Here is a 72089-nt window from a genome sequence, read left to right on the forward strand (position 1 = left end):
AACCCTTTACTGTCCGCACCGATTGTGCTAGAGTAAAGAATTTCAAAAATTTTAAACTTGATAAAGCTGCTGACAGAGGAAGATTAGCTAACTGGCAATTATTTCTTAACCAATATGATTATGTTGTTGAATTAATTGCAGCAAACAAGAATTATCTTCCAGGCGCCTTAACAAGGGAATTAGCCATGTTCAGTCAAAGAGATGACGACGAAGGTCGCAATCCTAGAAGCAGAAGATCTGGGAAAGAACCTGAACCAGCTGAGGAATCTAAAGAAAAAATCCTCAAAAGATTCCTGCTAAGTTCAAAAGACTTAGCTACAACTGACCAATCCCAGGGTAAAGGATTGGCTAGCCCGTCTCAAACGGCAGACGGTAAAGGCTCATCAAGACCGTTGACGGCTGTTGCTTTGCCGAAAAGCAAACCTACTCCAACCAGAGTAATAAATGTTTTTAATTACGAACTTCGAACCTTCGATACTCTTGTGTTCAGAACTGGCAGGAGACTAGCTTACCACCAGAAGGCAATTCTGGATAACCTTTTATTTGCCTTTCAGGAAAGAAGCAGTGGTCTGATGTTTCCAGCTCTCTTTGCATTAGCTGAAGAACTTTATGAAAATGCAAGGCCATAGTTCGAAGAACTACAGCAGAGTGCTGTCAAGAAAGAAAAAATTCACTTCCTAGAAGATCTAGAAAGTGCTAGGGTCCCTATCATAGCACTCAAAGAGTCAGATTGGCATGAATTCCATTGTCTGATAGGAAGTCATAATTCTGAAGATCGTATTCCTCCAACCCTCTTCATCATTGCAGGACCCTATGTTGGAAGATACCTGGTAAATGTTCAGAGTGAACATCCTCAAGAACACAAGCTTTGGCTTGTTGAAAACGGTTTTGTCCATAATCTATGGACTAAAACAAATGATGATCTCAAAGGCTTGCCCCCTATCATTGTCAACACAGTCAAAAATATTAGAAAAAATGACTGTACGCTTCGTCTGAAGTTCAGATCCACTCCCCCAAAATGGATCCAGAGGGCAAATGGTAAGGTTGAGTACATTTCTCCATATCACTGTGTGAGAATTATTCAAAGACAATATCTGCAACCTGCCTGTGTTGGATATAATGGCCAACCAAATTCAAGCATCCCGTGGATGAAAGCCATGGCCCTGGAATACATCAAGAAGATCATCTCTGAAGACATCAGCAATACCTTCCTGGCAGCAGGAGAAAAAACGATTATTACTGCTTACGATCATCCTGACGTAGTCAGCAGTGACCTATTTTTATCTCTCACCAAAAAAGAGATAGATTCGACAATGGCATGCATGCAGTGGGTGGAAAAGCTTGAAAATGACAACCACTACAAGATGTATGTTGATACAGATGTCGAAGACAATGCAACAACAGTTAGAATGGCCTAGACAGACAACAACTCCTTTGTCTTTGGCCACCATTCAGAAACATATGAGAATATGTGAAATAGTCACGGGTGAAGAAGAATAGCACCAAATTAGCAACTGTTGTCTTTAAGACTTCTGCTTAAAGCAACCTTTTGCTTTTTCAAAAAGAAAAGTAAAAAACATTTCACCTCTCACCTACCTTGACTTTTGGCTTTTCCCTGTACGACCTCCACCAGCAGGAGCACTCAGAAAAACAGAAGTTCACGGAGTTGTCCTGTACATTTTTAAGTTTTGAATTCTAGTTTGAGTTCCGCTCCCTATATAAGGAGCCTTAGTTTCAGTTGTAAGGCATTCGAAAATTTCCATATCAGTTCTAGATTCAAAAATTGAGCAGAAGAGTCTTCTCTCAAATAGTATAGCAGTGTGCTTCCTTTCCAGTTTAGAAGTGTGAAGTAAGTGCCTTTGGTACAAGTAAGTATCTGTTTTCATTCTTATGGATAGCTAGACAGTCTTTAGCTGTTTACCTGAGAATGAGGCTCTGAATGTTTAACAATGTATGTATATTTGAATAAATAAATTCATATGGTTGCTCACCCACTTCGTCAAAAAATTTTTTTTCCTTAAATATGTTGGTCATTTGATCATTCCGATCTGTATTATTATGTTTTCACTAAGATGCATGCATCTTGTAGAAATCCAAGGTTCTAATTGTATTATCACTTGAGAAAATTAGTTTTAAAACCAAAAATTAGGACAAGCAGCAGTGATTCCGCCTGTTAAAGTAACCGTTAGGTGAAAAACTTAGGCATGTTGAAGGCTAGTCTTGTTTTTGTTTTTGTCGTTTAAAACAAAGTTTTTTCAAAATACTACTGTTACAACCACGGGTCAACAGAGGATACAAAAGGCATTTCTAAAAGGACTTATCCTTATTAGTCATTCCCTAAAAGTAATAGTGTAATACAAGAGTGTTGGGCAGTTGGGCAAAATACAGTGGCTTTTCAGGTATACGGGAAAAGACCCTTACATAAAATCAAAACATTTAATGCGAGAATTTACTTCGTTACTTTCTTCTTATGTTTGGAGAGAATGTAAAAGAGTCGCGCGTAAAGTTGCAAAACAAGAGACACCGTTTTATTGTATCAGGGAATGTGAACTTGACTATGTGGTTAATCTAATGTAAATAGGGCAATACGTGTGCCTAATTTGGCCGTGCAAGAGGATGCTTTCTCACCCTATTGTACGTGCCGGTCCAATTCAATAAATTGCTGTGAAATGAAAATTGGACAAAAATCAAAATGTTGGAATAGATGACAAATTCGACTCTTTTCCGACTAGACTAGCACGAGTAAAAAACAGAAAGCAAAGAGCAAACCGCCAACTCCAACAGCCAAACATGTTTATGAACAAACAACGATCCTAACAAGTATCCCACACCCACTTCTCTATCTCTCCACCCTTTCCCTTCAACTATGACCCTCTTCTTTCCATTCTCTTCATCTTCAATTCCTCCCACAACCTTAGTCTCCCATCCCATCCACACTTGAGCATCCAATTCTGATATTCCAAAAAAGAAAAAAAGAACAAAAATTCATTCATTTGATTCTTTGGCTTTGATTAGTTCTTGGGAGCTGAACTCTGCGTTCTGGGTCGTTCAACTTCTGGTTTTGGGTGCTATCAATTCTAAGCCCTCCCAGATTCATTTCTGGTTCGAAATCATTGAGTTTCTTGTATTACCATAAGCAGAAGAATTTCCCCAACAAGGTTTTGGTGCAAAATAATCGGTACCCATTTCGATTGGTGTCGAATTGCATTGGCAATAGCGATTTTCGGAGGTTCTTAGGTCCAAGATGCGAGGGAGTTGACTTGTTTGCTAATAGAGCTCGTTTGAGAGCGGTAGGTAAAGATAGTGAGAGTTCTAGTGGTACAAATGCTGTTTCGGGTTTGGGTTTTGATTTTGTTAGGGTAATGGTGAAGTGTGGAGTTGTTTTGGCAGCTATGGTTTGTGGGGTTTTGGTGTATGGGTCTAGGAGAGCTTTTGCTGTGGAGGGTGTGGTCAATGCAAGCTATGGGATTGTTGACAAATGCATATTGATGTTTAGAAACGCTTGGCCGAAGACGCTGCTGGTTCTTCAGGTTTTTAAAGAGCAGGGTTTGATTTTGGCGGCTCTTTTGGGTCTCTCGGCTTTTTTCTCTATGGCAGAGACTTCGATTACCACGCTATGGCCTTGGAAGTTGGAAGGTATGAACTTCATGTGTTTTGGCCTTCTGGGTGCCTATATCTAGACATAGTTCTGTGTTTGAAGTGTATCCTATTAATTAGTGATTGATAGACTGCACTAGAATCTTGGAAGAACGTGAATGATCTAAACCATTAAAATTTTGAAAGAATGTGAGTGACTAACCTATTAGAATCTTCAGTTGGCACATTATACCTCGGAATGTATGAGCTTTATAGGTTTTGGCCTTCTGGGTGCCTATATCTAAATATTGTGTTGTCTTTGAAATGTATCATTATCCAGTGAATTTACACACATTAGTGTGGAGATAACGGAAAATTTACTCTAGTGTGGAGATGCATTATAACGAATAGCGTAGCTCTCCTATTATGTTGCCGCACATGAATATACATGACGGCATTTCATTTCATCCTGCCAATAGGAGGTTGTGTCCACTATGAAGAACGAAACCCATACTCTTCGATAGCTTCTTTAACTACTAAGAAAAATTACTATCAAGATAACAATAACTAATACTCATATGCTATATATATTCTGTTATTAGAAAACCAGTGCAAATTTATTTTTTTCTTACAAAAGAAGGTTTTTGTTTTTATTTAATAGAGGATTAGGTGATATTATTCTCTTGTTAGTGGTTATGGCGCAAGGCGTCAACTTTCTGTAATAGAAAGAGGACCACTACCCAGAATCTCACTACCCGTCCCTCCATTCTTTTATTTGTTGAAACTTAAAAGTAGAAAGATAAAATACAAGTCGGGAGAGGGGGACATCGACCAAAACCCCTCCCTAAAAAGTGAAACAAAATGCAACTCTAAAATAAGAAAAAACTAATAAAAGAAACAAACATAGCAGCAGGGGCTAGAATATGATATGTGGGCGAACTTATTGAACTGCAAGCATTAGAACGCCTTTGTAGTAAGTAGTAACCAAGGAAAAGACCATCACCACTTTCGAGTTCCAACACGGGCCAAGAAGGCCCTTTTCACCATTCTGCTTCTTATTTCTCTTCCCATGACCCTTACCCGCCGATCAACTTTCCCAATGGAAAGAACAATATATCCCACAGAGAATCCAATTACCATTCCACATCCATAACCCATCCATACTATTTTCCAATCAAATCCATTCAAATCATCATCTTGCTGATCAAACGGTGGTGGTTGAGGTGCTTCGTCGTTGATACATGTTTTAGACAGTGGATATCCACACAACCCCGAATTTCCACTGTATGAATCATTTTCAAATGTATCAAACTGATTGCCATGAGGTATTGGTCCAACCAACTGGTTTCCTGATAGGTTTAACTTAGCAAGCGACGTCAAATCGGCTAGCTGCCTTGGAATCTCACCGGAAAGCATGTTTGAGGAGATGTCCAGCCATTCAAGATTGGTCAAGGTACCGAAGGCGGATGGAATTGGACCTCTAAGCTTGTTACTAGAGAAGTTAAGCCCCTTCAATGATTTGAGCTCGCTGATCACCCCCGGAATCTCTCCTCTGAAAACATTGTTTGAAAAATCAATGGTTGTGAACATCGTTTGTATTTTGACCAGCTCAAGATACAAGCCTTTCATTGCCAGTGTGACTCTGTCTTGGTAATCGTATTCTCCCATGTACTTCAGTTCATCATCTTGCACGTTTTTCATTGCCACCAATTTCTGAAAGTACTTTGCTGGCAGAGGGCCACCAAACTGATTCAGGGAGAGGTCAATGATTCTCAATTTTCGGAAGGGAAATCTTGTTTCTGGACTGCCAATTGGACCATAGAGCATGTTGGATCTCAAGATGAGAACCTGTAACTCCGGAAGAGACTCCAACCAATTCGGGAAAGTACCGTTTAGCTTGTTGCGTCCCAAGTCTAGAACTTCCATCTTTCTGCAATTGATTAGAGAATGCGGCAGAGTCCCTTCCAACTGATTTCCATGAAGGTCAAGATTCCTCAAGATGTTTCCCTTGGGGAATGTTGAAGGGATCCTGCCACGAAATTGATTCATGTGCAAATCCAAAACTGAGAGATCTTGACTGAAATTCCCTATACATTGAGGAATCCTGCCACTCAAGCTATTGTTAGATAAATCAATTACTGAGACAGAAGTCAGGTTGCAAATGGTGGATGGCAATGCTCCAGTCAATTGATTGTTCGACATCAAAAAGATGTGTGTTGAAGGTGATGGAATAGGAACTTTTCCTTTCAACAAATTGGAGCTAAGGTCAACAACTTCTATGTTCTTCCACAGAAATTGTTCTATAGTACCCGTCAAGAAATTGTGAGAAAGATTAAAGTGTGACAATGAATTTCTCCCCACGTCCAACACCCATGTTGGAACATTGCCTTGAATCTGGTTGTCGGAAAGATCTAGGTATTCTAATTGGGTTGAGGTTCTCAGGAAGTACGGAAACTGAATTATTTTGCAACCAGACATGTACAGCATTGAAAGTTTAGGCCATGTATAATTACTGAAGTTCTGAAAACTCACCATTAGATGATTATAGGAAAGAACAAGATCGGTGAGACTTTGGAGATTTTGAAACTTTTCAAACTTCACAACGCCAGTGAATTCGTTGTTGCCGAGCCACAAAGATTCCAAAGACGGCAAAGAATATACCCAAGATGGTATTGTTCCGCTGAGCGAGTTGTTATACAAAAGGAGTACGGACAAACCCATAGGAATAGAACCACCAACAAGTTGTTTCTTTGAAGAATCATGCAAAGTCGAAGATGCTTTTGTGGAATTACCATGAATTTCTGGAAGTTCACCCACAAACATGTTGCTTGAAAGATCCAAGTGCATGAGTTGCTCAAGGTTTAAAAGCGACCATGGTATCTGGCCACCAAAACTATTATCAGAGAGATCCAAATACATGAGTTGTGTGAGGTTACCAGACAATTCAAGATGCGAGCGCGATCCTGCGAAATTGCAATCCCAAAGAGACAAAGCCCTCAAAGATTTCAAACTGCTTGTCAAGAAATGCAGAGCTATTGAGATTTTAGTGGAAGAGAGATTCAAGGAGTTCAGTGGACTACTCCAATTAGATTTGGGGGTATATCCTGTGAGATCGGTGTTTCCAATTAAATCAAGTTCTTCAAGGTTGGGTAGGTGGAATACAGTCTCTGGGAACTTACCACGCAAGTGGCAAAATTGGAGCGAAAGTGAAGTCAAAGAAGAAGACAAATTCAGGAAGGAATCAGGTACAACTGAAGACATGTCGACAGAATTGAGAGAAAGCACTCTAAGTCTGGTGAAGTTCTGAGCAATTCCTTTCATGGTAAGCGTGTCTATTAATGTTGTTTCTTCAGATGAGGGCTCATCAGGCACTAATCCAGAAGAGAGCTTAAGTGAAACTAGTTTGGAAAGCTGGGAGATTTCGGGAGGGATTTTACCAGTGAAGTTGGAATAATCGAGGTGGAGGTGTGTCATACTTAGAAATCCACCAAACTTGGAAGAAATGGAAGAACCCATGAAATCATTGAAAGATAGGTCTAGCATCTTGAGATGGCCAAGAGAGAATAAGCTGCTGTTGGAGTGGAGTATTCCTTGAATCCCACCAAAACTGAGGTTGAGGCCGCTCACGTAACCGGTGACGCTTTCACATGTGACACCACTCCATCTGCAACAGTCTTCATCTTTTGCCCATGAGTACTCTGTCTTACTATTTGAGACACCATCCAAAAGATCATACTTAGAGTGATCAACATAAAATGAGTTCTTGAACTGAAGTAAAGCAGAACTCTCATCAGAATTACACACATGCCTTGAAGAAGAAGGAGAGGAAGAGTTAGAAGATGATAATGAACAGTTCAATTGAGAAGTAAAGAGGAAGAAGAGGAGACAGAGCCATGAGAACCACCAAACCATCTTTTCTTTAGAGATTGAATGCACGTCTAATAACACCCAGACTTCTGTGTGCGCAAGTTAACTTACGCACGCACTGACTGACTAAAACGTCTGTGGGAGGTTTGAAGGAAATCAGACCCAAAGCATTGAGCACTACTGATAATTAATATATAATGAAAACAAGGATGCAAATCATGCAATTATTTCACACAATTATTCAAAAGTACTAAATGTCAAAAGAAGGGGGAGGTATTTTCAAAAAGAAAAAGAAGTAATTAATTGCACTAAGGCCTTGTTTGTTTCCCGGAAAATGGGCATTGGGAAAGGAAAGTGTGGGACAGCCATTGGAAGGGAAACACTTTCCCAAATGAAGGGAAAAAGTGGAGGAATCCATTCCCTCCCCCCCCCCCTCCGGATTCACTTTCCCATGGGAAAGGAAATTGATTCCTTTCCTTTCCCACCAACCAAACATAGCCTAAGGGTATTTTCAAAACCCAGTCTCACACGGATTAATAATTTATTATTAAAAAGAATCCTATTGATGCGATGGAAGGCAAAAGTTACAGAAGTGAGTGGGATCTACCAATTTTTCTCACACATACGAGTTTTATGGCGTGCTAATAGCATTAGCAACGCTCGTATTGGACACAAACAAAAATATTCGTCTGTGTACCATTGTGTACTATGTGAATTAGTGATTTCACACGAACCTAAGTCAGTGAATGTTTCAGTTGCAGTGAGTGTGGATGGAATTTATTATTTACCTCAAATGTTCACTTCATCAAGTATTTATAGGCTAGTTTGAGTGCATATCTCGACTAGTGTGCGTAGTGGTGCGTAAAGCCAGCAAGTCATGCATTAGACGCCACTCTTAGAACAACTTGGGGGAGTGCTTCCCGCTTGCTACAATTCAGCTGAGCTGACTAATTCCACTAACTGGTTATGTCTAATCCAAATCCACCTAAAGAGGATTTCACCTCGAAGGGATATGACCTTCTCAAAGCTCCTTAAATAGATTGGACTGTCCCTCTTTTGAGTTGAGAAGTAAATAGGAAGAAGAGGAGACAAAGCCATGAGAACCACCGAACCATCTTTTCTTTAGAGATTGAATGCATGTCTAATAACACCCAGACTTCCGTGTGCTTAAGTTTTACGCACGCACTGACTGACTAACGTCTGTGGGAGGTTTGAAGGAAATCAGACCCAGAGCATTGAGCACTACTACAATGCTCTGGGTCTGATAATTAATATATAATGAAAACGAGGATGCAATTATTCCACACAATTATTTCACACAATTATTCAAAAGTACTAAATGTCAAAAGAAGGGGGAGGTATTTTCAAAAAGAAAAAGAAGTAATCAATTGCAGACAGGGTATTTTCACTACCCAGTCTCACACGGATTAATAATTTATTATTAAAAAGAATCCTATTGATGCGATGGAAGGCAGGAGTTAGAGAAGTGAGTGGGATCTACCAATTTTTCTCACACACACGAGTTTTATGGAGTGCTAATAGCATTAGCAACGCTCGTATTGCTCGTATTGCACACAAACAAAAATATTCGTCTGTGTACCATTGTGTGCTATGTGAATTAGTGATTTCACACGAACCTAAGTCAGTGAATGTTTCAGTTGCAATGAGTGTGGATGGAATTTATTGTTTACCTCAAATGTTCACTTTATCAAGTATTTATAGGCAAGTTTGAGTGGATATCTCGACTAGTGTGCGTAGTGGTGCGTAAAGCCAGCAAGTCATGCATTAGACGCCACTCTTAGAACAACTTGGCGGAGTGCTTCCCGCTTGCTACAAATTCAGCTGAGCTGACTGATTACACTAACTGGTTCTGTCTAATCCAAATCCACGTAAAGAGGATTTCACCTCGAAGGGATATGACCTTCTCAAAGCTCCTTAAATAGATTGAACTGTCCCTCTTTTGAGTTTTGACCCGTCTTTTGACTACAACATGATTTCATCTCACCTATATCCGCTTTAAGAGATTTCACCTTACTTAAATTCGCCTTGACGGGATTTCAACTCAACTCACTTGGATCCACCTTGAGGGGATTTCACCTCACTTAGTTTTACCTTGAGGGAATTTTACCTTGAGGAATTTTTCTCAAACAGATTGAGTTGTCTTTCTATCAAGCCATTTCGTGACTAAAACCGTTCTTAAATATTTTTTTTTTCATCCCCACAACTAGTGACCTCAATAGTGTTAAGGTGTAAAATAGTTTGTCAAAATTTCTCTAGTTACAATGGATGTGCTAATTATAATTTGATATACGTATGTGATCCACCATAAACATAACTGAAATATTTTAATTTTTTGGTCTCATATTTCTAAAGTCCATAAGACCCAAACATTAAAAATAAAAATAAAAATTGGCATGAAATTTTCATCTGCCAAATTTGGTAGAATCGACTCGATCTATCAAAAACAAGTAGACATGAATTACGTGGGGTAAAACTATTTTTATTTACTTTTTATGTCATCTAGACTCCACTTCACATCTGTCATAAGGGTTGGAATTGCTTTAAGGATTGAACTTGTTTTTGGTGACTCAGCCAGCCTTTGGTTCCATTGGCTTCATTGAACAAATAAGAACAATTTAACTTTTTGTGAGATTTTCAATCTTATAAGGTTTTACATCATATTGACTACACAGTGAGTCAGTGACTATCCCTTATGAATGAAAAAGAAGAAACTTTGGCTTCAAATGGGCAACTAACATGATCATAACAAGGGACACTAGTTGCCATTTTCTTTCATATCATGCTCATATATGCCTTGTAGTTGTAGTGTTCATGCCATTAAGTGGACTGCGAGTGTAAGCTGGTATGATAAACTTCTTAGTTGATTGTTTAACCATATGCCTTTCAATGTAATTAGGGCCAGCCTAGGCCTAGGGCCTCAAAAAAAATAAAATTATGTTGCCCAGCTACCAAAAAAACAAAAAAACAGAAGACTCAAAGACAAACTGTTATCTTTCTCGATCAATTCAACTACTTTTTCTCAATTCACCACCAAAAGACTAGAAAAAGATTTTGAATCAAGAGAAGTCGGTGATATTTCGTCTGCAATTGACCTTCACATAATCACATGTATAATTTCATATGTAATTCCAGTTAGTATAGTTAAAACTTTTATAGCTCTGGTCTGGACTTTGACTCATGTTGTGAAATTTGGAGATTACATTAATGATATGTTTACTTATCTGGAATGAGAATGGAAATAAAGGGAATGATTACGGTGTATGAGTTTTCCTGCATTTTTTTTTTTTTTTTGAGTAATGCCACGGGGGCGAAGTAATATAATCATCACAAGCCAGAATAGGCCGTTACATACCCTTCCGCTGTCATTTAAGGACATAGACAGACAAGAAGCTAGTGGTAGTCCCACAAGTGGTACGTACATATAGTCCTACTCATTATACATTGGGCTAAATACTGGTTACTACCTCATATTTTAGGTTCAAAATCAATTCAGTCCCTGTACTTCTAATTTCATCAAAAACACCCCTGAACTATTATTTATCATCAAATAGATCATTCCGTCCGAAGTCTGTGAATTGGTGGGGTTAACTCGCTGACGTGGCATGCAAACTCAGCTACAATGGGGCCCACATGCAAGGAAAATCCCCAATTTAGCCATGACTCACTCTCTCTCTCTTCTCTCTCTCTCTCTCTCCCCCCCCCCCCCCGTGATTTCAGCCAAAACACCATTACGGTGGTTTCCCCATAAACGCAATCCCAGATAAAAAAAAATTGGGAAAGCTAAATCTCTGAGTCTCTTCATTCGAGATCGTTGCCAGGTATGGCTGGGTTTGGTTTTGTGGGTTGTTCAGTATTACTTACATGTAATGAAGGCAAGTGTTTTCGGCCTAAACACAGTTCCACCCTATTTCGCAAACCCACAATCACACCAAAACAACCGCTTGATAATGATTACAATTCAATCAATTGCAAATTTGCAATACTTACATTATTATTAGACTTGGACGAAGACAAGCCGCCTTGCTGCTGGTCGAAGAAACAGAGGAAAAATCGCACCCTCCACTCATTCCAAGCGGCAAATTATATTAAAAATAAAAACCCAACTTCCTGGTCATCACTCATCCCTGTCCGTCGTCATATATTACTTCTACTCAGTTCTATCACAGCTACTCCGATCAGCAATCTGAAAAAAAAAAAAAAATTAAACCCCTTTCAGATTTTTCTTTATTTTAATCAATACCCTTTGATCATCCTCAAAAAAAAAAATCAATACCCTTTGATCTTTACTGTTTATTATCTTTTTCAATAGTGGTATGCTCCATAAAATTGCAGATGATTAAGATCAATTTCACGTATACTAATTTAATCAAATGTGATCTCAAAAAATAGTGCAAAATAATTGATCCCAGCTTTATGGTTGTCATCCATTTAATTGTCGAACAGAATAATTGAGGGAGGACTTGGTTGATCTGTACTATATATTCAGGATTTTAAGTTCTTTTCAGGTCAAAGCCAATTTATACTCTCTCTCTTTCTCATCCATTTATATTGTTCCATCTTTCCTTTTGCACCATGATCTGCTCTGTGAAACAACCCCGGCCATCACAAATGGCTGTGATATTTTTTTCCGGTCAAAAACTCGGCCGTCGGTGCATGTATCTTTGCATTTGCCCTCTCTGTCTCTGCCTTTAAAGAACTTTCAAAAGTCAGTGCTTTCGGTACAAAAGTCTCTGCATGTCTCTAGCATTGAGAGCTTTGGATCACTCAAGGCGCGAACAAGTTTGATCAAAGTCCAAATCAGCTTCATAATTCAAACCCAGCAACGACCTCGAAGAGAGTTAAATTTTTTTGGGACTCCCCCTAAACAGAAACCACCGTAATGGGTTTTGGGATTTTGGGTGAAATAGGTTGAAGAGAGAGTCAAGGCTAATTTGGGGATTTTATTTGTATGTGGGTCCCACAGGAGCTGAGTTGGCATGCCACATCAGCGAGTTAACTCCTCCAATTCACGGACCACTGACGGAATGATCTATTTGATGATAAATAATAGTTCAGGGGTGTTTTTGATGAAATCAGAAGTACAGGGACTGAATTGATTTTGAACATAAAGTATGAGGTAGTAACCAGTATTTAGCCCTTATACATTCAATACGTAAAACTAGCGAATATCCTCCTTCGGTACTACTCCAGAGACGCTAGAGAGACATTGGTGCACATAAATGCTTAGCTTCCTAATACAAGGAAATTATTGTAAATAGATAAACTAAAAACATAGGGATGGGCCTAGGGCAAAAACCCTAGCCCAAATAGAAAGCTAGAAAGCCCAATAGGGATATTCAGCCACGGCCCAACAGTGAAGCCCAGCCCATCATCACTCCACAGCGCAGAGCCTTCGAGCTCCACGACTCCATCGCCGCGCCGCCGCGAAAAAACAGCCTAACTTCCTCGCCCTCGACGCCCTCGCCGCCCGACGCGAAACGCCACCTGACTTCCTCGCCCCCGACGCCATCGCTGCCAGACGCCATCACCTCCGTTCACACGTCCAGCCCAGAAACGAGGACGATCTGCACCATCATTCGAATCCACCGGAACCCGGCACAGACCGCACAATCGCCGTTGTCTGGAGCAAAAAACCAAGCCGTTGCCGTTAGGAGAGAAACCCAGCCGCCTCCTCGTCATGAGCCTCCAGCCCCAAGCTGCCTCGATCCGAAGAGGTATAGCTACCACCATCAAAACCACACGCAAAGATCCCATAGAGCTTAGACCATGTGTCGCCCGTCCGGCAGCATCCCCACGACGTCAGAGAGACGCCGGAGAGCCACCGGACGAGGGTTGGAGATGCCTTTGCCGCCGCAAGCCTTAGGGTTTCTCGAGAGAGAGAAAAGTTGAAAAACTTTGGTGCTGAGTTTTCCTGCATCTACTAACATATATAGGTATTGAAATGGGTGTGAGTCTCACCTCATTATCAGGAATCGATTATTGAATAACCCAGAATTTAATAACTAAGGGGGTATGGGTTTAGTAATGATAGCTTTAAGAATGCATTTTTTTACCCAAAGTATCCTTACATATTTTCAATAGCCTCAAATTACCCATAACCCTATAAATATATATATACTCTCTCATAAACATTTATTTTTGTAGGGTATTTTAATAATCGAATTAGTTTTAATTCCGATTCGTGATCAGTAGTAAACAACATCAATTGTAATAAGTTGTATTCCTATTTTAATTCCATATGGTAAGTATACTACTTAATGGAAATGAAATGTTCTCATACCGATTTCTTCTTTCTCCCATTCCAATTGTCTCTGATTCATGATTTTTGCCATTCCATATAAGTAAACGTGTCATAAGCTTTTGGTGGTTGTTCCTTCATAGTAACCATCCTTGATTCCTTGCATTTCTTTTAATTGAAGAAAAGTTTGTGCCTTTAAACTTCAAAAGAAAGCATGTAATGATGTAAATTGCCGTTCATATTGGTTAGCTTGATTAGAAATTTTTGTTCTTTCAAATGATTGATAAGAGGGGTCATGGTTAAGTTGGTTAGTTCAATTGATTGTTTGATAGTTCTCCTATTTTAGGACAATAGGGCATAGAACATCTTGTTTGATATTTTAGACAGTAAAATGGCCGTAGTGTATGGTTGAAGAGAGAAGACCAGAACACGATTTTGAATCAAGAGGCTTGCTGAATCAGGAGCCTGGTAATTTTATTCGCCTTGGGCCTCTAAATTTATAGGGCTGACCCTGAATGAAATAGGGATTTAATTCATAAGGTGTTCAAGTAAATCCAGAATATGTGTCTGGCCCAAACTCTAGGTTACTTGACCTAGTTGTAATAGGGTTTTGAATTAGAGATATTCTTGGACATATTCATAGATATCCGATTAATTGTACGATTATCTTTCCTTGTACATCTCTGATTCTATGTCTTGTAATCCTCTATATAAAGAGGCCCCTACTATCAATGAAAGCACGGCTCTATTCTCTCCCAATTTCAGTTTTCCTTAAACACGTTATCAGCACGACGTTCTAACCCTAAAACCTAATAGCCAAAACCCTAAATCCGAATACAAAACCTTGAAAACCTTTCGGCCCCCGCCGCACACCTTGAAGACCTCCACCCAGGAGTCCAGAACTGGCGGCAGAACAACCAGAACCGGCCGGAAACCTACCAAACCGGCCACCGGAAGCTACAAACAACCGGCAGCAAATATTCCACTGGTTCACCAGCTTACGGATCTCCGATTGCTACCAAAATTTTTCAGCAGCAGCACTTTGATTCTAGTATTTCGGAACAGGAAGAAAAACCCTGAAAACCAGCCTAAAAGCCACTGAACCGGCCGACTGAACATTCTGCAGAAAAACTGGCAGAAAGAAGAAGAAAAAAAAAAGAGGGAGCCCAAGCCGCAAGCCCAGAGTGCAGCACCTGGCCCACTGACATCAGACCACTGCCCACTGACGTCAGCATGCCAGCTCACCCAAAGCCACGTCATCTTCGGCACTACCACGTCAGCTCCGTAGCGCCGCCACGTCAGGTCCAGCACTACCACGTTAGCTCCGGTATTGCCACATCACCGCCGGCCACCGTCGGTGACTTATCCGGCCACTTTTCGGCGACTTTTCCGGCTACTTTCTAGCCACTTTTCCAACCAAAATTATGGCAACTTTTTCCGGCCACCTATTTCGAGGCATTTTTTTACTAAAAGTTCCCGTTTTTGAAGTTTTTTATTCTCTTCTGTTCTTTTTCTCGGGGACTTGCAAACTCCCTTCTTATACCCCCCTTTCTTCATCATATGGGAGACCTAATTAAGCCGAACTGTGGGGGTTCATGCTCACTCCAAGCTTGGAGATTGTTGAGATCTCCAAACTAAGAGTTTGTACAGAATTTATGATCGACCACTTACGTCATTGTTTCGATCTAATCCAATACCTCTTGGAATTCCTAATTTCTTGGAAGCGACTACGCTCAGAAATTTTATATGTTTTCGTGGTAGCCTTTTACGCTCCGAAACTAACCCTAATTTCTTGTTCTCTTTCAAGATGAGTAACCTGAACAAACTAGACCTCGCTCCATTGGGAACAACTGGCTTTGGATATCACAGGTGGGTTCGTGATGTCCGCCAGCATCTCAAGGCCGATGGAATCTTGAATATGATTCTCAAGCCTAGCCAGGACGTGTTAATTGTTGAGCAAGCTCAAGCTTTGGAAGCAAATAGAGTAGCCTTAAAGGCAAATAAGGCGAAAGCCATCATCCTAATGACTCGTCATATGGATGATTTGCTCCAGTTTGAGTATATGAATGAAGAAGACCCCACAAGGTTATGGGTCTCACTCGAAGAAAGATTTGGCAACTTCCGTGACTCCATGCTTCCTGACCTAGAAGTGAGATGGCATAGCCTCCGCTTTTGTGATTTCAAGTCAGTTCTTGACTACAACTCGGAAGCACTTCACATTAAATCATTAATGGAATTATGTGGTAAAGAGATCACAGATGTGATGTTGACTGAGAAGACTCTCTCTACCTTCCCCGTCTATGCATTGATGGTTGCTAAAAACTATCAAATCGATGTTACTGCAGGACGGATCACAAGGTTTCATGAGCTCATTGGAGCTATGAATGTCACTGAAAATCATGACAACGTCCTTGTGAAGAACTATAATTCAAGACCAGTGGGAACAAAGTATATTCCAGAGTCCAATTATAGTCGCGCCCCTAAGGAAGGGAGCCAAGAGCGAAACCCTAAATCTAGGGACAATTCTGGAAATTTTGGTCCATATTCTCTCTCTAATGAGGAAGGTAATCGCCAAAATAGGCGGACACGGAACCAAAGAGGTCAACGTGGAAAGACAGAGGGAGGCAACCCCTCTGGCCATGTTGGTGGCACCACCAACACTAAGAGCCATCCAAATGACGCTTTCAAAGTGCCTCAATTAATTAATGGAGTCTGAGCACAGAGATGAATGTTCCCGATGTGGAGTGTCTGGTCATTGGGCACACATTTGTAGAGTTCATGAAGAAATTGTCACCGCCTACAAAGCATATTGTGAAGCAAGAGAAGCTCACTATGTGGAACAAGAAGATCAAGAAGATAATCTAGAGTGAAGGCTAGGGTTGAAGACTTCAAATCTGGCTGGGATCAATAGATCACCAATTCTGTTTAAGTCTTTATTTTTTCAAGATATGTAATAGGCAATTGCCATATATTGTAGTAAATGCCAATGGTTTAATTTTTCTTCACATAGGCTCACAATGGCGGATCCAGGATTGAAACATTGGACGGGCTGGATTTCTTAAACAAAAAAAAAAATTATATATATATGGAGAATCTCGATGGTCCGAGAGAATTTTATTAATTTTAAAAGAAGGTGCACCTAGTCAGAGGGGGACGTAGTGAGCCTTACCCCTCAAATGCATATCTATACAAAACTAAAAAACAAAATCAACAACAAAATAAACGTGCAATGCAATACAAGAACCTAAACTAACTAAATCTAACTCTACGAGTTCCACATGCTTCAAACTCTTTGATCACCGATTCATTGTTAATAGATTCAGCATATTCCTTCTCAATGTGAAGGACCATACAATCACCAAGAAACTCTAACACCTATACATTAAGACATTAACTTTGAATTAATTACTTTTCGTAATAACTAATTTAACAAAAACAAAAAACCACAATATAAGCCACAATTTTATATGCACTGATGCACAATGAAAAGAAACCTCAGAAAGCAGTAGACTCAAGCTTTTGCCATTCACTTAATCGGTTAATCCCTTTGTGTTCCAGACTTCCAGTTCGTAGTTCCAATTCATAGAATCATAGTGCCATACTGCCATTCACAATTAAACAAACAAACAGAAAGAAGCCTCCTGTTTGAAGTACAAAGTTGATTAGCCCACATCAATTAAACATTTATACCCACATCAAATCATCAATTAAACAATAAATTGCAGATTTGCAGAACAAGGAGATGGAGAGAATGCTGCATGCTGCATACCAGATTTCCAGAGCAAGAGAATTTGACCAAGGTTTCATTCTTCAATCCACGAAATCTTCAATCCAATACAACCTACGAAATTGAATTTCACATCAATCCTTAACCCTATAAATTGCCCCAAATTGGATTGATTCAATTAGACAAAATTGAACTTACATTGAATTCATTGCCCCAAATTGAAGAGGGAGAGTAAGAGAAGTGGAGAAGGGCAGAGCTGGAGTCAGGAAGAGAGGAGAGACGAACTGGAGATCGAATAAGGGTAGAGCTAGAGTTTAGAGGAGGAGGAGGAGAGACCGGAGACGAACTGGAGAAGGGCAAAGCTGGAGTCGGGAGGAGGAGGAGAGACGAACTGGAGATCGAATAAGGGCAGAGCTGGAGTTTAGAGGAGGAGGAGGACTGAAGGAGAGACCGGAGACAAACTGGAGATCGAATAAGGGCGTGGTCGACAAGTCGAGTGAATTGGAGTCGGGAGTGGCCGAGTGAGTTTAGGGCGTCGGGCGGGCTAGTGGGCTTGAATGATGGATAATACCCAATTAAAAAAAGAAAAGAAAAAAGTATACATCTATTTTTTTTTTTAGGCCCAAAAATCTCGGACGGGCTGGAGCCCGCCCCAGTTACTACTTGGATCCACCAGTGTAGGCTCATCCAAAATGAGTATGATGTCTAGGAAGGTTTTGAGATAAGTGGTACTTAAGCAAACTTTGCTCCACCAACATCTCTCTACTCACCTGGTGATATTTATGTTGGAGTTAGCGAAAGAAGTCAAACGACTACCTTTGTTTTGCATTAGCTAGCATTTGGATTAGATTTTCTTAATGGTTAAGAGACAATGATGTACACCGTTGACTTATGAATAAAATTTTGAGTTCTTTTCATTATGACTCCATTTTTATTCTGAGCATATTACTTTGTGACTACGATGGCTGGGCCATCAGTATTAATTCAAGGACATGGAATAGCCCAAGTTCCCATTGCCAAATGACACCTTGATTACTGCCACAGAAACTCTCTACGCTCCTAGGGCAAATCGCCCCTATGAATAGCCAACGGATTCCATGCGAAAACGCATGTAGAGAGCGGAAGTGAATTCCTTTGCAATACCTCTAACGATTGAGAACAAATGAGCATCTTAGAGAAGTTTATGTGTCTCTCTAGTGGACTCTATGTCACTATTCGAGCTATTAAATCCAATGAAGTTATGAGAGAATATCTCTTGGATTTAGACACATATTCACTTTGTCACTATAGGATAGGTTATCCTGGTCATGATACAATGATCCGTCTACTAAAGACTTCACATGGACATCCTTTCTTTGGAACGAAACGAAGCATGAATCATAAGTTGATTCCTGGACTAAGTGTGACTGCTGCCGCTACCTCCGGAGCCGCCGCCGTCCACCACCAGCCTAGGGCTAGCACAGTCATTGTCCATGACGCCATGGATAGCGTACATCGTAGTGATGACGCCCCAGGTGATGTTGCAATCACCAACTTTGCATCAAATAGCGTTTCAGACGCTATGGCCCAACCAAAATCCTCATTGGTTGATTCTACGGCCTCTTGCTCGTTTTACAAAGCCCGTTCCTTAGGGAAATTAGGACAGAGACCGTCCTATGCAAAGGATATGAAAATACTCATTCTGTTCTTACATAGAATTCGAGGGGATTCTGTGGACTGATTCAACCAACTTGCGGACGTTTAAATATTGCATGATGTTGGTTGACACGCAAACACGCTGGTCACGCGTTATGCCATTGTCCACTTGTAATGCTGCTTGCGCTACACTCCTAGCACATATCATATGACAACGGGCTCACTCCCCGGTTCATCCTATTCAGTCAATTGGACTTGACAATGCTAGAGAGTTTGCATCGAAGACTTTCGATGGTTATTGCATTGGGACTGATGTTGGACATCATATTCCCATGAACACACCCAAATGGTCTCGCGGAAACGACTACGATGGTAGTGCAGACATTGGTAATGCACACAATCTCCTTATATCCGCTTGGGGTGATGCAATATCGCATGCAACTATGCTAATTCGTCTACGACCGATGGCCACTCAATCTACCTATGCGTTACATCTAGTGATTGGGTACTAGTATCGTACTTACGCATATTTGAGTGTGTCATTTATGTGTCAATTGCGCCGCCACAGCGCACTACGCTGGGTCCTTACAGACGAATGGGCCACTAAGTTGGATTTGAGACTATAACAATCGTCCGCCACTTAATGCCCTTGCTAGGCGATCTCCTTACCGCTAGATTTGAGGATTGTCACTTTGATGAGACAGTCATCCCGTCGTTAGGGGGAGATAAGAACACAGATGTTCAGCAGGAATGACAGGAATTGTCGTGGTCTGTCCCCACTATGTCTCGTCTCGATCCCCGCTAAAGTGACGAGATCACACATATTTGCTGCAAGGATAGACGTCCCTACGAGAGGATGTAGTGCCACCTTAAACGGAGGTAGGCATGGCTCCAACGCCATAGAGAGTGGCACTCTGGCGTTACAGGCCATGGCTCTAGCTAGGATGCGTGGGAGGCCAGTGGGTTCGAAGGATACTTTGACACAAACCAATCCTTGATCATCAATACTCAAAATCCGTCTCATCAGAAACTTCTGGATTAAGGTTATCGTTGGGGGACGCCTCAATGTCAGAACCTATTAATATAGAGCTCTTTGAAAATTACACTAGTGTACATGAGACATGGGATAGAAACTCCATCATAATTGATGTTGTAGTCGAGCAATTCGTTGAGCATGAGTTTGTTGAGTCTGATGATAATGAACCAAGCTCCGTTGATGAATGAATGCCAACGTAGAGAAATTTGGCCTAAATGGAAATATGTGATCCAAGTTAAGTTGGATTCTCTAAACGAAGAGGAAGGTTTTTGAGCCAGTGATGCCAATACCTCCTAACATAAAACCTATTGACTAATGGGTCTTCGTTAGAAAGCATGATGAGAAAAAGAAATGGTAATTTCGCCTTATGGCGCAAGGCTTCTCACAAAACGCCCTGGAATCGACTACGATGAGATATATTCTCTCGTAATGAATGTCATTGCACTCCACTACCCTGTCAGTTGGGTAGTTTCCAAATAACTGATCATGTAGCTTACGAATGTGGTCACTACGTATCTCTATGGGGATCTAGATACGGAATATACATGAAGGTTCATGGTGGACTTCATTTACCCAAGTCAAGTGGCTCTAGACTACGGAGCGCGTTTGCAATAAAATTAAAACGCTCAATAAAGTGACTACTTGATTGGGAAGGGATATGCCCGCATGTTTCCATAACAAGTTTCGGATTCTATCGCGGTTCATGTTGGACATGATATTCATTAGAAGCCCTTAAAGAGTTAAAGGAAACCGCTGAACACTTAAAATCTGAGTTTGAGATGAAAGATTTTGGGAGAACACAATTATGTCTCGGTTTGGAACTTGAGCATTGTGTTGATAGATGCTTAGGCATTTTGACAAAGTCAAACCTTCAAGCACCCCCATGATAGTCCGTAGTCTTGATCCTGAAAAGGATCATCTTCGTCTGAAGGATGATGACGAAGATGTGCTAGGGCAGAAGTGCCTTACTTGAGTACAATAGGCGCATTATTGTACTTAGCTCAATGCACAAGACCGGACATCTCATTTGCAGTGAACTTGTTAGCTAAGGTATGACTTTGCGCCAACGCGACTCCATTGGATTGGTGTAAAAGATATCTTTCGGTACTTGAGATGTACAATTGATATGGGCTTGTTCTATCCATACAGAGAGATGGTGGATTTAGACCCATCACACACCAGGAACGCCGCCAACACTGGCCTGCGTCCACTATCCCCATCCCAAAACAACATGTGTTTTGGAAGGTTTTGCTGATGCTGGGTATCTCTCTGACCCACACAATGGTCATTCCCAAAATGGTTAAATGTTCACCATGGGTAAAGACTGTGATATCTCGGAGGTCTATAGAACAGACCGTAGTCGCTATATCTTCGAACCATGCAGAGATTATTGCTCTTCACGAAGTGGTTCGTGAATGTATGTGTATCGGATCCATAATTATGCATGTTTGAACAATTGTGGTTTGAAGTCTACCATAGATGAGCCTATGAGCATTTAGGATAATGCTGCTTGTTTTGAACAAATGAAGTAAGGCTACATCAAAAGCGACAACACCAAGCATAATCAGCAACAACAGACTCTTCTCAAGATCAAAGTGAACTAGGTTCGATCTGAGGACAGTATGGCAGACTTGCTCACTAAGTCATTGCCTAAATTCCACTTTCGAGAAACATGTTGGTAGTATCGTTTACGGAAGTTATCCGAACTCCCATGACTGTAGTCATCAGGGGGAGATGCAGACATCAGGGGGAGATGTCTACATGTATAGGCTCAAAACATGAAGGGTGTGTTGTGCTCTTTTTCCCCTTCGACCGAGGTTATTTTTGTCCCACTGGGTTTTTGTTACTTGACAAGGTTTTTAATGAGGCAACGAGAGGAGCACCACGTTTGGGCGACACAAGGGGGAGTGTTCAAGTAAATCCAGAATATGTGTCTGACCCAAACTCTATGTTACTTGACCTAGTTGTAATAGGGTTTTGAATTAGAGATATTCTCGGAGATATTCATAGATTTCCGATTAATTGTACGATTATCTTTCCTTGTACAACTCTGATTCTATGTTTTGTAATCTTCTATATAAGGCGGCCTCTATTATCAATGAAAGCACGACTCTATTCTCTCCCAATTTCAGTTTTCCTTAAACATAAGGTAGATTATAGTTATTTTTTTTAAGGGCTAAATACAAATTACTACCCTGTGGTTTAGGTCCAAAATCAATTCAGTCCCTGAACTTCTAATTTCATCAAAAACACCCCTGCACTTTCAATTTTGATCTAATAGGTCCAATTTGTTAGTTTTCCGACAATTGAGTTATTTAACTTGTTAATGTGGATCATATATGGCCTATGTTTTATGATGCGGTGTCAAGGTGGTCTGCATTGTCAATTTAGGAGTGAGTCCTACTATTAAAAATAAATAGTTTTTCAACAAATAATCCAATTATTTGAAAGAATATTAACGAATTGGACCTATTAGATCAAAATTGAAAGTGCAAGGGTGTTTTTGATGAAATTAGAAGTCCAGGGACTGAATTGATTTTGGACCTAAACCACAGGGTACTAACTAGTATTTAGCCCTTTTTTTTATCCAAAGTTTCCAACATTAATTTTTTTTAAGGATTAAATTTAGTTTACTCCCTCAAACTTTGAGTTGAAAATCAGTTTCATCCCTGATTTTTTTTCTTAATCACGATAGCCCATGTTCTTCCAAATTGCATCAGCCGCGTCCAAATTTCAAATTCCTCTCCAAATGTGACGTTGCATGCTGAGTTGGAGCCGACATGGGTCCCATTTTTCAGCCTTTGGCTCTCAGTTTGGACGAAATGTCTAAACTACCCCTTATTACCCCAATACTCTTTTCCTCATCTCTCTTCCTCTTCTTCTTCTTCTTCTTCTCAACCCAACTTTCCGACCCAATTTCCTTCTTCAAATTCCAATTTCACTCTGAACCCAAACGCTAATTGAAGTCCTAAAACCCCACAACTCCTCTCTTTTCTCTCTCTTCACCTCCACCATGTCTCAGCCCATGTCCTCCTCCGACTCAAATCACAACCATAATGAAACACCATAATTAAAGCAGCTAGCTGATCATAAATTGGTAGCTTCCCAATCGAAAACTGATCATCAAGATGAGCTTATCAAAATCCTCATCCCAGAAATTAAAAATCAAATATTTTCTCCCAATTGAAAACTTTTCACATACCCATGAACTGCCAACTGAGGCGGTGAAGAATCCGAGCCATTGTCGATGTCCACCCAATAGTGTCATCCATCAGAGCCTCCGCGGCGGAGAGAAGGCAACGAGGGAGAATCTGCCGAGGTGAGAAGATTCTTCGGTGAACCTCAAGGTAGAGAGGGCTCGCCTTTTTGCACCTCGGCAGTGGTAAGCTTTCGTCTTTGTTAAATCCCCTAATCTTGAACTCGTGGTAGCCATTGATGGTTTTAGTGCACGACGTCAAGCACGTGGTCGGCGTAGGCTACGACGGCGGTGGTGAGGGTTTCGATTTTTGCTGCAGGCCTTGATTGTGCCTATCAATGGAGGAAAGGTTCGATTTTGACGCTATGGGTCTGATCGGGAAGGCAGATTGCGAATTAGATCGAGAGAATTCAGTTGGGTTTTGGGGGTCGGATCGAGAATTATGGTTTTGATTGAATTGAAGAAGAAGGATGAGGTTCAAAGGCTAAAAATGTCCATTTTACCCTTCTTGGAGGGTCAAAGGCTGAAAAGTGGGGCCCCAAATCAACTCCAACTCAGCACGTGACGTCACATTTGGATGAGAATTTGAAATTTGGACGTGGCTGATGCAATTTGGAAGATCATGGATCATTAAAAAAAAAATTAGCTACCAAACTGATTTTCGACCCAAAATTTGAGGGAGTAAACTGAATTTAATCTTTTTTTTTTTAAATAGGTTACATGATGGACAATATTGAGTGACAAAGTCATTTCATGGCACATCACTAATTATAATTCAAATAAGTATCACCTATAATCAATTTTGGTGTTACCACTTCATCTTTCGTTGGAGCGTGGTTTTCTTCATTTTGAGTTAGACATATGCACAAATAGCTGTTTACACGCCTCTAGAAGGAGACGAGAACTTTGTGTTTGATAGATACCATTTAGATAAAATCAAAACATTTAATGCGAGAATTTACTTCGTTACTCTCTCCTTATGTTCTGAGAGAATGTAATAGAGTCACGCGTAAACTTGCAAAACAAGAGACACCGTTTTATTGTAACCGGGAATATATACTTGACTATGTGGTTAATCTAATGTAAATAGGGCAATACGTGTGTCTAATTTGGCTGTGCAAGAGGATGCTTTTCTCACCCTCTTGTACTTGACGGCGAGGATGCTCCCTGAGGTGACGGACTGTGTGCAGATCCCCATTTAGGCCTCAGGCCTCAGGTTATTTGGGCCAATTCTTTTGCTCTTTCTTTTTTGCTTTTTGCTTGTTTTTTTAGCTTTAAGTAGCTTTATGCCATTAATAATGTCATATTCTAAGTTAGTAGGACGAGGTAGGCGTTGTCCCGGTATGTGCAGTTTGAGTGCAATGTCTGTCCTAGAACGGCAGCGAGTTCCTTGCATTATCAAATGGTTGCAGCCTCCTAGTGGCAGGATGAAACCAAGTGTCACTGAATTTATTTTTCGGTGGCAACATAGTGGGAAAATTGGTATTAGTGTATTATGGCTCTGCGTGAGCATTATCTTTCCGGTATGTTGCCAAAATTGTAAAGCAAATGGAGTAACTAGTCGTGCATTCTTTGCTAATTGGTGCGTTTTAGAATACACATGATTAGATGAGACTCCTGATATTATTTCGGGACGTTCACTTCAGGCTTATTGTTATATGAGATTTAGGCTATATATCCCCCATTGTATTCTATGGTTTCATTATTGGTTATGGCATAAGGAAAGCCGTTTTGGCCCTAAATAATAATTAAAAAAAAAAATGTTGGAAGAGATGGCTAGTTCGATTCTTTTCCGACTAGACAACGAGTAAGAAAACAGAAAGCAAAGAGCAAACAAAAACACAAGGGTTGGATTTGCACCAGCAAACAATCAAGTTGAATACAAGTTGCCGCTACCAAACCTCCCGTCTTCACCAGCAACGAACAAAACCCACGCTCAATTTGCTCACTCCGCCAACTCCAACAGCCAAACATGTTTACGAACAAACAACAATCCTAACAAGTATCCCACACCCACTTCTCTATCTCTCCACCCTTTCCCTTCAAATATGACCCTCTTCTTTCCCAATTCTCTTCATCTTCAATTCCTCCCACCAACCTTAGCCTCCCATCCCATCCACACTTGAGCATCCAATTCTGATATTCAAAAAAAAAAAAAAAAAAAAATTTCATTCATTTGATTCTTTGGCTTTGATTAGTTCTTGGGAGCTGAACTCTGCGTTCTGGGTCTTGTTCAAATTCTGGTTTTGGGTGCTATGGCGCTTGAGTCTTCAATTCTAAGTCCGCCCAGATTCATTTCTGGTTCGAAATCATTGAGTTTCTTGTATTACCATAAGCAGAAGAATTTCCCCAACAAGGTTTTGGTGCAAAATAATCGGTACCCATTTCGATTGGTGTCGAATTGCATTGGCAATAGCGATTTTCGGAGGTTCTTAGGTCCAAGATGCGAGGGAGTTGACTTGTTTGCTAATAGAGCTCGTTTGAGAGCGGTAGGTAAAGATAGTGAGAGTTCTAGTGGTACAAATGCTGTTTCGGGTTTGGGTTTTGATTTTGTTAGGGTAATGGTGAAGTGTGGAGTTGTTTTGGCAGCTATGGTTTGTGGGGTTTTGGTGTATGGGTCTAGGAGAGCTTTTGCTGTGGAGGGTGTGGTCAATGCAAGCTATGGGATTGTTGACAGATGCATATTGATGTTTAGAAACGCTTGGCCGAAGACGCTGCTGGTTCTTCAGGTTTTTAAAGAGCAGGGTTTGATTTTGGCGGCTCTTTTGGGTCTCTCGGCTTTTTTCTCTATGGCAGAGACTTCGATTACCACGCTATGGCCTTGGAAGGTATGAACTTTATGTGTTTTGGCCTTCTGGGTGCCTATATCTAGACATAGTTCTGTGTTTGTAGTGTATCCTATTAATTAGTGATTGATAGACTGCACTAGAATCTTGGAAGAACGTGAATGATCTAAACCATTAAAATTTTGAAAGAATGTGAGTAACTAACCTATTAGAATCTTCAGTTGGCACATTATACCTCGGAATGTATGAGCTTTATAGGTTTTGGCCTTCTGGGTGCCTATATCTAAATAATGTGTTGTCTTTGAAATGTATCATTATCCAGTGGATTTACACACATTAGAGTCTTCATAAGAAGGGCAATGATCCAAATTGATTTGAAAGAATCTGAGTGATCTAACCTTGTAGAATCTTGAACGAAGATTACTTAATTGATATTAATTTGTGTCAGGTGCGTGAGTTGGCTGAGAAAGAGCCTGAAAATGGTGTCTTCAGATTGCTTCGCAATGATGTGACTCGGTTCTTGACAACCATACTTATTGGCACAACGTACTTTCCTTCTCATAATTGTTGGTATTTGTTTTTCCTTTCCTTTCATCATGAAGTTGAACATTTCTTTCTTATTGTAGAATTTACTTGTGTACTCAGTGTTGTCAATATTGGAGCAACTGCTTTAGTTACAGAGGCTGCAACAGCGATATTTGGTGAAGCTGGTGTTAGTGCAGCAACTGGAGTAATGACTGTATGTTTCATTTTCCCTGCCTGATATGATACATAGTTGGAGGTTTTAAAGTTTGTTTGTGACAAACTGGGTACTGGTCAGTTTAAGTTTTTGTGGTCCTTATATCATAGATATTTTGTATGATCAAGCTTCTAATGTTGAAAATGCCAATAACTTGTACCGTGTCCTATATCAGTAATCTCATAAGACACAACACTATAATATATTTGGTATCTGGAGCGGACACCGAAGAGATGTTCTTTCATTTATGACTGAGCAGGGTATTTTCTGTAAGCAATCTCAAGATTTTTCAAATTCGCTGGACGTCTTGTCGAGTGTCAGATGTTAATGTTATATACATTGGGTGTTGAGACTGAAATTTTGTTAAAATGCAAAATCAGTGTTCTGTTTTGTCCTCTCCTCACTTGTTAGGGAAGGCCATGACATATGAGTAAATACTGTTTGTATGGAACTGATATCTAATAATGCTCTTCTCCCTTTAATGATGCAAGGTTCTTATTTTGCTCCTCACCGAAATAACTCCCAAAAGTGTTGCTGTTCACAATCCCACAGAAGTTGCTAGGTTTGTGGTAAGTTAGATTCTTTCTCTAACTTTAATTAAGTTCCACATGTGAATACTAGTTAGACGTCCCTGCCTTTTGGTATAGTATCTTTGTGCTTAACTTCTGTTACTCCTGCCTGCCTTGCTTAATTCAACGTGTATTGGTTTAATTCCTCTAGGTTAGGCCAGTGGCTTGGCTTTCATTGGTACTATATCCTGTCGGAAGAGTTGTTACATATCTATCAATGGGGATGCTGAAAATTCTAGGGTTGAAAGGAAGAAGGTTTTCTTTTGAATTCTCAACTTTGAATTATCCTCAACTTCTATTTTATTTGTATTTATTTTCTTGTTGGTTTTCAATCAGTGAACCATATGTTACTGAAGAGGAGTTAAAACTGATGTTGCGAGGGGCAGAGTTAAGTGGGGCAATAGAGGAGGAAGAACAGGTACTCCAATAGCTTTAGTTCTAAGATTGTTCTGCTGAAGTATTTATTGCTTTGGTAATTCCAACTACTAAACCATGATTGCTGTTTTTGAATGCTAATAGTGAAGAAAATCAATCAATGTCATACAAGCTATCAGTTTAAAATTCAGTGCTTCTGCCATCAAGTATCCTGTAGTTGCATCCATATTTTTTATATTTATATATGTGAGACAGTTATTATTTCCAGAATAATGTTGTTATATTGTGTGTGAGTTAAGGTCCTGCTGTATATGGAGAGAATAAAAAGTAAGGGGTGGATGTGGGATATCAAAGCATTTGGTATTGAAACTCTGTGGAGGGTAGTCTTAGTACAAATGCGATGATACTTTAAAGAGGATGTAATCTCTAGATCCCTCACATGTACATGTGTGTACACACATATATTTCTTTTGGTACAACCGTACACATACATCTTATCGGCAGTAATTTTTTTCTCCTTTGAAGCTTGAAATGGCTACGGCTTCATTTGCTAACTAGTTCAATAATGTGTTCTCTCTGCTGGCTGATGTGTGTGTGTGTGTGTAACTTTATGTAAGATGTACTTTTTGGTAAATACAAAATCTTTTGCAGGATATGATTGAAAATGTGTTGGAGATTAAAGATACGCACGTTAGAGAGGTGATGACACCTCTTGTAGATGTAGTTGCAATTGATGCCAGTGCAACGCTAATTGATTTTCACGACTTGTGGGTGACTCATCAATATTCAAGGTAAGCAAGGACCTTTCTTTTTAATAATTTTTATTTTCATTATTATTATATTTTTCCAAGAAGATTTATACACCTTATTTGGCTTGTTAGGTTTGGGAGGATTAATTGATGCAGTGAATATTCCTTGATGCCTATATGTTGATAATATTTTGAACTTTCTTGTAGGGTGCCTGTTTTTGAGCAGCGTGTTGATAACATAGTAGGCATTGCATATGCAATGGATCTCCTGGATTATGTTCAGAAGGTGAGATTTTTGTACTCCTATTTTCCCTTTGTGGTTAGCATATTCTTTGTCTCTTGATAGTACGTAACAATCTCATGTGCAGAAATGTAATTATGTTTAATTTTGAAGGGTGAGCTACTAGAGAGTACTACTGTTGGGGATATGGCTCAGAAACCTGGTTACTTTGTGCCGGGTAAGCTTTAGTAGTATCCCAAGTTCTGGTCTTTTAATTTTGTATTCATTACAGAAAAAATTTCCATCATATTCTTTACGAATGAAACCATTTTTGAAATGAAATGATATCACTGGAATTGAAGTTGCTGGGTCGTTGTTGCATAATTGCTCATGTGCTTAGGTGATGTCTTTAACCTTTAGGCAAATCCAGCAAACCATCTGTTGTCACCTACGTTGTTCTTATTTATTTATTTATTTATTTTCTTTTAAGGCGTGCACTAAGCCCAAAAGAAACACTTACCAATCACTAGCCTTGACTTTACCAAGTCATTCAAACCAATAGAATAGCCTAGTAGGTATATCATCAGTGGTGTCCAAGACTCTGGACCCTGCTCAAGAGTGTTCCCCATGTGTGCCCCATGTGTGCAAGTCCATCAGTGGAGAATTTTATTCTCTACGCACATGATTCACCTGACCATCATCGTCATGCCAGTCTTCTACATTGAATTCCAAACTGATTTATTTGTTATAAACTTATAGTTCATATAAATCAGAATTTGGAGAAGTCAGTGGGCAGACTGGAACTGATGTCACACAATGATAGTAGGCAGGACTCACAAAGTTATCCCTCCTCTACTTTGATCAATGTGAACTTTTATATTTAATGTAATGTGAAGTTTATGTTAGACATCCCTACAAGCAACATAAGGTTGTTATAATCAAAGCTATCTGGAAATTTGAAACTCTTGTTTCTTGGTTGGTGTCATTCAAAATTTCTGTTGTGCCAATTTCAGCACTACTTAACCACCATAAGCACTATTCCTTTTGTGATATGCAAACATTTTTTTTAATCAGATTCATGCTAAATGAGTCTAATCGACATTCATGCTGCCAACTCTAGCCATGTGGTCTTGCTTTTCAGTTTTACTTTGTGCACACCTGAGTATCTGAACCTCGATACTAGTCATGCTAAATGAGTCTAATCCCACATGTAGTAAATATGCACCTTTTACCCAGAATCTTGTTTCTCTTTATAGGCTTATGACTGTGCAAACAATAATAGGATGATGATGCAAAATATCACAGCAAGAACATAAGGAAACCACAGCACACACGAACACAGAATTTTATAGAGGTTCGACAAAAACTTTGCCTACGTCCTCTGTGTGATCTCTCTTGAGAATCACTAGCACTATGGAGAATAACAACTTGATTACAAGTACTTATTGAAATCCCTATGCTAATCCCCAACCCCTTTGCTAGATCTCTCTATCACCCTTGGCTCTCCCTGCCCCTGTGTTTGTATTTTAACTGAGAACTCTCTGAGATCTCTCTTTGATCTCTTCTCTGATCTGAGGACACACTATATGAGCTCCCTGCAGCCCTATTTATAGATTATAGGTGCTGGTTACAAACATGTCACATTAGGATTCCTAAAACTATTAGAACAAGGAAAGAGAGCTAGCTTTTCTATTCCTAACTAGAATAGAACTTACTTTCCAGGTCTAAATCAATAGGAATAACTCTTCCTATTCCAAAACCCATTAGGATACTAGAAGAATTCCTGTGCGCACTAATCTTCATTTACCCATCTGGTTTGGCCTTGAATCCTAATCAACTTAGACATATCAACGAGCCAAATTCACAACAATCTCCACCTTGGTGAGTTGATACCAAACTGATTGCTGCAACCTCTAGGATATCTTGTACTTCTTGAAGTAATCCTGAAACCTTCAAGAACCTTCACCTTGGCAAGACTCTTCTTGCCTCAACACACCTCAAGTGAGGAGGTGCTCCACCTCAATCTCAACATGCTGTAAGATCGAGCAGGTTCAAGTAACACTTGAACTCCTCCATGGCAATGGTCCTGGTCAAACAATCTGAGACATTCTCCCTTGAATAAACTTTCTCAGTTGTTATCTTCCTTGAGATGACCCAATCTTTGCTGCGATGACCATGAATATCAACATGTTTCGTCTCTGCTTGAAACACTTGATTCCTTGTCAAATTGATGACCCCATTCTTCACCACAACTTCTTGTTGAATTCCAAACTCACTCATTAATCCATTAAGCCATAATGCTTCTGCGGAAGCTTCTGTTAGTGCCATGCAATCTTCTTCAGTGGTAGACAACGTCATAGCTGATTCTTTAGTTGCTCTACAACTCACTAAACCTTCACCACAAGTAAAGACATTACTTGTTGCAGGTCTTCTCTTGTCTAAGTCTCTTGCCAAATCTGAACCCTCAGGACCAGCAATGCATGCTTGTTCTTGTTGTCTTTCAAACACAGATTCATGCTCCTTGGTGTATCTCAAGTAATACAGAATCCACTTCACTGCTTGCCAGTGTCGTCTACCCTGATTCGCCATATACTTGGACACAACGCTCAATGCTTGAGCTAAACTTGGTCTTGGGCAGATTCTAGCGTACATAAGACATCCCACTACTCTTGCATAAGACACATTCATCATCTCATCTAACTCCTTTGTAGATGATCTCTGCACACTCAACTGGAAGTGTACTACCAGTGGAGTAGACACGGGTTCATATAACAGCCATATTTTTCCCGCTTCTCTGTCCCTCCTTATCCTCATTCCTAGGATCTGTTGTGCAGCTTCTAGATCCTTTATGTCAAATTCCTTCCCTAGTTGTGTCTCTAACTTCGGAATTCTAGACATATCCTGACATGTAGTCAACACGTCACCTAAATAAAGTAGCAATAGTAAAACCATACTATCCTTGAACACATGATGATAAACGCAGCTATCCGCTGGTGAGATTTGGTCATAATCGACCTTTACTTTCTGCGAATACTCCTTGGCTAATACCTCAACTTTGAATCTCATGGCTTCCTCATCATGCATTCCTTCCTTTTTCCTATAAACCCACTTACAGCCAACCTGATTTCTTTCTTTGGGCTTAGGAACCGACTCCTGAACCAAGTCCTTTTGTGTGGACTTCTTCATCTGTTCTAACATAGCTCCCCTCCAACTTTCCCGTACATCATTTGCTATAGCTTCCTGATACGTGGTTGGATCTCCTAGACTCAAACTTAGAGCATACTCGTCTAATGCTACGCTTCTTTGGAACTCCTGCCCAAGTGACTGACGAACTGAGACGTTGGTTCGCAGTGCTAATTGCTCCACTTGAGCTTGTATTAATGACTGTTGTTGTTGCTCTAAGACTTCATGCTCGATAACCCCTTTATCATGCTCCACTTGCTCAATTTGCTCCACCTGAGCTGGAGTTTCTTCCATGATCCCTTTGGTTAGAGGAACTTCGGTTGCTTTCTCTACAACATCAGTCTTCTTCTTCACCTCACTTGTCTTGACTTCATCGAACGGCATTGTCTCCTCATCAAAAATGACATGTCTACTTAGAACCCTTTTCATGCTGACAATATCCCATAACTTGTAGCCCTTTACTCCTTTCTCAACTCCGAGAAATATGCACTTGCGTGACTTTGGCTTGAGTTTGGTTTGCTCATTGTCGGAAATATGAGCATATGCACTACTACCAAACACCCTTAAGTTAGAGTAGTCAACTGGTTCTCCAGACCATACCTCCTCTGCACACTTGAAATCTAAGACTTTTGATGGTGACCGATTAACCAAGTAACACGCATGGTTAACTGCATCTGCCCAAAACGTGTCCGGTAATCCTGCATGCAGCCGCATGCTTCTTTCTCTCTGTAAGAGAGTTTTATTCATCCTTGTAGCAGCCTCGTTTTGTTGGAGATTCTCCTTCACCGTGAAGTGTCTTGTGATTCCTTCATCCTTGCAAAATTGTAAGAACCTTTTCATTCTATATTCACTGCCACCGTTACTTCTCAAATACTTGATTTTTCTGCCTGTTAGATTTTCTACTTCTGTTTTCCACTCCTTAAACTTAGTGAAAACCTTGGATTTCTCCCTCATAAAGTAGACCCAAATCTTCCTCGAAAAATCATCTAGAAAAGTAACAAAGTACTTGAAGCCTCCCATAGACCTTACTGGTGTCGGGCCCCATACATCTGAGTGAATATAATCCAGCAATCCTTTGCTTTTGTTCTCACAGTTTGCTAACTTGAATGCCACTTTCTGCTTCCCAAAAGTACGATCCTTGCAGAAGTTCAGTTTGCAAACACTGACACCTTCTAGCTTACCTTTCTTGTGGAGATCCTGCATTCCTCTTTGACTCATGTGCCCAAGGCGATGATGCCATAGCTCAGTCTTGTCTTTTACCTCAGTAGACATTGCAACTCCACCTATTATTGTAGTCCCTTGAAGCTTGTATAAGTTGTTAGGTTGAATGTCGCCCTTCATCACAACAAGTGATCCCTTGAGAACTTTGAGTCTTCCCTCTTCAGAGCGATACCTATATCCGGCCTTGTCCAAAGTACCCAAAGATATCAAGTTCTTCCTTAACTTAGGAATATATCTGACATTCTCCAGCGTTCTAACAACTCCGTCATGCATTCTGATTTTCACTGATCCAATACCTAGGATCCTACATGGTGAGTCATCTCCCCTAAAAACCTCTCCACTGCTACTCTCCTCATATGTGTCGAACCATTCTCGGATTGCACACATGTGGAATGTACAACCGGTATCCAAAATCCAATTTCTGAAAGCACTGGAGCTGGATGTTACCACAAGGAGTTCACCGTCATCTTTATCTGGTTTGATGACTACATTGGCTGTGTTTGAACTCCCTGCCATCGCCTCTGCTCTCATCTTCCCTTCTTTGCAGTTTCTTTTCAAGTGGTCGGCAGCACCACATTTGAAGCAACCTATCTTGTATTTTTCCTTGGATTTTGATGTACCCTTGTTACCAGATTTATCCTTCTTACTCGTCAACTGACCTGTCTCCTTGCCCTTGACATGAATGCCTCCTTCTTGAGAGCTTTCGGTCTCCCTACTCATCTTAAAATAAGATTGAATAGCTTCGGTAATCTCACCGTACTTGAGAGAATCCTTACCGGAAACGAGTCTGGTGATGAAGTGCTCGAATGAAGCTGGTAAAGATCTTAGCAGCATAAGTGCTTTCTCCTCATCTTTATACCTCACATCCACCTTTGATAAATTGGCAACACAAATCTGAAATTTATTCAGATGATCCTGCAGATCCCTGCCTTCTTCCATCCGAAGACTATAGAGTTCGTCTTTCAAGAAAAATTTATCCGCGTCAACCTCTTTGACATTGTCCAATGTCTTACTGCTGTCCATATTCTCACCAATATGAACCTTACCCGCGTAAACCTTCTTGAGATAATCCCAGGTCTCTTTGCTGTTCATATTCTCACCGGCACTAGCCAATACATGAACCAACACATGATCAGCAAGATGTAGCTCTATAAAGCTCTTTGCCTTCTTGTCCATCTTCTGCCAAACCTTGTCTGCCATATCAGCTGCCTTATTCTCTATCCCGAGAATAGCCTCGTACAGACCTTGTAGAATCAAGACACTTTTCATCTTCCTCTGCCATAATGTGAAGTTATCCTTCCCATTCAACATAATGGGCATCACATTGCTGCCTGCGTTTGCCTTGTCATCTGCCATCTCAGAAACACCTTGAACCTGGCTCTGATACCACTTTGTAGTAAATATGCACCTTTTACCCAGAATCTTGTTTCTCTTTATAGGCTTATGACTGTGCAAACAATAATAGGATGATGATGCAAAATATCACAGCAAGAACATAAGGAAACCACAGCACACACGAACACAGAATTTTATAGAGGTTCGACAAAAACTTTGCCTACGTCCTCTGTGTGATCTCTCTTGAGAATCACTAGCACTATGGAGAATAACAACTTGATTACAAGTACTTATTGAAATCCCTATGCTAATCCCCAACCCCTTTGCTAGATCTCTCTATCACCCTTGGCTCTCCCTGCCCCTGTGTTTGTATTTTAACTGAGAACTCTCTGAGATCTCTCTTTGATCTCTTCTCTGATCTGAGGACACACTATATGAGCTCCCTGCAGCCCTATTTATAGATTATAGGTGCTGGTTACAAACATGTCACATTAGGATTCCTAAAACTATTAGAACAAGGAAAGAGAGCTAGCTTTTCTATTCCTAACTAGAATAGAACTTACTTTCCAGGTCTAAATCAATAGGAATAACTCTTCCTATTCCAAAACCCATTAGGATACTAGAAGAATTCCTGTGCGCACTAATCTTCATTTACCCATCTGGTTTGGCCTTGAATCCTAATCAACTTAGACATATCAACGAGCCAAATTCACAACACCACATTCATACTGCCAAACTCTAGCAATGTGGTTATGCTTCTCAGTTCTACTTTGCGCGCACCTGAGTATCTGAACTTCAATACTAGTCGTGCCTTAACTGCAGGCATTTGTCTGTTTTTGTCTGGAACATCTTACACCATCTGGTATGTAATTTTCAAATGTATTAAGTAGTATGATTCATTTTGCAGATTCAATGTCAGTCTGGAATCTTCTTAGAGAATTCCGCATTCGGAAGGTTCACATGGCTGTGGTTCTCAACGAATATGGTGGAACTGTAGGGGTATGTTATGTCGTCATTTTAGTTTAGTATGTCCAATGCTGCTGTTAAGATTTCAACAAGTTACGCAACCTGCCTCCTAAGTTGTTTTGTGGTGAAACAGATAATTACCCTAGAAGATGTGGTGGAGGAAATTGTTGGTGAAATATTTGATGAAAATGATTCCAAGGTATGTTCTTTCGTCTACCTCTCTGATATGTCGTTGACAATGAAAGCGGCAAAGGGCACAACCCATAGACACAACTAATTTACAAAACTATTAGATGTAAACAATTAAACAAATCTTTTTGGTCCCAGAAAATTTATGCTTAAGAAATGAGCCTTCTTTTTTATAGGGAAAGTAAATGAGCCTTCACTCCATACACACAAAACTATGCTTTATTGCTTTTGGGATTGTATTAAGGATCTTATTATAAGGATTTAATTAGACTCTTATTTCAACAGTAGGAGGTTTTATGATGAAGATTTAAAATGTCGGTTTAAGTTTAAATACTGATCCAATGATGGAATCAGCGTATTTATTTAATCCTTCATAAGGTCCTTATTGGAGAAGCCAATCATGGTGTTGATATTTTGACAGAATCAGCTGTTGTACTTCTGACTGGTTGATAACTTACCATTTTCGTACTTATTGAAATTGTTGATTCTGGAACAGGAGGAGATTCAGAAAAAAACTGGCTACATCGTAATGCGTGCAGAGGGAGTATTTGATGTGGATGCAAACACATCAATAGACCAGCTCTCTGAAGATCTAAATGTGAAAATGCCCGAGGTATTTATCCTTTTGAGTTCTAAATACTGAGTATTGGTCTTGAAATCTATATATAGGTATACCATTTCTATTTTCTCCCGACTTTTTTATCATCATCAGCAATTTCATAGTTAATAATTCTGTTTGTGGCATTTGTTCGTCTGCTGATATTGGCTTTGAACATTAGTTTCTAGTTCCTACTCTATTCATAATGGATAATGCTAAAGAGACCACATTTTAACTACAGTTGAGGTGTATCTAGCTTGTGCATTCTTATTGCAATATTGTATTGGAACAAAATACAACTAGAACATTAGATAAAGTTTTGATGTTTTTTACTGTTTACAAGTAGAACTATGTTAGAAAGCACCTAGGAGGCACAGTGCATTACATTGTCAAGGCTTCCTTGGTCCAGTAGTTCCTCGATAATTCATTGTCACTGAGCTCAAGGACCATATATTCGATGTCTTTGAAGGCTCTCTGGTTTTATTTAAGCCAAGTAGTCCATAAACACACAGTGGCAGAAACCTTTTATATCTTGTACATCTGTGAGGCAGCAAAGTTCTCAGGCCATCCTAATAGCAGAAACTTGCAACAGAATGGGGGAGAACAGAAAAAAAAAAAACAATTCCAAACCCCACTATACAGCGAACAATCAAGGGCCTATTGCATCTTCAGTGTCTATGCTATGTTTAGATTGTAGTTTTGCTTTCTTTGTTTCAAACTAAAATCGTGAAATTCATAACACTGGGACCAAAAGCACAGTTGTCCAAACCATCAAGTAATCCACAGCACTACCTTAGTCTTGTGCAAGCAGCAAAGCTGAACAATAATCATTAGTTAAAACCTTCTGATGAATAGTTATCCACATTGATGTAGCAGCTCTTATCAATGGTTGATCGATCTTATATATGTAGCTGTTGATTTGAATTTAAAGAGCACAAGTATGCAATGGATACGCATTTTAATAGTTTACTTGCATGGTTTATACTCGCTTTATAGTTAGGCTTAATTGCCAATATGCTTCCTGAACTTGGCCATATTTGTCAATTTGCACCTCGAACTTGGAATTTTAAAGAGCACAAGTATGCAATGGATACGCATTTGAATAGTTTACTTGCATGGTTTATACTCGCTTTATAGTTAGGCTTAATTGCCAATATGCTTCCTGAACTTGGCCATATTTGTCAATTTGCACCTCGAACTTGGAATTGCGAAAATTAGCACATTTTACTTGGCAGAAATCGTCAATTTACACCCTCTCTGCCTAATTAGGGATTTCTCATCCATAATTCCGTCGAATTAAGGATTCTCCATCCATAATTGCTTCAATTCACACTCTCCATTGAATTAAGGATTTTCCATCCATCTTTTCAATCATCTTATTTTCTTTTTCTTCTAAAATGTTTTGCAAAATTATTTGATTTTCTTTATTTGTTATTTATAATCTTTAGTTTGTCATGTGGTTGGTAGCCACATTGGCAAACAAATAGATCCTATAAGTGCGGAAGTGCCACATCACTTGCTAACGGAAATATAGATGGGAAGTGTTGTTTTGACGGAGGGTGAAAATTGACAATTTATGCCAAGTAAATATGTTAGTTATTGCAATTGCAAGTTTGGGGTGCAAAATGACAATTATGACCCAGTTCAGGGGGCATATTACTGGGTCATAATTGCACTTAAGCCTGATAATTATGATTATGACCAAGTCTGAACTGCAGTATTACAAAACCTTGTAAATGTCTGCTCAATGTTGATTATCAGAGCATAAACATATACAGAAAGTGTTTCTTTTTTCCTGTTCGGATGTGTTTTCTTTTTCAATATGAACAAGATTATATGGATTGAATCACATACTCCATCAATTGCTCTATGCAAAGCTGCACATTGACCTCTCACTTTTCACTTGATGTTTGCAGGGTCATCAATATGAGACGGTATCAGGATTTATATGTGAAGCATTTGGATATATTCCAAGGACGGGTGAGAGCATCAAAGTAGTTCTTGAAAAGGAAAATGAAGAGGAGAATGATGAATCCAAATCCGAAAAGCAGGAGAAAAAAGAAAAGCACCAAATATTTAAACTTGAGGTACGATGTTGACTATCTTGCTATATATAAATGCAAATGCATTACATGTTGCAGACATAGTTGAGTGCCATTTCAACAATAGCCTTGCATGTGTTTAGATGATCTTCAGATGGCCAATGATTATTGCAGATGCCATAAATAACTAGCATTTCCATAACCCTAATGCCAATTCCCAGTGCCACCACAGCATTTTCTACAAAACCTGGGCAGAATCTCGTTCAGCGCCTTGGGTTCTGAGACTAAGCCTCATCCAAACCCAATTTTCTTGCTTATACAAAACTTATACTAAAGAGTAATGGGTGATTTTTTTTTTTAAATTAACAGAAGGGTGTACTTGGGGGAAATAAAAGCTAGGGTAGTAGATTGACAATTTATTATTCCAACTATTGAGCCTAGAAAGCAAAATTAAGACTTTGTCTTGAATACAGATTCTAGCTGGAAATGCCAGAAAGGTTGGTGCTGTTCGATTTGAAAGGTTAGAAAATGATACTGCTACATTGGAGACCAAGGAGGTTGCCCGCTTGGTTCCCAAAATCGTGAAAAGGAAGTCCAGTAGTGGTCACGACTCAGATGGTGGAGAATATGATGAAGATTCATTCCAGAAGAGACCACATCTTGAAATATCTGATGAGCATGAAGACACTGTTGATAATCTCAGTAGACATTAGTTGAATTACGCCTGTTTCCATTTTTTTACGGAATCCATAGAAGAGCGAAAATTGAGAACACAAATAACGAGAGTCAGGAAGGAATGCTGTAAAGAAATCTTTATTTAAAGTTTCAACATCTGAAGATTTTCAGTTACCTCTTGTAATACATGTTTGTTATATATGCCTAGTGCTGTTTTTTGATGTCAAAATTGGTTAAGTTGGTGGTAGGCAGTCTTCAGGGAGATAGCCTAGGTAGAGGGACCAATTCAAAAGCAAAGATGTTTAGCCCTCTTATGGTGTGATGGATTGATCCTCCAATTTTGTTATTGGCAAGCTCCCTCTATTTCTTTTTCTACTTTTATTTATTTATTTATTTGTTATTTTGTTTTAATTTTTGTAAAGATTCCTACCCTTGTTAGATCAAATTTGGATTGGGGATAATTACCAAGGAAATGTTTGTACCATGCTAGCAATGAATGAAACTCAAAGCACCTAATACAATTCGCAAATCTGAAACAGAAGAAAAATTTCTAAAATTAGAAAACTACCACCTGCTGATCACTAACCACACAATGTTATTCCTTGATCCAGAGATTCAAATCCTTCAAAATTTGAGAAACTAAACAGATAGAAAACTGAACACGCTTTAACTTGAGTCTCCTAGACTTCACAGAATAATTAAGCACCTCCAAGCCTGCATATACATATAGAGATCCCTCTACTTGTAAATTTGTAACCCTAGTCTTAAGGAGGTGGCATGGTTCTTCCTACCGATAAATTTGTGCACTGTGATTTTCCTTAGAGACTGGGAGGCGGGAGCGGTCCTCAGAAGAGTCATAGGTTCTTTCAATAATCATCAGGCAATATATACATGAGGATTCCACTCAGTCCAGTGACTTCTTCTAGGATTGAAATGCCGGTTACATAATATTTCAGATATTTTTTTACAAGAAACGATTACCAAAAGGGCAAAATAAAATTATATCAGGACATGTTTATTATCTTTCTTTCATGACGACATTGCAGAAGAAAATCTCCTAGGTTGGAAGGTGCAGAAAGGAGATGGTGATTTGATAAATCATGAGCTCCGTCCAGATCATCACATGTATAAAAAGGAGGAAAAAAAAAATCCCACACATAAATCCTTATCAACTTTAAAATTAAACACCATGTAGATTGCAGAGATAGAGTCATGAAGATGAAATTAGTAGTTATTAAACCATTACATAATATAATTATGATTGACATTATAAAAGAGGCTCGATCAGGGCGACTCTAAAATGAACAAAAGGTGATCTAGATCCTCCTGGTACATATTAATAATTACATTGCTCATATTTCTCCATAGAAAGTAATTAGTTATACTCTCATACTCTTACAGATATAGTTTAGCTTAGAACGATATTATAACAAAGACAAACTATGAGAAGCATGAAATAAGGTCCATGATTACTAGAAATTATTCAAAGGTGAAGAGAAGTGTCCACATCCGAATCATCAAGTTTGCTTGGTCTGCGCATGACGGCTTGATAATTTTGCTTGCTCTGCAAGTAACTGGGTTGGAGGTACATTGAGGCTTGGGGTTGTGGCTGACGCTGAGAACCTGTCATTTCAGATTGAAACACCAAGCCCTTCTGCTCAAAATGTGGGGCGGCTTGAGTTTGATTACCCCTCTCAGCAGATTCGGCTATGAGCTGCCTCAAGAGCTCTCTCTCCTCCCTCATCTCCTTCGCTCTCTGCAGTTGCCTAAACCTCTCCTGCAACAAGGCAATGGAAGAATGAACTTTAACAGTCCCATCATTAAGGCTCTGTGATCTAGCCATAGAAGGAAGAGGAGGAGGGTAGCGTAACTTTTAGTGAGACTATTGAGAAAGCCCTTAGGGAGTTAGAGGTGTGGCATTGGGGTTGTATTAGTTCCTATATATAGGACAGGGGGTTAAGTTTGAAAATCGTTATTAATCTATTCAAATTTTTAGCCATCTAGCAGATTCTGATCAATGATGTAAACAAAGAAATTGAAGTATCTGCAGTTGCGGTGCAAAGCGCCAAAGGCCAAGAAGGCAAAGTTTGGGGACTAATATTCTCACCAAGTTGGGTTTGGTAAATGTGAGAAGAGGCAGAAAGACGCAATAGGGAGAAGATGGTGGGAAAGAGAGTCCAAATGGATGTTGTGTTTGTGTAATGTAGCTATTGGAAAAGCTTTTGTGGAGGAATATGTGGATGGGTGATGCTTTGTCGCCTTGTCTCCAAGGAGAGTTGATGTGGCTTTGGAGAAGATGTTGCCTCTTTTGGTGAAGTTTTGGTGGGATCTTGTCATTATTTTTTACCTTGGCACATCCTTCTTTCACCGATGTGGAGTACCAAAAATAGTAGAGGCGCCATCGATGCAAAATTTCTATGGTATTCTGGATGATGACTTGCGGTTAAGTTTTTCTTCCGTTCGATGGGTAAACTATTTGATTCAGAATATATCATACTCCAAAACACCACAAAAAAGCTTGCCTAAGGATAACAAAAAATTTGAAAGAAATAAACCTTTTTTTCTTTGGTCTGAGAAACAAATAAACTTGGGGATGATTGATTACACGTACTTTCTTATGGAAATGAGAGAAAGAGAACCTACCAAAAGGCACATATGTCCCTCTATTGAGAGTTGGAGAAACCTTTTTTTTCTTTTAACTTTTCTGATTTGGTGTTTAGTTCTTGGAAGAAAACGGAAAGGAAGACATAGATATTAAATTGGATACCTTTTCTTGGTTGTTCTTATTTCATGGTTTGATTTACGAAGTTGATGATCAAATCACTAGATATAAGTATATTTACATGCCTATATATGTCAAAATCTTGATGAGATCTACAGCCACTAAATATCAATCAAAATGAAACACGTACCGTCACGTACATTACATTCATTAACTCTATAATTCTATTAAAATTAAAATTTCTAAAATAAACTCGGAAGTTTCTATTTTTCAAACTACATTATAAGCTCAACACTTTTCCGATATTTTGTTTTAGTACATTTCGAGTTAGTTTTTCCTCATAATTTTCATCAAATTTTGTTATGTCATTCATTACTTCCATATTCTCAAACTCTTGAAATATTGTTATTTCCATAAGGGATCTCGCTAATTATTCTTTTTTAAAGGAAGAGAGGATTGAGAGCTAATTAGCGCCATGATACAAGAAGTAGCGCCTGTGCAAGAAATTGCAAGCTACGCCTATACTAGCTGCTAGTGGCTCTAAATCTCTAACACAAAATGCATATCTAGTATTATTGGTAAGTGAGCAGATAGGGTACAATCTCAACTCTCTAGGTAGCCAAACAGAAAAACATTCCTCCGATACCTCATCCCAGATGTTGTGAAGCACGATACATGAAAAGTAGTACGCTTTTGATTTTGAATAGAGTGTTTTTGTCAAATTAGGAGGAGAAATTTTGGTTAATTACAAATTAAACATGACAAGTTAGGTTTAGGTTTAGGTTTAGGTTGACCTTTATGAGAAAGGAGCCTCGGACTTTGGACATAATGGTTGGACTGAGTGTTTAGACCTCCAATTAAGTCATCGTCGTTTTCATGTTCTTATTTAGATTTTTTGGATATATCATGATCATCGATAAAAATTTTCATGAAGTAGTAAGATATGGGTTTTACTCTCTATAATATAATGGCATGCCCTTGTGCATGGCTCGCTTAGATATGTAATTTGTAAATGTGATTATTGATATTCATAATAACCGTATAAACCTAAGAAGACGTAGAGCTATAGGTTGTATAAGACTTTTGTGTGTTTGTACTTGTTCTAACTTTGTTTCTGGGGTTTGTAATGTAATAATTGAAATACTAGATAGTGAGCTCCTTTGAAAACATGTCCATTATGGTTGGAACAGAATAAATTTGGATCGTTGGGGGTGGAGTTGGCAATGATCCATATAACATGATAAAACCAATTAACCTCAAAAACGAGGATGTTCCTTCAAGGAATAATGTATGGATTTTGATCAAATCAAGTTAAAGGGTTTCCAGAGAGGTTGAGATACAACAAGGTTTCTCTAGTTAAGTTCCACAAACGTTTTGGTATTTGGCCCTGAATAAAGTTGTCAGATAGGTCTAGTTCAAACCAATCCACTATGATTCTTTAAAAATCCCTGGATCTTGGTTAAATTTCATGAACCCAGTTTCAGAACTTCAAACTTCAAAGCAGTAGCGCACAAACAACTTTTCATCCGCAGAGATAACATGTTGAATGATAATTGAAGTACCCTTAGGCCATCTCCTAGCCAAAATGAGATTTCTAGCATTTTTTTTTAAATTATGAACTCCAACAAGCAAAAGTCCACAGAGCTAAAGATGGGTCTAGGTTCAAAGTGGGGTGGGGAGGGCTGAAAATAGCCCTAAATGTGGCTCTTTTGGGCTCTTGTGGGACCCACAGACCCAATATCAATTATGCAGTTATGCTTTATTAACAAGGCTGCTGACCGTTGCATGCATTTGAAAAAAAAAAAAAAAATCAAGTTATCAATTAAACATAGCTGCAACTACTAGCCGTTGTTCTATTTTTTTTTAATATGTATTAGTAACGTATATATCTGTGTTATCAAGAAAAAAACAGTCTTTTCTTTTTCTCACTCTACCTATATATACATACATTCTATTTTCTTAATTTCTCACACTTTCTACCTTCTCTTTTACCACCTCGACTTATTTGAAACATGCCCACTCATTCTCTCAAAGGTGTGAATTGGAAAAGAAAAAAAAATGAAGCTCTTTGTGTTGCATATATGAAAGTCTCCAAAATTCTACGAAAGGTAATAGCCAAAAGGAAGACAGCATTTGGAAACAAGTGGAGCGAAAATTCATCAACGTTTTCAATGGCAATCCTCCAAATGCATGATCGGATGAAAGTTGTAAGTCTCGATGACAAAAATTTCTCTTTCCATAGGTAGAGTTCCTACAAGAACACTTTGGTCCACCCCGGTGCAAAGAAACCTCCCGGTGTCCTTGGAAGATGATGATGATGATCATATCGATAATAATTCAACAACAACTTTAACTAGGGATCCGATTCCTAGGCCGATGGGAAGAAATGCCGCAAGAAGAAAGCAAATCAAAGACCAAAAAAAGGAGAAGAAAGCCTTTTGAAGATAAATTATTAGCTTGCATGGATCGATTGGCGGAAGATAATGCAAAGGTAGAAGAGGCAAAAGCAATAAGGGAGAAGATGAAGGAGGATCGACGAGAGAGAGATAGAGAAGAAGCTATTTTAATGATGCAAACCGTTAATTTTACTCAAGTGATCGATAATGGGTAGCGCGGCCTGGAACAAAACCACCCCATTTAGGTTGCTGTTGAAGTGGGTTAGTAGCCAACCAGCTAGCTGCTTTCGCCATAACTTGTGTTGTATTTCTTCGCCTCTACGCATCATATTCTTCATCTTCCTCGTCTTCACATCACCTCTCATTCCGCTGAGAAAACTAGTTGGAATTCATTGCAAAATTAATGAAAAGTTATAAATTGAACAAACAATTAGAGAGGAGACAAATGAGATAGTGATATATATATATATACAAATCCTATCCAGAGCGATGCCTCGCTTTGAAATTTCAGAGCGAGGTTAGGGTTTAGGGTCACTTTTCGGTCTCATATCCACATCTCGACCGTTCAGGTTTTAGGTATTAATATATAGATCATCTCTACAAAATTTCAGCCAAATTGATGATCTATAAGGTATCTAACTCATTTAAATCAATGGACGAACTAAATATGTCCAACCTGAACCGTACTAGCTTTAAGGCAGTTATCAATGCCTTCATGACCATCAATTTGACTGAAATTTTACAGAGATGATCTATATATTAGTACCTAAAATCTGAACGGTCGAGATGTGGATATGAGACCGAAAAGTGACCCTAAACCCAAACCTCGCTCTGAAATTTCAGAGCGAGGCATCGCTCTAGATAGGATCTGTATATATATATATATATATATATATATATATATATATATATATATATATATATATATGCATCTGAAACCATCATTTTTATTGAGGTTTGAAGCTGACGATAGAACCGCCACGTATGCATAAAATCTAATCAAAAATCTAGATAGTTGGTCACAACACGACACGTGACATTCAAAAATCCTATCGAAAAATTTGATAAGACTCTATAATGATTAGTTTTGTCACGTCGACACTATATCTAATCGGAAATCTAGAGATTTGCTTCTGAAAGGGCAATGGCACTTAAGAATCCTATCCGAAAATGTTATCAACAATACCACATAGATACCTCATCCAAATGTACACCTTAAAATATTAATTAGTCTAAATTAAAATATTATTATAATAAAATAAATCATAAAATTGAAAAATATAATGTAAAATCATATTTGAAATGGCTAAAACTTAGCCCTACCTTACTGGAGATAGTTCACTTGTTCATGAATAAAGAATAATATTTTTGGAGACTAAATTATAGCTCTGGCCCCAATATAACTCTCTTCTACTGGAAATGGCGTTAGCTTCTTGAGGCTGGAAAAAGTATCAAATTCAACTGATCCAATCAAGTAATTATCAAGAAATTCAAGATTATAAAGATAGAATAGGGACCTTGGAATTTCTCCTTGCAAATTGTTAAACCGAACATTTAAAAGAGTTAATTGGGTAAGCTTCGTAAGCCATGATGGGATTTCACCAGTTATATGTATACGTATGGTTATTGCCCAAGTTGAGCTCTCCAAGTTGAGTAAGGTTAGCCACAACGTGTGAACTCTTCCTTCAATTAAGTAGGTATGGCCAAGGCCCAAGTGGTGAAGTTTGGTTAGCTTTCCAATCCAAGACCAGGAATTAGCATCCAGGAGGTTAAAATTATTTGGTGAAATGTCTGAGTGAGCGAAATTACGGTCGAAAAAGAAAGAAAGATCAAAGTAATTGAGATGAATGAGTTTTCCTAGTGAAGATGGAACATGAGGATGAAACTCACAGCTTTGTTACTATATTTTGCAAAGTATATAGTAAGCTGAGTTTTTGTCCATGTCCATGTAAAGTTTTAGATTAGCTAACTTTTTGAAAGCACTAGAAGTACATGTAATATGATCTCACCGAGACTCGTGGATGGTAATGTATATTTTGGATGCCACAAGATTTGGGATGATTTGTGCACATTTGTTGGAATCTTCATGACAAATATAGTGCGTCCTAAACTCCTAATAGTTAATAGAGGACATTTATTTGCCTTTTTTTTATAAATCCTGTAATGTCTACAATGACCTTTTTTTTTGAATTTAAGGACACTAAAGTGCGTGTCATCATATGTAATATATAACAGTTTGTTTAGCATATAAAGACATCATTTGCTATTCCTCCAATATGTACAAGTACATCTTTTTTAGCTAAGAGGACATTTCCAAAAAGTCGTACTAAATATATGAGGACGTTTTTTTGAGTTATAAGGACGTCTTTGGAATGTCTTAGCAAACAGTAGAGGATATTCTTTGAAAGCTAGAATGACCTTTTTCAAGCGTCCTAATAGACATTTAAAAATGGACTTACAATAACTTCTTGATAGAAGACATTCTTTTTACGTGTCATCTAAAGTTTTTAAAGATTTTTTCGAACGTCCTTAAATAATTTTTTTTGTGGTAGTTTGAGTAACAGCAAAAGAAAGAGATGCACAGAAGAAACTTTGCACCACAGTGATCCCATTCTCATGGCAGTGTATTTGATTTGTTTTTGTTTATGGGCTTCGATCACAAAATGGATTGTGAGATTGAAGTTCTTTAACAGACACAAGTAGGCCTCATCAAAAAGCCCGCGGATCAAGTGGGCCGATGGAGGCCCGCCGGCCCTGAGGGCTAAAAGCCCGGCCCGGCCCGTTAAAAAGCCCGCCTCGGGTGGGTAGTGGGCCGGCCCGCAAAAAGCCCGCAAAAGCCCGGCCCGCTAGGCCAGGCCCGTAAAAGCCGGTAAAATATTATATATATATATATATATATATATATATATCTGTGTGTGTGTGTGTGTGTGTGTGTTTATATATATATATATGTAGATATGTGTGTGTGTGTGTTTATATATATATATACACACATATAGATATATATTTGTGTGTGTTTATATATATATATATGTGTGTGTGTGTGTGTGTGTTATATATAGATATATCTATATATGTGTGTGTGTTTATAAATATATATATATATATATATATATATATATATATATATATATATATATATATATATCAATATATCATGTATGTGTGTGTGTTTATGTATATATATGTGTGTGTGTGTGTTTATATATATATATGTGTGTGTGTGTGTGTGTGGAAGTTCTTATATTTCTATATAAAATATGTGCATATATATATATATATATTCTAAATATCGGTTGACCAATCCGATCGAATTCGAAAATATGGTTAAATTGGCTAAATTTTTTATCACACTCATAATTTATTGTAATAAACTCATCCAACGGTCGGTTTTTTCATTTTCTTTGAATTGATAGGGGTTGCTCTTTGGAGTGTATGATATATAAATATAGGTTTATAAGAGTAACTACGTTTGACCTAGTTGATCGAATTCGAAACGATAACCAAAACCAATTTTTACAACCACCATAAAATATTACAATCTCTCAATCGAGCGGTTGGTTTCTCCAAATTCATCTTCCACTTCACGGTTGTTTTAGAATGGACCTCAACAATTTAAATGCAATGTATAAGTCATACAACTTTAGGAGACAAATTAGTATAGGCCAACGTATTTGTAATTAAAAATTGAAATTTTTATCTTATGTCCACACACATCCATCGATGAAATATTTACAAACGTGATGTAAAAAAATAAGCAAGTTTTGCGTTCATCAAGCCATCGGTCAACCAAGAAAACATGCAAGTGACTACAGTTGACCAATCCGATCGGGTTTGAAACTATGGTGAAATTGACTAAATTTTTAACCACACTCTTATTTTATTGTAATAATCACATCCAACGGTCAGTTTTCTCATTTTCTTTGAATTGCTATATGTTGCTCTTTGGAGTGTATGATGTATAAATATAGATTTATAAAAAATTAGTGCCTTTAAAAATTTATTTATCAATAAATTAGTATCTATATATAAATAAAGATTTTTTTTTGGTACAATATAGAATTATAGATATGTTATCTTTGATTGTATTTGATCATTATCCAATGAATTTCCAAAGCTTGATTAAAAAAAAAAATATTTGTGTCTTTAAATATTTATTTATACATAAAGCCCGCAAGGCCCGGCCCAAAAAAGCCCGCAAGGCCAAGCCCGGCCCGGCCCGAAAAAGACCGCAAAGCCCGCTTTATATGGACGGGCTTGGATCCGTCTATTTTTAATAAAGTCCGGCCCGGCCCGGCCCGCTATTATTTAAAAATATAACAAGGCCCGGCCCGGCCCGTTGACGACCCCTAGACACAAGTCACTCGGGTTTGCTTCTTTTCAATTAGATGGCCGGGGATGTCAACTAGAAAATGACTAAAAAAATGGGCATGTGTTATGGACTCATGACTTTTGATAAGTCGAGAACTAGCTGTAGTAAAACTACGGGAAAGAAGCTAATTAGAAGGTGAGGAAAAATTCCTTATATAATACAAGTTGATCATATTTGTATTACTTGATCATATATGCATGATTATCCATCGAGCTCTACTGCTGATCTGTTGAAACCTTGAAGTCAAATAACGCGAAGTCTTACCTTCAAGTCATGATCTGCATTATTGATTTATTGATCATGGAGATGAACCATGGTTTATGACTTTGACACTGGGGGTTTATGTTCAATCAATTCTAATTAAATTGGTTGTGAGGAAGTTTACGAGGACCCATTTTGCAGAAATGAGAGTGAAATTGAATACTTCTACCTAATGGGAGTGAGGATCTTTGAAAAAATAAATAAGTTTAGGTAAGCGTTGTTGATAGAATTGGCGGGTGAAGGGAGGATGTGGAGTATTTTACTGGGATTAATGGGATACCTTGTGGACGATTTTAATGAAGTGCCGAAGACATCACAACCTTTTGTTCTTTAGCTATTTTGAAAGAATCAGTTTTGTAGACACTTCGAAAGTCAGTTAGTCACTGATCTTGATGAAACCGATTTGATAATGATGATAATCAAATGGATTTCCTCTTCACCAACTTTTGGCAGAAATCACCTCGAAACAAGTGGAGGTGTTTTTCCAAGTAATCATGAAATACGAAACACATTCAGTAAAAATGGCAAACGTTAACCAACTCTTTCTTTAACAAACCGATCACTAAAACGGGCAACAATATATAAAACATTGTGATAGATCAATAACTTTCTAAACTTTAACCATTCATGAAGGAAAATACATATATCTCATCACATAGTAGTGCAACAAGGTGGCTCATTCGTCATTATTATTTATTAGTCTCACATGCATATAGCCATATTTCTTCTAATCACTTCTTTTTTCCCTTATTTCATCCACACTGACTAAGTCTGCATGGCCAAGTCTCTTCCTCACACTACACCATAAACTTTCATTCATAGCGCTCAAAAAACGCTATCATAGGATACCATACACTACTAGAAAAACAGGTCCTTTCACACGGATGGATTCTGTGTGAATACATTGAAATACACACGGAAATCTGTGTGTATAGGCAGTTTCACAGAGTACAGTAACGGATTCATAATTTGTATGTGTTGCGAGCGTTGCTAGATCATTTTCACACGAAAAGCTTGTCCGTGTGAGCTATATTAGGTGGGTCCCGTATGAATCCTAATTATATTAACTTCCAAATTTACAAACATTTAATTGCACTGTAGCATCAATATTCCACACAGACAACATCCTACACACAGATGATATAACTGTGGCTGTCTTTCCAAAAAAATTAAAAAAAAAAAATTCTATTAAATAAAATTATACAGAAGGAGTTTAAAGATATAACCCAAATATAAAAGCTTAATTATATTCTTCAATATATACAATGGTAAATGCCACACTAGATTAATAACTCCTAGAAATTTTGGACAAAAACATACAGAATCTAGAAGTCATTAAACCAGGATCAAAACAACAAAAACATGGCTGAGCAACAAACATCATGATGAAGTTAAGAGCAGCAAACATGGCTGAGCAATCACGTCCTTGGCATTTCCATCAAGTCTTGCATTTTTTTCAGGTTCTCCATCATCTGTAGTTGATAAGCTCTTATCTTATCCAACTCTGCCTCACGTTGTTTTTCTCTCTCAGCGACTTCATTCATTTCCCTTGCAGATTCAATTCTCAATCTTTCAACCTCCATCAATGCTCTTGCAGACACACTTTTTTGTTCCTCCACAGCAGCCCTTAGTTCCTCCACCTCTTTTGAAATCCCTTTGTTTTCTGTATGGATAAATGGCACATCAGCCCATTTATATCCCGTTCCCATTCCTCTAACTCGGTTCCTCCTCTCAACACCAAACACGTCAGCATATATATCTTCTACAACCTTAGGGGTTATTTCTATGTTTTGGTTAGCCTTCTCTGCTTCTTTTTGTTCAAAGATAAGCTACAACCATTGAACACAAACAATCATATTAAGCTACAACAATTTCAATTATAATGCAAATAATTGTACTCAAAGTAATTTCAATGGAAATGGGTATATGATTACCTTATATATGTCTGATATCCAGAAGAAACTGTCAAGCAAAGTAATATTCTGCCATACCATTTGGTGGAGAAAGTATGTCAAGCAAGTAATATTCTGCCACACCAAAGGCCAAGATATGTAGTCAATGTCACAAAGTATGCTGCCATACCATTTGCCTGCACCTGCACAATTCACAGGTTATATTAGAACAGGAAACTTCGAATGATAAAATGTCTAAAACCATTAGAATGAGCTTCCACCTTCAGTTTCGATGTGGACAAGAGAAGTAACCAACCATTGTAAGATGATCAAATATTGCATATTCAACCATTGTAAGATGATCAGATATTGCATATTCAACCATTAAGAAGAGCATGACACCTTTGTTATCACCCTGAATAGAAGCAAGTCTAAATCAGGTAACTTGCTAATTAAAGAAAGCATGTCTGACTCTAAACTGCAAAAAGTATTTGCAGATGGGTCTGCAAGTGAGACCATGTCATATCTTCTACTAGCAGAGCAAGAATCAAGTAGTACCTCTGAAGGGCTGCTACCATTTGTTATCACCTCTTCTACCATTTCAAAATTTCAAAGTGATAAGAATCATCAGCTGTTGCTTCCAATGAATGTGTAAACCTGAGAAATCATAAACAATTTAGAAATAACTAGTTAAATACCAAAAAGTTTATCCAAAAGGCACACAGGAAGAAAGAAGAAAAATTACAAGGATATCAAACAAAGGTTATACAATTATAAAGAATCTAGGAGTAGATGATTAGCTTTTTCACCGATGAAACACTACCTTGGAGATAACTACTCTAGTAAAGCACACAACTAAAATTCTCAAAATCACAAGAACTTCGAAAAACTAGTATCGTAGAGACACAATGTAAATCTCAGATAACTAGCTAAATCACCATCTTTAACTAGCAAGAGGTTAGGTCAGTTGCAGCACAGCGGTCCAAGAGGCATGCCAGTTACTGTGTGATATCAAAGTATTATGCCTTAATCTTGAACTTATATATTGCTTGACTGATATTTAGAAGTCACCGATGTTACACAGTTGAAAGCGTTTCAATTGTTTAAGTATAAAGCATACTATCATCTCGGGTCAAATCACGAGAAGCAAATAAGAATAAGGACTATAGAAAACCACCTTCCAATGTCCAATTCATGTCCATCTAGTAGACCATCCCAATCATACCTTCCAATGAACTGCAGAAGTTAGGCATGTGAAATTAAAAATCAACAATTATTGGGAGTAGTATAATCAGAAACATTGAGAACAAATTCAATTTGACCTAAAAACAATCGAAACTTATAAATCTAAAATTGAATTCAAGGAAAGACAATTTCTTTCTGAAACCCACATGGACATCAAGGAAAGAAACATCCCAGATGTATTAAAGGAAGGAGAGATAGAAGTTATGAACCTTAACAAATCAGTTGCATCGCCATGCAATACATGAGATGGAGACTGACGACATGTCGGCTTGACTGAAGACACCGTTCAGATCGATAGCAAGATCGTTCAGATCGATAGCAAGATCCACTCTTATGCGAAGAGATTCTGGATCTGAGTCGATTTCGACCAAAAGAAAAATTGCAGTTGGACTAGCGATGGTGCCGGCCATAACTTTGTTGGATCTAGTGGCGGTGGCCGGTGGGGCTTGAAAGGCTGGAGGCGGAGCTCGGAGATCGGTTGCCTTCTTGCTTCTCTATCGGACTCGAGCAGGGTGAGGATGTCGCCCTCCCGGACAGGACCCTTGACGTTTCTCAGGATGAACCGGTTCTGGTCGTCGAGAAACTTGACTTAGACTTGGGTCACCTGACCTCTAGATCCGGTCCGGCCCATCACCTTCACCACCAGGGTGTGCTTCACAGTCGATTCCATACTCAGATTTGGGAGCTCGAGACGAGGGTCTGGAGGAGGAGGAGGCGGCTTGGCTTGGAGGTTGGAGGTTGGAGGCGGCTTGACTAGGTGTCTGGGTACTTGAGAGAGAAAATCGGAGAGAGACGAGAATGAGGGAGATGGAGAGAATAGAGTCTTTACCCTTTCGATCGGAGATGCAGAATTAGAATTTTATTATTTATATTTTTACACAAATATCTGTGTGAAATATTAAGGTGGTATTAAAATTTTATTATTTATATTTTTTTATACAGATATCCGTGTGAAATTAAGTGGGTATTATAATATTTATTTATATTTTTATACAGATATCCGTGTGAAATTAAGTGGGTATTATAATATTTATTTATTTTTTTACACAGATATCTGTGTGAACTAATATTTCACACTGGCCGGTGGTTTCTCAATCTTTACCCGAGTATGGGGAACACGAGGCTTTACTTCAAGATCGTCATTACTAAGATTAATACGGTAACTAGGGTCTGTCCCGGGATAAAACCAAGTTGGTAAAACTCGGCCTCCCGGACAATTAACAACTCCTGAATGTAAAGGGTTAACCTGTATAGCAGGCAATGGAGGTGCAGCAGGTTGAACACCATTGATATAACTCAAACCAAGATTTGAGTTAACTGGAGGCATTTGTGCACCAACATCTATACTGGAGTTACAAAGAGAATTATCATTTGGAGGAGATGTAGAGCGAATACGATTTCGTCCATGATTACGACTCCTATTTGGACGCTTAGAAGACATTGACAAAATTAACTGAAAGACTAACAATGCAAAGACTGAACTTCAGAACTCAGTTCGAAGGCAAAGTTAACAAAAGATGATGATATTTTTTGGAGAAGAAGGAAATGTGATGCTGAATTTATAGAGGATGCTGAAGAAAAATTATTGTAACCTATACACGGTAGTCTGTGTGTAAACTGAAAAGAAAATTTTGATAAGACTAAACGCTGATATTAGAATCTTATGTTTTTACATATTCACACGGAATACATTGGGTAAATTAAATTTACACTTATTTGACATGACTAAAAGCTGGTGCTGGAATCTTATTATTCATATTTTTACACAGATATCCGTGTGAAAATCTCTTCACACGGAAAACAGTGTGAATTTTTATTTTACCCTCCGACAAATTTACAGGATTATCTTAATTGTACTTTATTTCACACGGACTCCGTGTGTAAATTGGATTGAAAAATATTGAGTCCCAGTTTGAACCTTATGTGGTCACGATAGTCTGTGTGGAAAATATATACACACGGATTTCCGTGTGTACTATAGTACTTTATACACGGATAATTGTCCGTGTGAACCTCTGTGACAACACTTTCCGTGTGAAATGACCTGTTTTTCTATTAGTGATAGCATTTTAGTAAACGCTATGTCTGCCGGAGCTATAATAGATCTAAGGTCTATCATAGCGTTTCTGCAAACGCTATGAAAAGTTTGACATCTATAGCGTTTTGGAAGTGCTATTGCAAAGGTTTTTGATAGCATTTCATAAAAGCTATATTACCCATTCCATAGCATTTAGTGAACCGCTATAGTTAAACTATCCATAGCATTTACTAAATGCTATCACTACATATGCTACAACATATAAAAACCGCTACGATTCATCATTCAGTAGCATTTCTATGGTGCTACCCTATATTTATTGCATTGATATGTAAAATACATTGTCACAACACCTTGGAAATACAATAACAACTTAACAAGTCTTCACATCAAAAATACATCATTTTCATTAATGATCTCAAAAGTAACCAAAATACAATGTGACATTCCTAAAATTACAAGAGCACTTCATATCTCAATGTTTTCTTCCTTTATATTAATGAAAAAAAAGTGCTAGAATTAACCCACAAACAATGGTTTTTGGCTTTCTTTTGATTGTCGAAATGAAACTCAGCACACTGGTTGATAACATGCTAATTTCTTGAACACTAGGCCTCATTGTGAATTCATAGCAAGCAGAAGACTAGATTCCAATTACGTATTGAGACAAGTCAATTGAATACTGCTGATTTACCAACATTTGGTCTTCCAACAATTGCAACTCTTGGAAGATGGTTTGGGACCTGCAAATGAAAATGACACGGTTTAGAGACTATGAATCTTCTCTATTTCTCCTTCATTTCATTCAAAACAGACCCCAAGTTATGGTATTTGAAAAATAACAGTCCAATTGCATTGTAGAAACCAACAATATCTATCTTTCCCGAAAACAGAACCAAAGTATACAGAAGTGATGATATATATATATATATCATCACTTCTGTATACTTTGATTCCACACACACACACACACACACACACACACACACACACACACATAAGTGATGAATGCAAGTTGTACATACTTGTTCATGACACCTTATTAGCTAATAACAGTAATGCCAATATTTCAGTATTTACAGCAGTAAAATAAAATCTCGCTGCATCATAAAACCCATTATCAAAATCGCATAAACTAGAGATAAATCAATAGGAGAGAGAAGTTATTACCGGTAGGAGTACATTCAATGTCAAAATGACAGTACTAGCAGCAAGTACAGCAAATGCAACAGTGAATACTTAAAATTGAAAAATCAATTCCATTTCCAATCAGATTACCTATACGCTAATCAAATCAGTCAAAAAATTTAACAAAAACAAGAGCAGGCAAGAATGGATCATCACCTTCTTGACAAATGTAGACCAGGACAGAGTGAGACCCGAGAACAAAATGAAGAAGAAAGGACCCAGATATCCCAATCCCTGAGAGCCTTTCCGGGGTCCTCACAATAGGGGTCGGGAAGCCGATTTGAGACAAGTCCTTGACGGTGTCCGAAACGGGCTCCATTAGGGTGTTAGGCGAGGATCCGAACCCAGAAGCGGTGATGTTGGTGAGGCCGTTACTGATCGCGGCAGAGGGGACGAGAGGAGGGTGGGGACAGATAGCGGCTGCTTGGGCTTGGAGGAGGCAGGAGGGGCCGGTTGGGGGAGGTTGGATTGGATGAAGGGGGAGGAAGAGACGGGGATGGAGGCTTGGCGGGGAGGACGGTGGTGGGTTTCGATTGGACGCTGGCATTGATTAGGTTTTCGATCTCGTCGATGTTGGATTGGCAGGAAGGGTGGAGGGGAACGGTGTTGCTTTCACTATGGGAGTGGGAGTGGGAGTGGGAGTGCAACATTTTGGTTGTCGTCGGGAAATTGGATCTGAGGGGAAGAGAGGAAAGTGCACCAAGGGATTTAGATCTGAGCTTAGGTGCTGAGAGAATATAAATGAGACTATCCTTTGGTTGGCCGTGAAAGAATGTCTTTTACTAAATTTAAAGTTTTAAACCCCGCGCTTCTGTTTATCATTGCCGCTTTCATTTTCTGAAGTGGTATATTATTTTGATAGCGTTTAAAAATTACAAACGCTATTGAATTATAACCAACTTATATAACATATCACTTGTGAAAAAAACGCTATGGTGAAATGCTATAAATGAGATATTTTCTTGTAGTGTCAGCAATTCCGACAACCTCGCTGCATCAATTCCGTCTCCGATTAACTCTATTTGGTTTCTATATTCCCACTTGAAAGCCACTGATATAACACCTGCAACATAAAAAAAAAAAAAAAAAAAAAGATCAAAAACCAAAATCTAATTCATTTAGAATCATGAGACATCTATGCATTATCCGATTGCTTACCTTTTTCACCAGCAGCTACATTCATGGCTTTGGAGCTATATTTGTAACACCAAATGTTGGCCTCAAGGTTATCTTTTGCTGTAGGAACATGTAAGCCTATAAATGGACCGGTTTTGGAGCGGATAGACCTAAATCCTAATCAGTTTAGTAACAACAAGATTCAACCCAACCTGGTCCGCTAACTCGGCAGATTGTTAATAGCTCAATCCAAATCCATATCCGGTGGGTTAATAGATACTCGGTCTACTAATTCAATCCGTTTATTATGATGAATATTTTATTGTCATACTTCATACAACTTCAATAAAAACATTGAAACAAAATAAAATGTATCACCGAATATTAAATTAAATAACCAAAATACTCCTTCAAACACTACCGAATGCATATATACAAGTTTTTTGTTTTGCCTTTTTCTTTTCGGACAAGGTTTTTTCTTTTTTGTTTTGGATAAGAAGTTTTTTCCTTTGCGGAGATAAGTGGACACATCAAATATGTTTTGATCGGGGAAGTTCATTTGCAAAATTGGTTGGGGTGACATAGACTAGGTGTGGCTAACAAGTTGGGTGGCCTAATTAAACAATACTAGCAGGCCTACCCATTATGTGTGTGGAGAGAAGTTAAAACTAGTGGGAAAACTTTTTATACAACTGATAGAAGCATTTTAATGTGATATTTTAATAGTTAATTCCTCACATTTTGCTTAGTTAATTCCTTAACGAATCGATTTTTAATTCAATTTTTATTTTTAGGTACATTGGAGTAGATGATGATGAAATAAGTGTTAGGTCCATAAAATGATGGAGAAAAATGGAAATGCACTAAAAAGGTCAACTTTACACATTTTCCTACTCCGGCTAGGAGAAACCAAGCCAAGCAAGGAAGAAGGAGCGACCACCTGACCAAATGAACTTCAAATGAGCTGAAACCTTCCAGATCCATTCTAGACATCCTAAGAAACATTTCTTATGAAGAGTGCAAGAGCCAAAAAGAAGTGGAAGGCCTTCAAACAGTCAGCCCAATGTTCTGCAGAAGCAAAACTGGAAAACTGGACCTGTAAGGAGTCCAGCAGAAATTCCGGCCCAAACACATGGAGATAAATTCTGAAAATTTTACAGAATGATCTACACTCATGATGGATCATTTCATATGAAGAAGTCACGGGCAAAATCTGAAGTCTTGGTGGAGAATTAATTGAAGGAAAAATGAGTAGAAAGTGACTCAAACCTAACAAATTCCATTAGTGTTTAAATATTCAAACCTAACATATCATCATTTGTTTAAATCCAAATAGTTTTTCTTGGTAGCCTATAAATAGAGGCTACAACAAAGAAGAAAGACATTCCTTCATCCATTCCATTTTCTTTGTCTCTCCATTTCCTTTCCATTTTCCTTTCCATCCTCTAGTTTCACGTTTAGTCATCTCCACGAGTTCAAGCAAGGCCAAAGAAGAAGAAGAGAAGCCGTGAGCACTTCCATCCATAGCCATCCTTGAAGCTTGCTTTCGAGTTTCAAGAATCCACAACGTGAATCATCCATCTCATCTTCATCCACGGTGTAATCCTATTCTCCTTTGTAACCTTTGCTTTGAATTTCGTTGGTTATGAACTAGTTGACATATATGTTTGAACAAAGTATTATTTCTGGAATTTTTATGATTAATTGAGAATTTTCAGATTCATATATTGTGATTCGAGAGTTGCTTATGTGGGTTTGTTTAATTAAATTTGCGTTATAGATAACTTTTGTATTTTAATCTTATGTGGTTGCAAACACTTAGGGTTTCGATATGAATGGTGCTAGGTTTAAGAACATGAAATCGACTTTTCGTTTTGTGTAAACTTGAATCAAAGTAGTAAAGGTTTTGTACAAAGATCGAATTTAATTAAAGAGAATTGCAATTAGGTGGACTTTTCCATACTAAGTTGTACACTTGAGTTGATAGCCTTTCTCTATGTGTAATGCGTTAAACATGACATGATTGACTAGCTTTCTAGGGTTTGATTGCATGTTTGATAGGATTAATCTAGGTGCTTTCGCTTAGGTTAATTAGCATTGAAAAGTAAAAAATGGGAATTCATTTGCTTTCGAATGTTTCACATGATCAACTCCTTTCTCATGACTTAGATGAACAATATTAGGGTTTGAATCAATTTTAATCATAAGTTTCGGTTTTGATCTTTGTTCCTTCATTCCATTCGTATTTTTATGTTTTTGCATTTTAATTGTTTTTGTTAACTTAGTTTCATTTTCGAAAAAACCAAAAACAAAATCCCCCCTTTTCGTGTAAAATGTTTATATTTTGTGAATACATTTGTGAATATTATACTTTGTTTTAATTTTAATTGTTTAATTGTTTGACAATGACAGGTGTACCCTCAATCCCCGGAATAGAACGATCCCTATTTGCTTATACTACTAACGATCTTTTCAGGGTTAAATTATGCGCTTGCTTTGAGCGTATCAATTTTTGGCGCCGTTGCCGGGGATCTTGAGTTATTTGCATCTTTGTTATTTGCATTTTTAGTTTTTGTTTTTAGGTTTTCTTGAGTTAATCATTCCATTCACATGATAATTGTTCATTGCATGCTCTAACTTGTTTAACATTGAGGACAATGTATGATTTAAGTGTGGGGGGAAGGATTAATGCTTGTAGTTAGTTTTTGTCATAAAAAGAAAACAAAATAAAAAATCAGAAAAATCAGAAAATTAAAAAAATTAAATTAAAAAAAAAAAAAAAAAAAAAAAAATCGTTAACTTTGTTTTAGGTTTTATATTCATGTTTTGGTTTTTGTTTATCTTTGTTCTTTAGTTTGTTTGTTTTGTTTGTTTGTTGTTAGAGTCAAAATGAATTTTGGGTAAATATCTTCTTCATCGTAGGCGCATCCAATGGGATGTGATGTCTAAAGGTCTAGTTTGGATATGAGAAGTGCTGACAAAGGGTCTCATCCCCTGTCAATCAAGTGAGCTGAGCTCCGCCAAAATCGTTCCTCTCTTCACCTGGTCATGTTCCAAAGGAGTTACCGAAAGGAGAAGAGAAATATCCCTAAGTCCAAAACGTTTTTTTTTTTTTTTTTTTTTTTTTTTTTTTTTTTTTTTTCTTGTATGTTGCGTCACTTTATGTGTTGTTCTTGTTTTTGTTTTGTTTTGAGTCATAGGATGCCTTTCAACTGTCTGGGATGATTCTATATCTCTGAAATCATGACTAAAAGAGGATCACAATATTGAGATGATTTTAACATGGTATTCTTTGGTTAATTGAGATATATGAAAAATATGTGCTTTGTAGTGGATATGGATTGCATGACCTTGGTACAGAATATAAGCATGTTAAGATGAGTTGTGATTCATAAAGCCCATGTGAGATAATTGAGCCATGTCCCTTTTTCTTGGAGTGAAATGAAAATATATTCTTAATTTCTTGGCGATGTTTTGATGATCTCATTATTCTTTCATCTTGATTGACTGCTTGCCATAGATTAAGTTTAATGGACTAGAGAATGCTAGAATTCGCTCTTGTGCTTGTTGAGACGTGATATCAATACATGGCCCTGATTCTGGAAGGGATAGAGGTTCTCTAGGAATTACCACCATTGCCAAATAAACTTGTGTCCCCAATTGTGCCCGTCGTGGGACCCCTCTAGTTAAGCCCCTTTGAGCCTACATTAAGCCTTTTCGTTCATCACCCTTAAAATCCTTAACCATGAAGCTTAGTATAGTTACAACTCTACCCCTTGTTCTAAGAACTTAGTGGAGCTAACTTTTGAGACATATTACATGGGTTTGGTGTTAAAGATGAAGATTGAGAAGAGGTGAAAGTTCAAGTGTGGGGGTAGAATTGTCCATAAAGAAAAGATATGTGAAAGCCGTGAAAAATGAAAATAAAGAAAAAAAAAAATATATATATATATACGGCTAAAAAGAAATAAAAAGAAAAGTATATGGACTTTAATACCCCATACTTAGTGATTTTGGAGTTTGCTTTGAATTGAAGGCCCACTACAGAAAAATTTGGCCTTTGTCCATTTCACTAGATTCAAGGGAAGTTTACATTGAAGATTGGGCCCAACATGAAGACATTTGGCCCTCTTATATTACCACTATGGGGAAGTGACGTTTTTGCAATGCCTTGGTGGAATATTTCGAAATCTCTACATTCATATGAGCTCTACTAGGTTTTTAGGACACTTTGATAAATCCTTACCTTTCGTTTCTTTAAACCTTGAGCCTGAGCCCCATTACAACCCTTGAGAGAGGACCTTCTTGATCCTTAAGATGGGACAGCCCTTGATGTGGAGATAAGTTACAAGAGTTGAACCTATGGCAGTCCATTCGTGCAAGTAGTTGATATCCTTCATGAGATCTTTAAAAGAAAAATTATGTGCTTTTGTTTCTATACATATGTGATCTACTTTGTTTATCTTTCACATGTACTTGAGTGAATAAGCTTTTAAGCATTGCCATGATCTGAGAGAAGAAAGAGGGATATACTTGTGAGATTTGAATCATACTTGTCTGAAGCATGCTAAGCTTAAACCCATCACCATTGTTACAACCAAGTCCTACTTGTGTATGTGTGGATTACATGTTTTAATTAACTCTCGAATACCTAAACATTAATTCTTGGTTGAGTGCTAATCTTGGTGTGGTGAAAGTAAGAGATTGCTGAGACAAAAAGTTGAAGGGCAATAGAGTCATTGTATTTGTAGAGTCTTTAAATTTTCGTTGAGTCTTAGTTGTGTCTGTGTTTTGATTTTGCTAAAGGGACTAGCAAAAGCTAAGTGTGGGGGAATTTGATAGAAGCATTTTAATGTGATATTTTAATAGTTAATTCCTCACATTTTGCTTAGTTAATTCCTTAACGAATCGATTTTTAATTCAATTTTTATTTTTAGGTACATTGGAGTAGATGATGATGAAATAAGTGTTAGGTCCATAAAATGATGGAGAAAAATGGAAATGCACTAAAAAGGTCAACTTTACACATTTTCCTACTCCGGCTAGGAGAAACCAAGCCAAGCAAGGAAGAAGGAGCGACCACCTGACCAAATGAACTTCAAATGAGCTGAAACCTTCCAGATCCATTCTAGACATCCTAAGAAACATTTCTTATGAAGAGTGCAAGAGCCAAAAAGAAGTGGAAGGCCTTCAAACAGTCAGCCCAATGTTCTGCAGAAGCAAAACTGGAAAACTGGACCTGTAAGGAGTCCAGCAGAAATTCCGGCCCAAACACATGGAGATAAATTCTGAAAATTTTACAGAATGATCTACACTCATGATGGATCATTTCATATGAAGAAGTCACGGGCAAAATCTGAAGTCTTGGTGGAGAATTAATTGAAGGAAAAATGAGTAGAAAGTGACTCAAACCTAACAAATTCCATTAGTGTTTAAATATTCAAACCTAATAAATTCCATTAATGTTTAAATGCTCAAACCTAACATATCATCATTTGTTTAAATCCAAATAGTTTTGTTTGGTAGCCTATAAATAGAGGCTACAACAAAGAAGAAAGACATTCCTTCATCCATTCCATTTTCTTTGTCTCTCCATTTCCTTTCCATTTTCCTTTCCATCCTCTAGTTTCACGTTTAGTCATCTCCACGAGTTCAAGCAAGGCCAAAGAAGAAGAAGAGAAGCCGTGAGCACTTCCATCCATAGCCATCCTTGAAGCTTGCTTTCGAGTTTCAAGAATCCACAACGTGAATCATCCATCTCATCTTCATCCACGGTGTAATCCTATTCTCCTTTGTAACCTTTGCTTTGAATTTCGTTGGTTATGAACTAGTTGACATATATGTTTGAACAAAGTATTATTTCTGGAATTTTTATGATTAATTGAGAATTTTCAGATTCATATATTGTGATTCGAGAGTTGCTTATGTGGGTTTGTTTAATTAAATTTGCGTTATAGATAACTTTTGTATTTTAATCTTATGTGGTTGCAAACACTTAGGGTTTCGATATGAATGGTGCTAGGTTTAAGAACATGAAATCGACTTTTCGTTTTGTGTAAACTTGAATCAAAGTAGTAAAGGTTTTGTACAAAGATCGAATTTAATTAAAGAGAATTGCAATTAGGTGGACTTTTCCATACTAAGTTGTACACTTGAGTTGATAGCCTTTCTCTATGTGTAATGCGTTAAACATGACATGATTGACTAGCTTTCTAGGGTTTGATTGCATGTTTGATAGGATTAATCTAGGTGCTTTCGCTTAGGTTAATTAGCATTGAAAAGTAAAAAATGGGAATTCATTTGCTTTCGAATGTTTCACATGATCAACTCCTTTCTCATGACTTAGATGAACAATATTAGGGTTTGAATCAATTTTAATCATAAGTTTCGGTTTTGATCTTTGTTCCTTCATTCCATTCGTATTTTTATGTTTTTGCATTTTAATTGTTTTTGTTAACTTAGTTTCATTTTCGAAAAAACCAAAAACAAAATCCCCCCTTTTCGTGTAAAATGTTTATATTTTGTGAATACATTTGTGAATATTATACTTTGTTTTAATTTTAATTGTTTAATTGTTTGACAATGACAGGTGTACCCTCAATCCCCGGAATAGAACGATCCCTATTTGCTTATACTACTAACGATCTTTTCAGGGTTAAATTATGCGCTTGCTTTGAGCGTATCAATTTTTGGCGCCGTTGCCGGGGATCTTGAGTTATTTGCATCTTTGTTATTTGCATTTTTAGTTTTTGTTTTTAGGTTTTCTTGAGTTAATCATTCCATTCACATGATAATTGTTCATTGCATGCTCTAACTTGTTTAACATTGAGGACAATGTATGATTTAAGTGTGGGGGGAAGGATTAATGCTTGTAGTTAGTTTTTGTCATAAAAAGAAAACAAAATAAAAAATCAGAAAAATCAGAAAATTAAAAAAATTAAATTTAAAAAAAAAAAAAAAAAAAAAAATCGTTAACTTTGTTTTAGGTTTTATATTCATGTTTTGGTTTTTGTTTATCTTTGTTCTTTAGTTTGTTTGTTTTGTTTGTTTGTTGTTAGAGTCAAAATGAATTTTGGGTAAATATCTTCTTCATCGTAGGCGCATCCAATGGGATGTGATGTCTAAAGGTCTAGTTTGGATATGAGAAGTGCTGACAAAGGGTCTCATCCCCTGTCAATCAAGTGAGCTGAGCTCCGCCAAAATCGTTCCTCTCTTCACCTGGTCATGTTCCAAAGGAGTTACCGAAAGGAGAAGAGAAATATCCCTAAGTCCAAAACGTTTTTTTTTTTTTTTTTTTTTTTTTTTTTTTTTTTTTTCTTGTATGTTGCGTCACTTTATGTGTTGTTCTTGTTTTTGTTTTGTTTTGAGTCATAGGATGCCTTTCAACTGTCTGGGATGATTCTATATCTCTGAAATCATGACTAAAAGAGGATCACAATATTGAGATGATTTTAACATGGTATTCTTTGGTTAATTGAGATATATGAAAAATATGTGCTTTGTAGTGGATATGGATTGCATGACCTTGGTACAGAATATAAGCATGTTAAGATGAGTTGTGATTCATAAAGCCCATGTGAGATAATTGAGCCATGTCCCTTTTTCTTGGAGTGAAATGAAAATATATTCTTAATTTCTTGGCGATGTTTTGATGATCTCATTATTCTTTCATCTTGATTGACTGCTTGCCATAGATTAAGTTTAATGGACTAGAGAATGCTAGAATTCGCTCTTGTGCTTGTTGAGACGTGATATCAATACATGGCCCTGATTCTGGAAGGGATAGAGGTTCTCTAGGAATTACCACCATTGCCAAATAAACTTGTGTCCCCAATTGTGCCCGTCGTGGGACCCCTCTAGTTAAGCCCCTTTGAGCCTACATTAAGCCTTTTCGTTCATCACCCTTAAAATCCTTAACCATGAAGCTTAGTATAGTTACAACTCTACCCCTTGTTCTAAGAACTTAGTGGAGCTAACTTTTGAGACATATTACATGGGTTTGGTGTTAAAGATGAAGATTGAGAAGAGGTGAAAGTTCAAGTGTGGGGGTAGAATTGTCCATAAAGAAAAGATATGTGAAAGCCGTGAAAAATGAAAATAAAGAAAAAAAAAAATATATATATATATACGGCTAAAAAGAAATAAAAAGAAAAGTATATGGACTTTAATACCCCATACTTAGTGATTTTGGAGTTTGCTTTGAATTGAAGGCCCACTACAGAAAAATTTGGCCTTTGTCCATTTCACTAGATTCAAGGGAAGTTTACATTGAAGATTGGGCCCAACATGAAGACATTTGGCCCTCTTATATTACCACTATGGGGAAGTGACGTTTTTGCAATGCCTTGGTGGAATATTTCGAAATCTCTACATTCATATGAGCTCTACTAGGTTTTTAGGACACTTTGATAAATCCTTACCTTTCGTTTCTTTAAACCTTGAGCCTGAGCCCCATTACAACCCTTGAGAGAGGACCTTCTTGATCCTTAAGATGGGACAGCCCTTGATGTGGAGATAAGTTACAAGAGTTGAACCTATGGCAGTCCATTCGTGCAAGTAGTTGATATCCTTCATGAGATCTTTAAAAGAAAAATTATGTGCTTTTGTTTCTATACATATGTGATCTACTTTGTTTATCTTTCACATGTACTTGAGTGAATAAGCTTTTAAGCATTGCCATGATCTGAGAGAAGAAAGAGGGATATACTTGTGAGATTTGAATCATACTTGTCTGAAGCATGCTAAGCTTAAACCCATCACCATTGTTACAACCAAGTCCTACTTGTGTATGTGTGGATTACATGTTTTAATTAACTCTCGAATACCTAAACATTAATTCTTGGTTGAGTGCTAATCTTGGTGTGGTGAAAGTAAGAGATTGCTGAGACAAAAAGTTGAAGGGCAATAGAGTCATTGTATTTGTAGAGTCTTTAAATTTTCGTTGAGTCTTAGTTGTGTCTGTGTTTTGATTTTGCTAAAGGGACTAGCAAAAGCTAAGTGTGGGGGAATTTGATAGAAGCATTTTAATGTGATATTTTAATAGTTAATTCCTCACATTTTGCTTAGTTAATTCCTTAACGAATCGATTTTTAATTCAATTTTTATTTTTAGGTACATTGGAGTAGATGATGATGAAATAAGTGTTAGGTCCATAAAATGATGGAGAAAAATGGAAATGCACTAAAAAGGTCAACTTTACACATTTTCCTACTCCGGCTAGGAGAAACCAAGCCAAGCAAGGAAGAAGGAGCGACCACCTGACCAAATGAACTTCAAATGAGCTGAAACCTTCCAGATCCATTCTAGACATCCTAAGAAACATTTCTTATGAAGAGTGCAAGAGCCAAAAAGAAGTGGAAGGCCTTCAAACAGTCAGCCCAATGTTCTGCAGAAGCAAAACTGGAAAACTGGACCTGTAAGGAGTCCAGCAGAAATTCCGGCCCAAACACATGGAGATAAATTCTGAAAATTTTACAGAATGATCTACACTCATGATGGATCATTTCATATGAAGAAGTCACGGGCAAAATCTGAAGTCTTGGTGGAGAATTAATTGAAGGAAAAATGAGTAGAAAGTGACTCAAACCTAACAAATTCCATTAGTGTTTAAATATTCAAACCTAATAAATTCCATTAATGTTTAAATGCTCAAACCTAACATATCATCATTTGTTTAAATCCAAATAGTTTTGTTTGGTAGCCTATAAATAGAGGCTACAACAAAGAAGAAAGACATTCCTTCATCCATTCCATTTTCTTTGTCTCTCCATTTCCTTTCCATTTTCCTTTCCATCCTCTAGTTTCACGTTTAGTCATCTCCACGAGTTCAAGCAAGGCCAAAGAAGAAGAAGAGAAGCCGTGAGCACTTCCATCCATAGCCATCCTTGAAGCTTGCTTTCGAGTTTCAAGAATCCACAACGTGAATCATCCATCTCATCTTCATCCACGGTGTAATCCTATTCTCCTTTGTAACATTTGCTTTGAATTTCGTTGGTTATGAACTAGTTGACATATATGTTTGAACAAAGTATTATTTCTGGAATTTTTATGATTAATTGAGAATTTTCAGATTCATATATTGTGATTCGAGAGTTGCTTATGTGGGTTTGTTTAATTAAATTTGCGTTATAGATAACTTTTGTATTTTAATCTTATGTGGTTGCAAACACTTAGGGTTTCGATATGAATGGTGCTAGGTTTAAGAACATGAAATCGACTTTTCGTTTTGTGTAAACTTGAATCAAAGTAGTAAAGGTTTTGTACAAAGATCGAATTTAATTAAAGAGAATTGCAATTAGGTGGACTTTTCCATACTAAGTTGTACACTTGAGTTGATAGCCTTTCTCTATGTGTAATGCGTTAAACATGACATGATTGACTAGCTTTCTAGGGTTTGATTGCATGTTTGATAGGATTAATCTAGGTGCTTTCGCTTAGGTTAATTAGCATTGAAAAGTAAAAAATGGGAATTCATTTGCTTTCGAATGTTTCACATGATCAACTCCTTTCTCATGACTTAGATGAACAATATTAGGGTTTGAATCAATTTTAATCATAAGTTTCGGTTTTGATCTTTGTTCCTTCATTCCATTCGTATTTTTATGTTTTTGCATTTTAATTGTTTTTGTTAACTTAGTTTCATTTTCGAAAAAACCAAAAACAAAATCCCCCCTTTTCGTGTAAAATGTTTATATTTTGTGAATACATTTGTGAATATTATACTTTGTTTTAATTTTAATTGTTTAATTGTTTGACAATGACAGGTGTACCCTCAATCCCCGGAATAGAACGATCCCTATTTGCTTATACTACTAACGATCTTTTCAGGGTTAAATTATGCGCTTGCTTTGAGCGTATCAACAACTACAACGTTTTCTACTATTTTTGTATTGGAGTCATGTTGGTAACAAGTTGGGTTAATTCTACTAGCAACTTTTAGCAAAGTGTGGCAGATAAAGTTGGGTTAGCAAATAGTGTGGCAGATAGATTAGCACACTTTGCTAGTCTAGGTCATGTTGTTGACCTTTCTGTAGAAGAGGCTCCTGATTACTTACAGTCTTCTATGAGGATTTTTGTAAAGCTTCTATATATGAGCGCTCGGGGTTCAGGTATTACGTCCTCCCCAAGACCATGAATCAGAACCTATGAGACTAAAATTGACTGGTGAAACGTATGAGTGAGTGAAACTACGGTAAAAAAAAAGAAAGAGATATCAAGGTAACTGAGCTGGGTAAGGTTGCCTACTTGACTTGATATACATTTACGCAATCGTACGTATCATTGTCAAGATAGAAAAATATTATGCCCAAGTTTATCGTACCACGGGGATTAGTGGCTAACCCACAATCCTTAGGTAATCAGAAATAAAGACACTTAGCAAACAAAGAAAAGAAAAAAGAAAATAAATAAAAATGTTAATCTAAGGCACCAAGCCTTAGCAATGCTCCGCTTTAGTTCTCACCAAGCCTAATCAAAGCCACTAACTTGTAGCCCAAATGAGTTATGCACAATGGAAGGTAGAATTTTGTTTGGGAGTTTTGAATTGGGAATTAACTAAATTAAATGCAAACTAAAATAAAAACAAACAACTAATTATCAAGCAAGAAATTAAATTCGGATTTCAAATTAATGGGAGCATGGGAGTGTCGGGTGATTCACACTAACTCTCTTGCAAATATCGATGTCAATTTCACAAATGCATGCATTTCCTATGTGTTAAGTCCCGTATTTAGTACCGGTCAAGGCTACTAAACCAATTATCCTTTCGGTGTATCGATTATGCCGGTTAGGGCCACAATCAACTCTCTAATTTGGGCATTACGCCGGTCAAGGCCGCAATATGCAAAATTAGAGGCCTAGAGAGCAAGATAATAGAGACCCAAGCAAGCTTAGCTACAATTAAGCTAGCTAATGGTCACCACACTTAAATCCTAGATGCCACAAGACTAATAAGTTGTCAATTTATCAATCTATTCATCACAATTGCCGACAACATAATTTCAAAAGTTGACAAAGCCTAGAAACATGTTTCTAAGGACCAATAAATTCGGATTTAAAGCATACACAAGGGAAATTGCATTTATTTCATTTAAAGCATTAATATTTACACAAGATGAGTTAGGGTTGGGGCTTCACAACCCTAACTCCTAAAATTGAACTACTCACAATCCATAGTCAAATACATCATCAATAGCAAATAAAATTATGGAATAAATAATAAGGAAGAGAGATGAGAGTCAGCTTGGTCACTTCTAGCTATGAACTAGTATGAATCAAGTAATTTCTTCACCCAACTACCCAAAATAGAGGTGTGGTGCTCTTAATGATGATTCTTTGAAGCTTGAGTGAGAAATCCTCCAAATACCTAAAAGAAAATTAAACAAAATAAGAAAAATGGAAGGGAATGAGGGAGAGGGCAGCAGCCCTCCCCAAAGTTGCTGTGCGGCGCTGGGTGTGTTCCTCCCTGAAAGGGATGAGCTTAATTATATACTCTCCGTCACGTGTGATCAATTGCAAGAACGGGTTAAAAGGTTGTGGGCCTGGGCCAATGGTGAGAAAATGCATTGGTGGCTGATGGGTCGAGAGGAAAAGGAAGGAATGGATTATGTGGCATGTGGTCAGCTGGAAATGTAGGAAAATGTGGTTGACTGCGTGGTGAGAGGATCAGACGTCAAACCATGGTTTAATCAAACCAAATGGTTTAATTAACACATTTGCTTCACATGCCATTGCTTTCATCACTTTAATTAACCATTGGTTAATTAAATGTGAACTCATCATGTAGACAATATATATATATATATATATATATATATATATATATATATATATATATATATATATATATATATATATTCCTTCTTCTTTATTTCCACTTCCTCAAAGTGTGTTTGTAAACGCTCTCATTCTTAGTCGGGTTCTGCTCTCTTGTCGACATTGATCATGTTTGATCGAAATCGACTATTTCGTCTTTTTGTCAGAAACTCCATTTTGCTTAATTTTCACGATTTTCTCTCGATTTCCGTAATTCCGCTTATTTCCTACACAATAAATAAAAATAGATTAATTATATAAAAATTGACTTGAGGATTAGCTTAATTCTAGTATTTAGAGTGCAATTACGCGCATAGAAATGCGTGTAATCACTACTGAAGATGGAAGATGGGGATAAAACTCACAGTACTCAATGCTCAAGAATTTTAAGGAATGAAGGTTACCATTGAAGCAGGTAAGTAACCAGAGAAACTCGTCCTCGCAGCATTCAAATACTTTAAGGCATCACTCCTGTTGAAATCAGGAAAGTAACCTTTTAGGTCTTGGTTAGAGTCCAAATCAAGAACCTGCAAGTTTGGTAAATGGAATATGCCAACAGGGAAGTCCCCATGAAATGAGCAGTGTGAAAGGTTGAGATAGGATAGGCTGGTAAGATCATGGCCTAATCTCAATGGTATTTCAGAAAGACTGAAGTCCTTATCGGAAAGGTCCAGCCTTTGCAAGTGAACAAGTTGAAAAAGGCTGCTGGTGGAATTGATAGAACCATAAAGATAACTGCTTCTGAGGTCAAGGCCAATGACATAGGCAGAGACTCATCGCACTTGACACCTATCCATGAGCAACAACTAAGATTCATCTGTCCTTCTTGCGCTGTCCAAGATGCAAACTTTGGATGCGCAGACTTGTGTATTACAGTAAAGCTTTCCTTGAATTGCAACAAGGCAGAGCCCTCATCAACATGGCAAAGTGTCTGCACAAAAGTGAAAAGGTGGGTGACATTGAGTAACAGAAAAAGAAAGAGATGCAGAAAAAAAGCTTTGCACCGCAAGGTTCTCATTCTCGTGAAGAAGTGTATTTGGTTTGTGTATGTTTATGGGTTTCACAAAACGGAATTAGAGATTGAAGTTCTTTAATAGACAGAAGTCATTCATGTTTGGCAGCTTCTTTCAGTAAGATGGGGATTTCAAAAACAGAAACCAAACAGAAAGGTCAATAACATGTGCTACGACACTTGACTTGTGATAAGTAGAGAAAAATGCTAGCTATAGTAACCCAAGGCGAAGGAGCTAAAAAGGTGACTAGAATTACATAAATTCCTTAAATTAAACAAGTTCATCAAATTTGTCAACTTGAAATGAAGTCGTCGTATATGTGCATTATTGTCCATCGCGCTCAACGTACTATTGATCATTTGAAACGTTAAAAGTCCAATAATTTGCATTAATTATTCCATGGTCAGTCATCTGCATTATTGATCATGGCCGGATTTGATGGTGTATGACCTTTCAACGATAAGCGGTTTAGGTTCAATTAATTCAAGACGGGTATTGTCAGGAAGTCTAAGACCGCCATATGGAGAACTGATAGTGAAATTGATCCCTTCACTCGAATGGAATTGAGGATCTCTGGGAAAATTTGAGTTTAGATAAGCATCGTTGATAGAATTGGTGGGTGATGGGAGGATGTGGAGAATTTCTCAGGAACAATTCTCAGGTTCACCCCTAGGGTGAATGAGCATATTCACCTCCGTTGTCGATTAACATATTTTTACTTAATAAATTTATAATCCAACGGTTTATATCTTAAATTATCCTTTAAAGATCATCTCTGTAAAAAATCAATCGAATCGTTTAATTATCTAATTGAATCAAACAAATGGATGGTTCTAACAATACTTACTACTGCTATGATGAACTATCCATGTATTTCATATAAATGAATAACTAAAAGGTCTTCAATTTGATTGATTTTTTACAGAGCTAATTTTTATATTATGTTATACAACATGAATGGTTGGATTAGAAAATTATAAAGTTATTATGCGTTAATCACAAGAGATGGTGAATATGCTCATTCACCCTAGGGGTGAACCTAAGAATTGTTCATTTCTCAGGGATTGTGATGCCTTGTGGCACCACAAAAGGAGAGGATGATGAGTGAGGGGTGAAAGGGTCAATATGTAATTTAGGGACTTTGTTCCAATTATATGATGAAAAACAAGGAAGAAGTGCCGGACGATTACCTTCAAGTAATTAATTCAATTGTCAAAATTAACCATTCAATGTCTACTTTTTTTTTTTTTTTTTTTTTTTTTTGACTTTGTCAATGGGAACCCAAAGGCTTCCTAGGCCCAAGATAAACCTCTTCGGCGCATGTGAAATGCTCCAACTTATTTTGAAATAACAACTTGTGTATGGGTCCTTGTGTATTCGCATCGAAATTCATTGAGTCACTTATGTAGACTAAAACATTCGATTGAATAAACCTTATTTGATATTTGATCATTATGATAATCAAATGGATTTCTACTTCACTAACTTCTGGTAGAAATCACTCTTCTGCTTGAAGAAGTCGAAAGAGTCCCTAACAAGAGATAGAGGTGCTTTTCTAAGACTCCCAAGGATCATAAAATACAAAACACATACATATTAGGGCTGGGCGTCCGGACCCGAAAGACCGAGGGCCCGACCCGAACCGAGTGAAAAAGCCCGAATCGGTTCGGTTTAGAATGGAAATTTTCGGTTCGGTCTAAAGCCCGACCCGAATTAAAATTTTCGGTTCGGTCTCGGGTTCCATATTTTCAGGACCTGAAAGCTCGAACCGACCCGATTACTGTAGCAGTTGCCACATGTCAGTCCATGATTGGGTGTTATAATAATAAGTTAAAGGGAAAAACTCACAAACAGTACATGAACTACGAGCCACTAATAACTTTCGTACCTCAACTTCAAAAAATATCATTTTGGTACCTGGACTTTTCACCCCGACCCAAGATTCATACCTGGGAACAGTAAAACCGTTAACGGGGTTAACTTTTCAAGGGTATAGTCGTCCTTTCACTGTTCATCTTCTCCAAACCTATCTCCTATCTCTCTGCAATTCCAGATTTTTCATCTTCTTCTTCATACCTCAGTGAAAATGA

General features: G+C 38.0%; 3 protein-coding genes and 1 long non-coding RNA gene across 6 annotated transcripts; 1 reads left to right on the forward strand and 3 right to left on the reverse strand.

Annotated features, from left to right (window-relative positions):
• Positions 1 to 4575: 4575 nt before the first annotated feature.
• LOC133730752 (receptor-like protein 6) lies at positions 4576 to 7488 on the reverse strand. Its single transcript, XM_062158284.1, has one exon. The coding sequence runs from the start codon at positions 7486 to 7488 to the stop codon at positions 4576 to 4578; it is 2913 nt and encodes a 970-aa protein (XP_062014268.1).
• Positions 7489 to 16763: 9275 nt separating this feature from the next.
• On the reverse strand, positions 16764 to 17701 carry LOC133734444 (uncharacterized). Its single transcript, XR_009858294.1, has 3 exons — positions 17628 to 17701; positions 17472 to 17543; positions 16764 to 17343 (listed from the first exon to the last, which is right to left on the reverse strand). It is a non-coding gene; the product is annotated as an uncharacterized LOC133734444 (long non-coding RNA).
• Positions 17702 to 25100: 7399 nt separating this feature from the next.
• On the forward strand, positions 25101 to 39150 carry LOC133733821 (DUF21 domain-containing protein At1g55930, chloroplastic-like). 3 transcript variants are annotated; one of them, XM_062161461.1, is made up of 14 exons: positions 25102 to 26124; positions 26531 to 26628; positions 26728 to 26821; positions 27313 to 27390; positions 27542 to 27645; positions 27727 to 27808; positions 28417 to 28556; positions 28722 to 28800; positions 28909 to 28972; positions 35381 to 35472; positions 35573 to 35638; positions 36125 to 36241; positions 38143 to 38313; positions 38742 to 39150. In XM_062161461.1, the coding sequence occupies exons 1-14, from the start codon at positions 25552 to 25554 to the stop codon at positions 38979 to 38981; spliced, it is 1998 nt and encodes a 665-aa protein (XP_062017445.1). In that variant the 5' UTR covers positions 25102 to 25551; the 3' UTR covers positions 38982 to 39150. The 3 variants fall into 3 exon arrangements, with proteins under 3 accessions (XP_062017446.1, XP_062017447.1, XP_062017445.1); XM_062161462.1 differs by lacking the exon at positions 27727 to 27808 and having other exon boundaries at positions 25101 to 26124; positions 27547 to 27645; XM_062161463.1 differs by lacking the exons at positions 27313 to 27390; positions 27542 to 27645; positions 27727 to 27808 and having other exon boundaries at positions 25101 to 26124.
• Positions 39151 to 40426: 1276 nt separating this feature from the next.
• Positions 40427 to 40786, reverse strand: LOC133730753 (uncharacterized). Its single transcript, XM_062158285.1, has one exon. The coding sequence runs from the start codon at positions 40784 to 40786 to the stop codon at positions 40427 to 40429; it is 360 nt and encodes a 119-aa protein (XP_062014269.1).
• Between the last annotated feature and the right edge of the window lie 31303 nt (positions 40787 to 72089).

This window comes from Rosa rugosa, chromosome 2 (assembly GCF_958449725.1).
Source record: "Rosa rugosa chromosome 2, drRosRugo1.1, whole genome shotgun sequence".
Taxonomy (NCBI): domain Eukaryota; kingdom Viridiplantae; phylum Streptophyta; class Magnoliopsida; order Rosales; family Rosaceae; genus Rosa; species Rosa rugosa.

What these genes read in the sequence shown, in the direction of transcription:
- LOC133733821 (XM_062161461.1), top strand. Translation starts at nt 25,552, where the DNA reads ATGGCGCTTGAGTCTTCAATTCTAAGTCCGCCCAGATTCATTTCTGGT. An exon ending in ACCATACTTATTGGCACAAC is followed by an intron (nt 26,629 to 26,727) that starts GTACTTTCCTTC and finishes TTGTGTACTCAG; the next exon opens with TGTTGTCAATATTGGAGCAA. An exon ending in AATATGGTGGAACTGTAGGG is followed by an intron (nt 35,473 to 35,572) that starts GTATGTTATGTC and finishes GTGGTGAAACAG; the next exon opens with ATAATTACCCTAGAAGATGT.
- LOC133730752 (XM_062158284.1), bottom strand. Translation starts at nt 7,488, where the DNA reads ATGGTTTGGTGGTTCTCATGGCTCTGTCTCCTCTTCTTCCTCTTTACT.
- LOC133730753 (XM_062158285.1), bottom strand. Translation starts at nt 40,786, where the DNA reads ATGGCTAGATCACAGAGCCTTAATGATGGGACTGTTAAAGTTCATTCT.